Source organism: Adiantum capillus-veneris, chromosome 1 (assembly GCF_014529385.1).
Source record: "Adiantum capillus-veneris isolate H3 chromosome 1, ASM1452938v2, whole genome shotgun sequence".
Taxonomy (NCBI): Eukaryota; Viridiplantae; Streptophyta; class Polypodiopsida; order Polypodiales; family Pteridaceae; genus Adiantum; species Adiantum capillus-veneris.
The window spans coordinates 88,372,590-88,444,678 of record NC_140931.1 but is presented as its reverse complement, the minus strand read 5'-3'; the positions used below and the strand labels follow the sequence as shown (position 1 = coordinate 88,444,678).

At 40.8% G+C, this 72,089-nt stretch overlaps 1 protein-coding gene and 1 pseudogene across 2 annotated transcripts; one reads left to right on the top strand and one right to left on the bottom strand.

The window, feature by feature from the left end:
- Window positions 1-33,136: 33,136 nt before the first annotated feature.
- Window positions 33,137-34,416, bottom strand: LOC147465148 (uncharacterized; annotated as a pseudogene).
- A 9,138-nt stretch (window positions 34,417-43,554) lies between these two features.
- Window positions 43,555-55,020, top strand: LOC147465147 (alpha-glucan phosphorylase, H isozyme-like). 2 transcript variants are annotated; one of them, XM_086518460.1, is made up of 16 exons: window positions 43,555-43,681; window positions 43,963-44,271; window positions 44,346-44,525; window positions 45,064-45,240; window positions 50,983-51,068; window positions 51,297-51,486; window positions 51,811-51,903; window positions 52,003-52,187; window positions 52,311-52,428; window positions 52,565-52,696; window positions 53,008-53,226; window positions 53,389-53,592; window positions 53,701-53,859; window positions 54,074-54,337; window positions 54,503-54,693; window positions 54,776-55,020. In XM_086518460.1, exons 2-16 carry the CDS (start codon window positions 44,050-44,052, stop codon window positions 54,900-54,902), a joined length of 2,547 nt encoding a protein of 848 aa, XP_086374586.1. In that variant the 5' UTR covers window positions 43,555-43,681; window positions 43,963-44,049; the 3' UTR covers window positions 54,903-55,020. The 2 variants fall into 2 exon arrangements, with proteins under 2 accessions (XP_086374586.1, XP_086374579.1); XM_086518453.1 differs by lacking the exon at window positions 43,555-43,681 and having other exon boundaries at window positions 43,719-44,271.
- The last annotated feature ends 17,069 nt before the right edge of the window (window positions 55,021-72,089 follow it).

Genomic DNA, 72,089 nt, shown 5'->3' with positions numbered 1-72,089 from the left:
TAGAGTAGAGAGAGAGAGAGAGAGAGAGAGAGAGTACACACGATATACGTGGTTCACCCAATTTGGACTACGTCCACGGGAAAGCAGCCACTCAATGGCTTTAGTACTTCAAAACAAGAAGTAGTTTACAAAGGGATTATACCCTTAATGGAGCTCCCGCCTTGCTTCACTCTCACCACCTCACACTCACCTTGTTGCATCAACTTCACACACTATGAAATGTGTGTAGAAATGGCCTCCTTTTATAGGCCAAAAGGGCTGCCCTCTCTCATGAGAGGCAGCCATGTGTAGCCGCCCTTATGTGAATAAGTCCAAATCGGACCCTCCAATCCGTCCATGTGTGGCCACCCTTGTGTAGACAAATTCGCTTTTGAATTCGGCCACCTGCCCCACCAGCCACCGGCCATTGACTTCCAACCACCTCTGTCATCGCTACAGACTCTGCTTCCGTGGTAGAAAGTGAGACCACTTTCTGCAGCTTTGAAGCCCAGCTTACTGCTGTGCCTCCAACTGTGAAGACATAGCCAGTAGTGCTCCTTCGAGTATCTTTGTCACCTGCCATATCTGCATCAGCATACCCTTCTAGAAAAATATTAGTTCCTCCAAAATACAAACCATTTGTTGTTGTCCCTTTTAGATACCTAAGTGTCAACTTCACAGTTTGTCAATGCTCTTTACAAGGGTTTTCCATGAACCTACTCACAACTCCCACTGCATGTGCAATGTCTGGCCTTGTCCAAACCATAGCATACATTAGAGAACCTACCGCTACAGCATATGAAACTTTAGACACATATCCTTCGTTAGTTTAAAGTGACCAGCCAAAGGTGTAGAAACTGGTTTTGCATTTTGCATTGCAAACCTTTCTAGTACCTTCTTGATGTAATCTTCTTGAGATAGCTTTATTGTCTTCTTCGTCCTGTCCCTTGATATTTTCATACCAAGTATCCTCTTTGCAGCATCTAAATCTTTCATTGAAAAAGATTTAGACAGCTCCTCTTTTAGGTCTTTGATGTCCTACATGTTAGCCCTTGCAATCAACATGTCATCAACATACAACATTAGGATGATGAATTTCCCATCTCCCAAATTCTTCGTGTAGACGCAGTGATCCGAGTTGCATCTTGTGAATCCATGATCCAACATCCATCGATCAAACTTCAAGTACCATTGTCTTGATGCTTGCTTTAAACCATACAAGCTCTTCTTTAATCTGCAAACCATTTTCTCCTTACCTTTTACTTCATACCCCTTCGGTTGAAGCATGTAGATTTCTTCCTCTAAGTCACCATGAGGGAATGCCATATTTACATCCATTTGCTCGAGATTTAGATCATGAGCAGCCACAAGGCTTAAGGCAAGCCTAATTGAGTTCATTTTTACAACAGGAGAAAATATTTCATTCAAGTCAATACCTTTCTTTTGAGAAAACCCTTTTACCACAAGCCTAGACTTGTACCTTTTCTTCCCACCTTCTTCTTCCTTCACCTTGTACACCCATTTGTTTTGAAGTGCCCGCTTACCTTTAGGCAACTCAACCAACTCCCATGTTTGGTTGTGATGTAGTGAGTCCATCTCCACTTGCATGCTCTTCGTCCATTCTTCTTTGGAGTCATGTTGCATAGCTTCTTCGTATGATTCCGGCTCTCCAGAATCTAAGATCAAGAGATGGTTGAAGGAAGGAACAAACCTTTCTGGAGGTCTACTTGCTCTTGTAGATCTTCGAGGAATAGGTTGAGGCTCCTCATTTGGTTGACGTTGTTGCACATTGTCACCGTTTGCAGTCCTTGAGTCTTCACCGTCCTCAAGCTCCATGTACTCATCACCTGTTTCTTTTGTTTGTTTTCTTTCCAAGTAATCTTTGTACATATTTTTTTCGTTAAAAATTACATCCCTACTCCTTAAGATTTTACCATCTTCAGGATTCCATAGGCGATACCCAAAGTCACCTTCTCCATAGCCAATGAAGAAACACTTTTTGGACTTTGCATCTAGCTTTGATCTTAGGCTTCTATCAATGTGCATGAAAGCCTCACACCCAAACACTTTGAGAAATGCATAATTCACCGGGTTACCTGTCCATGCCTCTTCTGGAACTCCCCCATCCAATGCCGTTGAGGGTGACCGATTGATTAAGTACACAGACGTACTTACAGCTTCCGCCCAAAGCTCAGGCGGTAGGCCTGCATGTAGCCGCATGCTTCGTGCTCGCTCCATGATTGTCCTGTTCATCCTTTCTGAAATTCCATTTTGTTGAGGTGGCCTTGGGGTTGTCCTTTGCCTCCGAATGCCATTGCTAGCACAAAAGCTTTCAAAAGCTTGGCTGCAATATTCGCCTCCATTGTCGGATCTAAGGCATTTAACCTTGGTACCTGTTTCATTCTCCACAAAGGCTTTCCACCTTTGAAATATGGAAAATACATCGGATTTATTCTTCATGACATAAACCCATGTTTTTCTAGTCGCATCGTCTATAAATGTTACCAAGTGATGGTGTACTTGCAGGACCCCAAACATCAGAATGAACCAACTCAAGTTTTTTATTTTTTCTTTCATTTCCTGATTTTTGAAATTTTACCCTCTTTTGTTTACCATAAACACAATCTTCACAGAACTCTAAGTCCACTTCTTTCAAACCTGGTAGAAGCTTCTTTGTTTGAAGGATTTGCATTCCTTTGGCACTCATATGCCCAAGTCGGTAGTGTCACACCGCACTGTCAACTTTTGTAGTTGCTGCACAAGCTGAAGGTTGCGTGCTAACAGTACATAAGTAAAGTGTACCGACCTTTTCTCCTTTGGCAACCACCAAAGATCCCTTAGAGATCTTCCACCGTTTGTTTCCGAATGCAATGTTGTGACCTTCATCGTCTAATTGTCCTACAGAGATCAAATTTTTGCGAAGAGAAGGAACATGCCTAACATCTTTAAGCTTCCATTCATTTCCATTAGCAGTTTTGACAGAAATTGTACCTTTGCCGACAATCTCACAAGCTTCATCATCTCCCAAGTATACATACCCAAAATTACCTTTAGTGTAGTCTTGGAAATGTTGCTTGTGTGGTGTCGCATGGAATGAAGCCCCGGAATCTACTATCCAGGAATTAGACACATTGTCTAATGAGAGAATTAGAGCATCTTGCTCTACTTTACCTGCCACATTGGCCTCTGATGTTGGCTTTTTGTCTTGAGACTCTGTCTCCTTCTTCTTCTTGGACCAGCAATCCTTCTTGACGTGGCCCTTCTTGCCGCAGTTCCAACATTCAAGAATTGACTTTGTACGTGACTTGCTCAGTCTTGAGCGATCACGACCCTTTTGGCTTTTGAACCTCTCCTTAGGCCTTCCTCTTGTTTCCACTGACAATGCAGCACTTGATGATTCTCCTGTGCTTCTCCTTCGTATTTCCTCGCTTAGGAGAACACCCACAACATCATCAAATTTAAGAGTATTTGTACCAGAGATAGAATTACTTACAGCCATCACAAGACTGTCCCAACTATCCGGTAGAGATGATAGTATAAGGAGAGCTCGCACTTCGTCATCGAAATTGATTTTCACCGATCGAAGTTGAATTATGTTTGTGTTAAAGTCATTTAGGTGTTCTGCAACTGAACCATTCCCTGTCATCTTTAGATTGAACAAGCGCTTCATAAGAAATACCTTATTGGATGCCGATGGTTTCTCGTAGAAGTCGTCAAGTGACTTCATCAAGTCCTTTGTGGTCTTCATCTCCGAAACATTGAAGGCCACCGTTGACGCCAAGCTTAACCGGATTGTTCCCAGGGCCTTTCGATCAAGGACAATCCATGCTTCATCTGCCATCATTGCGGGCTTCTTTGCAAGACCGCCTAGTGGCAAATAGAGGTCCTTCTGGTAGAGATAGTCTTCAATTTGCATCTTCCAATGTTGATAGTTTTTGCCATTGAACTTCTCAATCTTGAGCTTCCCTTCCTCCGCCATAACTCCCACTCAATTTCAAGGAATCCTTTCCTTGAGATAATTTAGCTACGAGAAAACCTTGCTCTGATACCAGTTGTTAGGAAATAAGACGTAGCTAAATAGATAATTGAGTAGATTACTTCATGGAGAGAGACAGATTTACATACACGAGATTATAGAGTAGAGAGAGAGAGAGAGAGAGAGTACACACGATATACGTGGTTCACCCAATTTGGGCTACGTCCACGGGAAAGCAGCCACTCAATGGCTTTAGTACTTCAAAACAAGAAGTAGTTTACAAAGGGATTATACCCTTAATGGAGCTCCCGCCTTGCTTCACTCTCACCACCTCACACTCACCTTGTTGCATCAACTTCACACACTATGAAATGTGTGTAGAAATGGCCTCCTTTTATAGGCCAAAAGGGCTGCCCTCTCTCATGAGAGGCAGCCATGTGTAGCCGCCCTTATGTGAATAAGTCCAAATCGGACCCTCCAATCCGTCCATGTGTGGCCACCCTTGTGTAGACAAATCCGCTTTTGAATTCGGTCACCAGCCATTGAATTCGGCCACCGACCATTGACTTCCGACCACCGGCCAACCGACCGGTTGTTTTCCGACCACTTTCCGGCCGTCGTCCGGCCATAATATTCCGGCAAAAAGGAATATTCCGGCGAGGGAAAAAAAAGTCTCGGAGGCGGAAGCCCCCGAGGCCCCTAAAGTTGCCCCTGATTTTTTGCCGTGAAAATTTTGGCTTCCGGCGAGTGATTTTCCTTCATGCACGATGGCTTCTCCTCATAATGGGGGCCTTATAAATGTGCGCTTTTACCACATAAAATTACAATGGTAAATCAGGCTCCAACTTAACACTTCCTGTTCTTACTTGTGTCTTTTTTTAAATCACTTTTTGAAGAATTGGAGCTAGTTGACAATCCTTCGGTACTGTTGGTCTGTCTCTTTCTTAGCTTGTTGCTCCAATTTCAAAGATCTTTGCACCAGATCATTAAACTTTTATGTTGGTGATGATACCTCTTGTTCTCTTAATTTCTTACTTTTAAACCCACTCAAAACTATGCGTGCATGTATTTGTTTGATGGTGGCTCCTTCAGCTACCCAGTTAGTTCCCTAATTTTCTCCACATAACTCATACGGAGGATTTCCAATCAATGAGCAAAGAAAACTGAGCGAAGCCAATTTTTGAGCAAATATGAGCAACACCCTTTGACAAATTGATGCAAGAGCAAGGTATATTAAAGAAAATAATCATGTCATGCTAGATTCATGGATCGTACATCTAAAATTGCCACAAAATAGCGGAGGCTTCAAAATCTCAAACCTCCTTACATATTGAGGCCCTAACAAGATCCCAAGTCACAGAAGTACATCTAAAGCGGTTAATTATGGATGTGTCAAAAACACCAAAAAAGGTTAGAACTAATAAACTTCCATCAAGTCTATGAAGCCACTCGAGTACCAAGGCTTGAAACAACTTCACCATTGTGACTGCAACCTGATGCACAAACTCCAAGAATGACCATCAAACCATTGTTCCATATCAAACATGCTTGAGTTATCACATTGTGGTGGAATTTCAAAAGCAAGATATCCGTCACACTATAATGGAATCTCACGAAATTGCATTACTTCTCAAGCTTGACTAAGCGCAACCATAATATTGGTTTGCAATGGAATAGTGCCACCATAGATAGCTAATGTCTTCTGCCCTCTCATTTGAAATCCTTTCCTCCTCGACCAAAGCTTGACTGCTCTTAAAATTCTTGCCTTGCATTGAATGGGCAAAAAGCGTGCATACCAACCAGCCAACAAAAAGCATTGCATGTTAGAACCTTATTGAAGTGAAAATCTTTAGAGGTTGACATGATGGACCTTTTTTAAAATTCTAATGGGCATGTTCTTTTTTACTAGGATATATAGGCCAAGTTCTTGCAGGCTAGCAATAGTAGTCAATGTCGAGGGATCATGGACAAGTAGCCAACTTCCTTTACATGTTTCTAAGCTTGCAAATTGCAACTTTCCTGTACTTGTCATATATGTAAGCACAACCACAGAGAGAGAGAGAGAGAGAGAGAGAGAGAGAGAGAATTATATTCCCTTTCTATCACAACGAGACTCATCGTTGGTTCTCCTTGCTACCCTACAACAAGCATACCAAGCCTCATGTGGATCCCCTATCGTGGCGAGGTATCTTAATTGCAAGGCCTCGGGCTCTACAACTGCTCAAACCATGCCTCGCTCTTCCATTAAGATAGAGGTCCTTCTTGCATGTAGGTTTGCTCAACCCTCCTCGACATGCCATGTTGTAGACGTCGATACTGATGGTGATGCAACCATCATCGAGGTCTTCCTTGGGAACTTGGCTACAGCAATACCTACTTTGGACGTTCAGTCGACCCAAGCCCTACCCCTTTTAGGCACTACCCACCCAGCATGCCATGGTCTTGCTACTCCCAATCATGATATTGGTGAAGCGGCCTACATGCCTCCAAGCTCTCAGATGTATGAGCCATACGTCTAGTTCCCTAATACTAAAGCTAGTCAGAGGCTATTTTGAAACTTAAGTTTTCAATGACTCTGGTCCCAATAGTGAGCTACCTTCTCCTCCAACTCCTGCTACTACTGCTAGTTCCTTCTCTACACTGTGCAAATAAGCCATACCAACAATCCTGCTTACGAAGTACATGGCCTCCACATTTAAGTATCCTTCCATTATGTGCATCTATTTTGGTTCTTTCACAATATTTAACTAAGTTTCAACGTGATAGAACGTCAACTTTGAAAGGTATCTTCAGCACGGCTATGCATCGATTGTGTTTTTTCCATTCAAAGGTATTTTCGTACATCAATTGCGTTTTAAGGTATATCCTTCTAGATCAGATAGAAGGATGTTGAGGCACAACTGACGATGAAGAAAGCTATGCAACTGCATTAGCGGTTTTAAAAAGTGCAAACTAAATGCCAGTAAAAGTTAGAGCAACTCCATGGAGCTTATCAGTAGGCTATGTCAAGTGGATTCAAGCTCTCGAACATGTTACCAACTTCTCGATCACACATAAAGAGAAAGAAGCACTCTTGATTGTGCATTGAGTTGGAATTAATGAAAGCTCCAAGCAAGCCCAAGTTGTTCACTGGCTTGGGTAATGAAGTGTTTCCTTTACCCCTTTTTAGCACAAACTATCCATAGTTTACTTTGCATGACAAAGAAACAAATCCTAGAGGTAACTGCAAGAAATATAAGCAAAAATGTTTTCATCTTATTGTCTCACGTTCACTTATATTCAATGCTCTTTGTTGAAAAGGCCTAGCTATGGAAATGAATATTGACGGAAAAGCACCTTAACTAACTTTAACCGAATGATCATTGGGATGTGGAATACTAATATCACACGAACATGTTTTTTGGATGAGTGTTTTTTGGCGAGCGCTTTTTGGTGAGCAGAATCACGAATGTTTCGAAAGAGAGGTCCAAACCTCACTCTATTAAAATTGACTCTCTCAATATAGAGTCTTTTCATTACTCAAAATTGGAGTTTCCTTTTTGGCGGTGTGAGCGGGATGAAAACACACACAGCGCCTCTATAACGACCCGACACACACTCTTGGGAAGATACACACACACACTATGGGGCACCACTCGGCTTACACAACACACCTGGCCGAGACAGGGAACACACCTCTGGAGTGAGAGGAGAGAGACTATCCACTTGCCCACTCCACACAGACACACACACACACACACACACACCCAAAAAACTCAGCTCAAAAGAGGAGAATTTCTGATGTTTAGATACAAATGAGCTTGGGCCAACACCAATGGGGCAAACAGCTCACACAATATGGGTAAAAGATACCAGATACAATCACAAATTGGAGAAGAAGCTTCACTCACCAGAGAAGATTACACAGAAAAACAGCAGAAAAAGAGTGAGGAATTTGGCAAAATGGACAGCGCCATCGCGTCCGGAACGGCCCAAAACCCCAGTCTACAATGTCAAAGTGCTCAAATCCGACCTCGGATGAGCAGTTTACAGCCAAAACAGGCTCCAAAATGAGCAAAAACACACCTGCGGCTGTTCCTCCTCTCTTCTCCACGTTTTTTTCTGGTCTTCTCTCTGTTTTTTCAGTTCCCACACTTAGATTTTTTAGTTGGGCACCCTTGGCCTTTTAGATGACCTCAAACGGACCCCGAACAGGCCAAAAACTGACCTCGCAGTGCATAGTTGTCACCTTTTTGCATCATTCGCACACCTGGCACTCAGCTTTTTTCAAATAATGCACCTCGCCACCACGTGAAGTGGCCCCAAAAAAAGGTCCTCATGATGACCTTTCTGCATAATTCTCACAAGCAAACACCCACGTTGTGTCCGTCCTCATCTGCGTGCAAATATTGACCTCGTTCGCCCTCCTGACGCCACTAGATGCCATCTGACGCACCTGCTGACCTCACGTCGTCGGCCCGCGGACAGCTTCCTCGAGAAGTTTTACGCGCTACCAACTCCTCCTTATTGTAGAAAAACACAATGGTACTAGTAACGATGAAAATCGATGCACTATGTACATGGTGTCCTACCTGTACACATGTGGGCCCCACGTAACCACCTGGCTCTGGAAAATGGGCAATACTTTATTTGATGCACCATGCATGGGTATGTACATATGCGCAATCCCTTGCTCCAAAAAACTCCTGACAGCGGTTTGCTGTGCACCAGAGCTATTACATGGCTAAAGGGTATGAGGAGGGCGAACTTCAAAGAATCTGACAAGTCGCCATAATTAAGTTTACCACCACTAAATTAACTTGTGCATTCCATATACCATGTATTTTGCTCGACTGCAAGCCCACATGCATTAGTTCCTCCTCATATTCAACGAGGGGCATGTGGCAACTTCCATGGAGAGTAGGCTATATTGTAGGGAGAGAAGGAGACATAGAATGCAATGCAAATGTTAGAGACGGATACATACTTCAATAAACTTGATTAGAAGGAAATGCAAATGACTATATCATCCCTCCATGTAAATGACATCAACTACACAATTCTCTGTGTGTGTGTGTGTGTGTGCTCTCTCTCTCTCTCTCTCTCTCTCTCTCTCTCTATCTATATATATATATATATATATATATATATATATATATATATATATATATATATATATATATATATATATATATATATTTGTGTGTGTGTGTGTGTGTGTGTGTGTGTGTGCGCGCGCGCGCCGTGTGTGTAGGTAGCTTTCAGTGAAGGGAGCCAAACATTAGTTTAATACAAGTACAGTACAAAGATTCTTCAAAAAAATAGATACTTGCCTTAAGGTTGGTAGTTACAACCAAGTGCTTTTAGAGGGATTTGTGTGTAGAATATAGAAAGATCCACAAATGATACCTGCATCCATTATGAGAAAAAGAACAAGTTAGTACTTCACTCATAGATTGCGGGTGTCTTGTAAGTGGGGCACTTGTTATCGATGCCCACTATATGCTAAACACAAACAAGAGAAAAAAGTACTCATGTTTTGACTTAAACCTGAGTAGGGAGATCCATGTAAAATTGGTTGGCGTTGTAAGGCCCAATAACTTTGAGGCATGAGTTGACTTTGTTGAACTCTTTACAAACTTACAATTCCTCTGAAGATTCTAAGTACTATAGATGCTCTGCTAAAGTCTTATTCTCTCAAAAAAATTGTTGCAGAAAGCATTTCCAAGGTCTTTGATGTCTTTGCTTGCTTGCTCTGTTGAATATTGTTGAATATGATGGGTTTGATTTTGGGAGAGGAAGACTTTGTGTGCCCATCCTGTCGGTTTGTTGCTGCTTTCTATAAATAAATTTAAGCACCTTTACTGGCACCATCAGCTCCTTACTGATTCTAGTTCTTTAAAGATGGTTATTATGAATTGTTGTTGTCATGCTTAAGAAGGATATGCTTACTCAAATTGTACCTTGAAAAATGGTGGCACTGTCATCTATGGATAGGCAAGAGGGTATATTGGGTTAGTAGTGGTGAAATGTTTTGGGGCTCCATTGTTAATCCAAAGGATGTCATCAAAGTACCGGAAAGGGAACCTGAGTTGATGAATTTGAGGTTGGAGTTGGGGGTTTTCTAGGCAAGAGTTGATGTAGTCATATAGTGCATGAAGATTAAGATTACAACAAATTGTGGAACATGCAAGTCCCATAGGGATGTCGTTGACTTGCCGATAAGATTTTCCATTGCATTGAATGTACATATGATCTGTCATAAAATCTTTGATCTATGGAGGCTACCATGGGGGTAATTAAAAGGGAAGGTGCCAATCGACCTAGCCCGCCCACCACTCAAAAGGCCTTTACAAAGTAGAAGAAGCAGCTAAAGCCACAACTGCAATGGGAGCATTTGCAGTAAGGATTGTCAATTCTACCATGATTGATGCTCAAATGTTGCTTCGTGTATCCATGAAAACCATATAAAGATGTCTTTGAGATTTGCATGTAAGCTCTAACATGGATTCACATGCTTGTTTATCACTAGAGTCAATACAGCTGCATCCAGATCAAGTGCGAGCTAGTGGATGTAGGTTGAGAGAGTCTCTCATCTATTTTCTTATACATACTAGCTTATCTAGTAGGACCCTCTTATTGGCACATTCACCTTTAAGTGGGAGTTTGTAGGGGTTAAAGGCGGATGTGCCTTTGCCCCGAGTTAGACGTCTGATGTCCTACCGCCCATTGATTGCACTAACCAACCTTATTCTTTTATATACAAAGAATAAGGATATAGAGCTTGCTGCTCTATTCTCCACCTACATAGAGTGTCTCTCATCTTCCCCTTCCTGCACCGCACATGCATGCATCACACTCACATTTGCCGGTCAAGTGTGAACCGTAGTTTTTAAATCTCAATCTGATAAATAACCACTTTTAGCTCATTTTGAGGGTTACAAAGTTGAGAGCTAGTCACATCAAGCCTATAAGCCTTGACAACACAAGGAGATCCATAGCTTCCATATCCTCTCTAAAGATTTACTTAGTGGTATTTTTATCCTCCCACATGCTCCGATATGCATGGTGTTTGAACATTGAATAGAACCAATGCTTTGTCCATTTTTTCTTTGTGCATTCGTGTTTGAAGTTGCTAATCAAGCTCGCTTACTAATATGAGTGTTCAATCATTGTGTGGTACTCAATGATTGATCACTTATGCTTTTAGTTGTGCAATAAAGTAGTCTTAGAGTAGGTAGCATGCTTGATTGTTCATTCTTGTACACACATTTCTCATTCTTCTTGGTGTACACATGAAGTAGATACATCACTCTAGATTTCTTTGCGTGAGAGTCCATTAAGCATTCAAGTTAATGAGCATTGTACAAGTAGAAAACAACAACCATTGAGGTCCAAGCGAGTAGATTAATAAGTAGGAGTGGTAGAGCTTGCAATGGCTTCACCTTGCATGTCTCAAGACCACCAATGCAGTGATGTGTGTAGATAGAATTCCATGTTGTAGGTTAGGGTTAAATTCATTGTTTGTTTGATTGACTTATTTAGTTGATCAAAGCCAATGTTATACTACTATGGCTAGACAAGGCACTTTTACCACATGAAATTTGTAGATATATTACCTCATCTTGCATGCACAATGACTGATGGTGGCTCGCGGATTCTAATCAACTTTGTAGATCTAAGAAACCATATTGTGCTTGATCTGAGTCCTGGAAAATGATTCATCAAGACTTGATCTAGAGTCTCAAGGTCTCTAATACTTCACAGATAAAAGTTTGAAACCATGTTAAGGCTTTGCCCTCTATGGCCATTCCAAAGTCCTTTAATTGAGTTTGAAAGTCGTAAACCCTTTTGGCTCTAGGCACTTGATGAAAACTAGCAAGGTGATGGTAAGAATCCCTTGAGCCATCTGTGGATCCATCATATTTCTTCACACATTTACAACGATCTTTTGGTCACGCTCTTCTCAATGGCTCTAACCTTGTCCTTGTTGTAACAACCACTCCCACTCTCATGTCTCTGAACCAAGCAATACTAAAAAGATAACATGTTTGGATCTTTGCTAGCTTGTTAGTCACTGTGTCTATCCTATTGTGGTTGTGAATCTACCTTGTAATCTAAATTTATTCAATCTTGTGGAATAAAGTCCCCATTTTCTTTAAAATTTGATTTTTTTTCTTATTGCTTGAGCCCTTGGTGTTCATACTCCCAAAGGTCTATTGGGTTTCTAGTTCTTTTGAAAAATTTATGCACTTTCTTGTGTTTGGATTGCCAAGAGTATCCCTTACATGTGGTTTTGTTAACTTCCTCCCGATTTGTGAAATCATCATTTGATCAATCATTGTACAATATCTATGGTAGCATTACCATTTCTCTCTATAGGAATACATAGATAATTTGTTTTCCATGATTTTTCTTGTCTTAGGATATAGGGTCTTGAAAAAATTTGATAATTCCATTGATCCTACTAATACACTTCAATGGATGTGTAATCGATTTTATGATAGCCTTCTAGCTCAATGATAGGTGGTTTTTTTTGGCACATCTTCTTGTTTTCTGTCTTTAATGACAATTTTCCCCCACGTTTCTACCACATAGGTTTTTGATCAAAAAATATTGAGTCCCTTCTTAGTTCATATACATGCCTCATTGTTTCCACTTTATCCAAACATATTTTGCAAATACTATGTCATGGTTGTCAATTCTTATTGCATACCTATCAAATGGATCAATGTAAATCTTGGAACCCTGATTCCAGGAACATACTGTCCTTCATGCTAGAGCTTCCTTCTTTGTGTGATCTTGAAGCTGTGGAAGCCATATTTGAGCTAGTGTCAACATATGTGTCATGCACCTCTTCAAGAATGAGTAAGAGTCTTCCCTCGGGTTTTCACTCTCCTCTATGGTACTAAAGTCTACTGGGAGGTCTTGCATAGCTAAATGCTTAGTCTTGTGAGCATGGTGGAGCTCACCCATGAAGGAGAGACGTCTTGTCTCTCGTTGAATGCATGCCAGCAACAAAACCAAGACCATGCCATCTCGTACTACTTGAGATACATGCATAGGATATACCAAGCCATTGTGGGCTCCTTTGGCAATAGTCAGTGTAATGCATCTAGGAAGATTTCTCTCTAAGTAGTATTTGACACCACAATCTACTAACTTTCTCATCTCTCTCTCAATTGAAGAACATAGCACACATATCATAGTGTATAGGATGTACCATTGGGCAATGAAAGCCAAACATCTCCAGCACCAGCAATGTCAAGCCATCGAACCATCGGCCAAGTGCACACAACCAAAGTTCTCACTAGAGAAAGTGCTAAACCACTCATGATGTGGTGTGACATGGAAAACTGCATCCTTATCTAGCAACCAACGGGGAGAAGTGTCACCTCTTGAAGACATGTAAGTAAGAGGAACGCTAAAGATAAACATGACATCACCCTCACTGGCATATGAAACCATTGCTCTAGCCTATATTAAAACCATATCTGTGAGGTCCCCACCCCGCCGTATCAAACGGCATATCTGATGGTGAATCTGGTGGCCACTAGATCTATAACGGAAGCAAACAAAGTGGTTCAGGGTTCAGCTTGCGGACGATCTCTCATCACAAAGTGAGTCGAGTTCGAGCCTACTAGCAATGAGATCTAGCTCCACCTCGCAGGGGAAGCGTACTTAAACTATCTAGCGATCCTAAGACCCACCTTCCAAGAGGAGAGAAACCCCGAGTGCCTTTTTTCCCATGTTTCAGAAGCACGTACACTTGAGACTTCGCCGCTCTAGGGGCAATGAGTATTACTAGTATCGATTTAAACACTATGGGGACAGAGAGTTCCCGACCAATCGGGACCACCCTTCTCATAGGCATTGGCAACCTGAGCCCCCACTTTCCACCCCCACACTCACACTTCCTTGTGTGTCCTAATTACTACCACAAAATTTGTTCAACATAAAGGTTCCTTGATTAGATTCCGATTCACAATGTTTGTTAAGACAGCCCTTCAATAAGTATTGCAAAGCGGCACCAAGACAGTGTTCTAGTAAAAATTCTACTCAAATTTATTCATTAAAATTCCAATGTTCTGGAGGTACAACATCCCCCCTCCAGCGAGAGTTTACTCCTCCCATTGTCGCCTAGCTGCCCATACAACTAGGTATGTCCACCGCATAGAAAGCACGACATGGACATTCCCACCGCTTAACCAGCAGACGTGGGTTCCCACCGCTTAACCAGCAGACGTGGGTATCCACCGCTTAACCAACAGACGTGGATTCAAGAGCCCTTAACCAGGAACTCTGACCCCTATGATCAGGAGGTGGATCAGGACTGATTCAACATTGGAAATAGAATGAACATGTCGAGCTAAATTTTCCCTAGCAGACATTCTTTCCTATTGCAAACAGTATATCCATCAATCATTTCTTTCCTACCTTGGACTTAAATGTACAATGAATTCAAATGCCGAGATTTTCTTCGGATTTCTCCAACATGTTTGGAGATATGTTCTTTCCTAGCTAAACGTGTGCAATGTTAATTAAACAACTGAATAAAATTGTGACCTACCTCTTCCATGTTTGGGGATATGTTCTTTCCTAGCTAAACGTGTGCAATGTTAATTAAACAATTGAATAAAATTGTGACCTACCTCTTCCATTTCTTCATCAATGGCCCGTGAGATGGCCGGTGCTTGTTCGTCCATGGGAGCTTTTCCCTTTCCGTTCACATTGCTCGTTCCCGCCTCGCGGTCGTGGACACCACCGAAGCGAGTTCTCTTAACCGGGGCCATTTTATACTCACTACTTTAAATGATAAACTTGAAAAAAAGAGCTAAAGTCCGGGAGCATCATAACAAACCAAATGGCAGATTAGAATCATTAAAGAGTCCTCCTTATGCAAGAGGGATTAAATTTCTCCTTCGAGACCTAGCAATTTTATGGTTAATACTTTACTTGCCATACGGGAACCGGCTCTAAAGTTAATTACTTGGCTTAGATGATTAAGAATTTCAAAATTTTACTAATTAATCTACAAGAGAGATGAATTAAGCAGCTCAATCACTTTCCTAGTGTAATTTGAAGATGCAAAATTACCACATGCATATGTGATAGAAAACTTTCTTCTTATTGGCCTAATGACGGATTAATTTTTCTTTAATCACATCTTAATGTGTGAGAAAATTGAATCTAATTTAATTACAACACTATTGAGTGGTAAAAGGATGAATTTCATCAAATCTACATTATTACCCGGCTGACAATTTGTAACTATGCTTCCTAGAGAGAGAAATCTCTCCTAATCGTGTATTAATCATTGATTAAGAATGATAAATGGCTGCATAAATTAGCTAATTGAATAATGATTATGTAATAGAGTATAGCTATGTAACTTAGAGAGCAACTCTAGGGAATTATAGCTAAGATTAAGCATACTAGATGAGGAATTTGGAGAATAATGATGAGAATTAAGAAGAGCAAGAATTAAACCATGATTACCGTGATTAGGGGCTGAGAATCCTCTTGATTTTCTGATCCAATGAATCCTCAAGATGAGAATTTCGGCAGCACCTCCCTCCTTGCTTCTCCTTCAAAAACTGTGTGTGTATCGGCAGCACCTCCCCAAGGTGTGTGTAGGTGTGTGTGTGTGTGTGTGTACTAGGTGTGTGTGTGTGAGCATGAGTGTGTGTGTGTGTGTGTGTGTGTGTGTGTGTGTGTGAGCACACCTTTAAACAGGCTCCTCAAGGCTGAAAATCGATCTAGGTTGCTATAAGCAACTGGGTGAGCACTCAGTTAATGCATTGGCAAGTCCAGTTGCCTACCCACCAAGTGTCCAGTTGGTCAGTTTAACTGGCTCTCACACCCACTCTCTAGCATGGAAACTTCCCTACAACTCCCACAAGTCAAGAGGGCGCCGCCTAGCTGCTAAAGCTGGCTCAGAGTGTCCTGGAACCTTCTCCCACACTGCCTCGAGCCCCGGTGCCTCCCCGAACAATTTTTGGAAAAATCGGTTTTAGGCTAAAACGGGTCATACGAGTCGGAATTTGATGCCGGAAATTGCTATACCAAGCTCTAACTAAGGCATACTGGTCCGAGTACCTGCCATATTTAGCAGCCCCCGGGGTCCGAAAATGCATTTTTTTCAAATTCAAGGTACGGGTGCAATGGTTCAAGACGGTCAAAATTAGACGGGTCGGGTGACCAAAAACTTACTATTTTTGGAAATTTTTTACAAAAATTATTTTAATTCACATTTCGAAGCTTTAAAAGATTCTAAACATCATGGCACTGACAGAATTTGGAAAAATGCTAAAAATAGTAACTTTTTCCATTATGTTTATTTCATGGTACAATGGTGCTCTTTTTGGTCGGGGTCAGAGACCTTACAATATCTGCATCATGCATACATATTTGATGTTGTCTCATACGTCTAAAATAGCATCACCTAATGTGACATGTGTGACCACAATGCCAACATCTCATATATCAAAAACTACAAGACCTTCGTCTCTCACGAGTCATGATTGTCGCTCTAAAACGTTACACATGTCTGCTACCGTAAGTGAATGTCAAAGTGGGAGATCACTCAACCACTACATAATCATCAAAGCCATGATCAATTGCATAAAAACCGATGCTTGCATATGCATAAAACAACTCTACAATCTACAATCTATAGGCATACAATTTGGGACAAACAACTTAACCAAGCATAAAGCGCATAACCATATATGCAAGTAGTGAAATACCCATGCATGCCTGGAGTAATCATCAATAAGTCACAAAGTAAAGGTAATTGCCCAAGGATGGAGTTTGCATGGGCCCACAAACATCGCTATGCACAAGCTACAACCTGCATGTGGCCCTAACTGAATCATTCTTTGGAAACTTTGAACGTTGCATCTTCCCCAGAATACAGCCTTCACAAACATGTTTGATAGGTTCTTCAAGAGGCGGCAAAGAAGCAGCCATATTAGATTTTTGCAAATGCAACAAACTTGCAAAAATCTGAAATAGCCTTAGAATCCACAACTGCATTTGCAAAATTCTTCCCACACTTATCATATAAAGGGAGCTTATACATCCCACAACATAAAATGCCAGATGCAACAATTTCATCACCGAAGCTGAGATCATGTATTGTACATCTGTCATCCCACAAATTTCACTAAAAGACCAAGTCTAGCAAGTGAAGATATAGAAAAAAGATTCTTCTTGATCCCAGGTACATACAATGCATCAACAAGTGTAAAAGAACTACCATTTGCAGCAATAAGCACAATCTTTCCAACTCCCTTGACCGGATAAGAGGCATTGTTGGCCCAAGTGATTGAATTCCCATGAGGGACATCCTTGAGAGAGGTAAACAAGTCACGATGAGAGGTAATGTGCTTTGTATCACCACTATCAAAGTACCACACTTGAGGATCTGCAGCAACTGACAAGCATGCATCATGGACAGAAGGATCATAAGTGCACTCTGCACTAAAAGCCCCTTCTACATCAACATCATCATCATAGTCTCCTTTCATAGAAGACTCAACAACAACTACATTTGTAGTGGAACCACCCCTCTTTCTTCTTAGCATCTTTGGCCTTCAACTTAAGACACTACTTGATCAAATGATCATTAGCTTTACAATAATGTCAACACATCTACTTTTTGCCCTTATCACCAGAATTCCCAGACGGATTGGTGCCAATAGAAGCATTAGGAACATGCAATTTCCCACTCGCAAAAGAACCATGAGTACACTGATGTTACCACGTTTTCTTTGAGCAGCAATAAAGGCATGTTCAACTACACACTATCTAGTCCTGTTTTACAACAACAATGTGCATAATACATCAAGCTTGTCCTTGGGTCATAAGTCTCCAAGTACTAGCAAAATTATGGTAAGGCATCAAGAACAATCTGCACAAGGGAATTGTTTAAAATGACTTCCCCTGCATAAATAAGTTGCTCATTGATATCCTTGACACCATCAAGAAAAGTGTCCATGTCATCTTCCTCATGCATAATCTTTGACTCCAGCTCTTTACGCAGCAATGCAATTTTTGCCTCATTGCAACTTACATAAAGACTAGCCAGAATATCCTAGGTCCGTTTTGTAGATTTTAATGAGTGAATGTGGGGAGTAATAGTGCGCTTCACAGACAATGCAATCAATGCAATCTTTTCATTCATTAATCAATCTTAAATCTGGTAAAACTCTAGGAAACTAAGTTTTTTGTGAGAGTGCATGGCCACTGGGGAGGCTAGTAAAGCAAGATTACATAGATTTTATCAGCATTCACTATAGTTTTGAGGTTGGACCTCGATAGTAGTAGGTCGTACTAGCATTCCGACGTCTCATGCATGACCTACTACTGTCGAGGTCCAACCTCACAACTATAGTGGGAGCATTTGCAGCAGGGAGGATTGTCAGTTATATGGTGACTGACACTAGCATGATGCATTATGGAGCTATGCATACCGTACATAGTTGTCTGCAGGATTTACATGCAAGCTCTAGAATGGATACGTACGCTAGAGCTTGCATGGTCGCTTGCATGGTCATTTGTATGGTGGCTGACACTAGTATGATGCATCGTGGAGCTATGTATACCATACAAAGTTGTCTGCGGGATTTACATGCAAGCTCTAGAATGGATAAGTACGCTAGAGTTTGCATAGTCATTTGTATGGTGAATGACACTAGTATGATGCATTGTGGAGCTATGTATACCATACAAAGTTGTCTGCAAGATTTACATGCAAGCTCTAGCGTGGATACGCACACTCGTCTACCACTAGAGCCAATACCACTTCACGTAGATCGACTGAGCAAACCAGTGGGCATACATTGAGAGAGTCTCTCACCTCTCTCCTTGTACATACTAGTAGTTTAGCTAGTAACGCTCACTTATCAGTGCATCGCCTTTAAGTGGGAGGTTGTTGGGACGTTGTGCCTTTGCCCAGGGTCAAACATTTGATGTTCGGCCACCCACTGACCACACTTACCTTATTCTTCATATGCCAAAGAATAAGGAGCTTCTCATACTTGAAGGTTGCTCCACCTACAAAACAATGCACTCTTCTCCTTCTCCCCTTCCCCTTCCCCGCACCACACACACACACACTCACTCACACACACAAGCATTTTGTGCACTATGCACTCTGTCAGAAAGCTACAATAGTAGAGGGCTATGAGAATATGTTTTCATGCAATCATGGTGAGATGTTTGAAAATAATGAAAAATCCAACAAAATGCATGCCTAATAGCAAGGAGCAAGACCTGGTTTATGAATGAAAACAACTAATTTCTCTTGGTTAATGTGCAACTCTTTTAATGTGAGTAGTGGCCCAAGGACTTGCTCACAATTACGGGGCTAAGAGATAATGAGAGATTACTCTCTCTCTCTCTCTCTCACACACACACACACACACACACACACACAAGTGAGATTGAATGGCAACACACACATACTCTAGGAAAGAGAGGGTGGATTGGGATTGATTAAGGAGTGAATTTGAGATGCTAACCACCATAGTAGCTTTGATACCAAATGTAAAGCTATGATGGGAATTATAATGAACCATTCATGGAAGAAAATAACATATAGAGCTTCTTTATTCAACATAGAAATGACTAGAAGAGTGCCTCTTATATAAGCATAGGCTATAGCTTATTGCTTACATCATGGATAAGGTGTGAAAGAGCTCAAGGATCATCCCAAATGGAGAGAATCAAGGACAAAACTTGTATCGACCCTCTTAGGGGCCATTTTGACCTACCTTTTGGCTTCATATGCAAGTGAAACATGTGTGAAAACATCCATTGGTCATTTATCTATGTACGGGCATCATTTAGGATGGCTAGGCATGCATAAGGGGCAACTAAAATTATGATTGTCTAAGAGAACATATTGTGATTACTCATACTACTAAAAACCATTTAGAAACTTGTTAGACTTCCATAATTTGAGTATATCTCAATCTCAACAACGTAAATAAGAAGAAAGATATTGGATCCGTGCTCAATAAATATGTTATAATTTTGCACTTCTAGGATTCTTGCCAAGCCATTAATATCATTGTAATTTTGGAGGTGATACACCAATTGTGCAAGACGCCATAACTCTATCTTGCTTGAGCTAATTTTCCAATTGTGAAAGATCCCCATTCCACTTTGAGTATAATGATTCTAAGTTCTCACTTTCTTTTTAAAAAAATGCCATTTTGAAAAGGGAAAGTTGGTCATTGTGATGCTTTAAATTCAAGAGTGGGTAGCCTTGCATAGAATTTCCTACTTTGTGGTTGCTTGGTTCCCTATAAAATTTATGAGCTTTTCACTCGTGTCAACACAATAGCTACTTTACAGAGCTACCCTCTTTTTTGGCGTGTCGAAGGAAGGACTATATGGAGTGGTGAATTTTTTTTGGCTAAGTCTCAAAGATGATGAGTTTTTAATTTGAGGTGTTGTCTTAACTCAAAACTCAAGATAATGATGCTTTTGATATGATTTTTTCTCTTGCTTCTCAAAAGGAAAAGCATGATAGCATGCTATAATATCTTTTGAGATTCTACTCCTAGTTAAATTAATGGTTAAGTTCACATTGATGTATAAAAGTTGGTCATTTTTTGGAAGTAAGAGAGTGACATTTGTTTTAAGATTTTATTGGGTTCCTTCTGAGATTAAGTTTTCTAAACAAATGCTATAAGGACATGGGTCTATGGGCAAGGCCACCGGCACGGCCGGACAATAGATACTCTAGGGGGAGGCTATAAGTTAGCACGGTTGGGTGGAGACTAGCACACGCTTTACCACCGCTCTTTCACTAGTATCAAAGCTATTTTTGGGAGCAAAAAGCGGGTTGCATGTGCGTGCGACGTTCTGTTTCTCTCCCACGCTCTACAGACAGCGACGTCTTCACGCTTTCTTGTGCGCAGCGGGTGGACAGATAGCTACAGCCGGCCGTCCCATCATGGCGGGTGACCAAGGCAAACCCGACCGGAAAATCGACGGCAGCAAGGCTTTGAAGGCTTCCGTTGGCGCCGTTGGCTGCACGTGTAGGAAGGCCCACTTAACCCTTGCATGAAGGAGGGTTGAACCCACCCATTAGGGTAAGAGGCCAACACTTTACCATCAAGCTATTGACCCTTGTTGTGTATAACAAGGAAAGATAGCATAGTTGTGTTGAAAGGAAAAGTAGAAGGAAAGGGAAAGCTTCAAACTTCAAGGAAATAGCTTCACCCTTCCTTTTCACTTCTTGGAGGAAGGCAAGTTTTCCTCCAAAAACTCTTTTTTCCTCAAGGAGGTAGCTTCAAAGTGAACAAAAGCCTTCACAAAAACGACGGATTTTTGTGAAGAATCAACAAAGGTGTTCTTACAACGAACGACAAGTGAAGCGCTCAAATTCTCGCAAGGTAAAGTTTGCATGTAACGCAAATCGCGGAGCATACAAAACACAATTTCTCAAGGTACAAGTTGTCTTCTTTTTTTCTCTCTTTGCATTAGTGTGTGTTTACCATGGCCAGTGAGGATATCCCACCTACACACACGTTTGATTTTGAGCACGTAGATCAAAATCAAGGCACCACGGGTGTGGCTGACACTAATATGCATGATGACGATGATCTAGGAGATCATGGCCTTGTAGGTATGGCTACTTTCAAGACTTTGGAACATCGCCAAAGCATACTTGAAAGCAACCTCTCTGAACTCAATGCAAATGTTACCAATCTTACAGAGTTACTTGTGAAATTTATGAATGTACAGACAACTCAATGAGCCACAAGTGGCACGGTTCAAGGGAATCAAGCTCGCATGACTCAAGGAGTCCAAGAGACAAGTGCTGCAGAAGATACAGAAGATAGCAATGCATTACTTAAGAATATCACCATTCCTGAGTTTCACCGGAAAGAGCGTGATCACAACAAGGATGCGGTCAATACGTTCTAGATTGAAACACACCCCGGATATAAAGACGACTGTGGAAACAAGTCTATCTCTTAAAGGCAAGGCCTATAAGTGGTGGATGACATTTCCAATAGATGCTCGTCCTCCATCTTGGGCTACGTTTCAAGCGTCTTTCTCTAAAGAGTTTTTGGACTCCAATGAAGAAGATAAGAATTGGTTACCATGGGATGCATGCCGCATGTCTGGCCTCTCTCTCACATAGTACCTTTCAAAGTATCGGGAAATCATATTAAAACTACAAGGTCTAGATGAATTCCAAAAGATGCGGGGTTTTAATAGGGGTCTTGACAAAGACTATCGTCTTCATGTCAAGATCCAACATCCAAAAACTTTGGAAGAAGCCATCAGTCATGTCCGAAGATATGATGATGACGAAGAGAGGAAAGGAAATGTTCCCTACTCTAAGAATACTTTTGCTAAGAGCCAATGGCGAGGTAGATCTCCCACACATTCCAAGAGGAATAAGAGACGATCTACCTCTCCACGCCCACAAGAGGCTAAGAAGCCTAAGCAATCACAAGATACTCCACGTGGGTCTCTCAGCACTGCTGGGTTTGAGCGTGCGAAGAATGTCTTTTGGACCAACATAACAAGAAAGATTGTCCTCTTTTGCAAGGCAAAGAAAAGGCCATGCACACGGTGCAACGCCTCACATTAGATTCATCTCCTAAATATTGTGATGTAGAGGATTTTCATATGGAAGAAAAGCACAAGTATTGTGTGTCTGCTTCAATGTGGCAGTCCACCTTTGGCCCCCATGATTTGATCTGCATGCATGGCACTATTAACAGACAACGTGTTTGTATTTTAGTGGATGATGGTACAACTCATAACTTCTTGAACTATAAGCTAGTCAAGAAATTGAAGCTTACTCAGACTCTCTGCTTTGACAAGTATGTGGTGGAGCATATGTCTAGGAATGATAAAGAAGTATGGGACACGGTAGTTCAAGGGGTTGAGCTTATTGTTCAAGATCATACGATGACCCTTGACTTCCAAGTTATGAACATGGACCGTGCTGATGTAGTTTTAGGACCAGAGTGGCTGCATGGTTTAGGAAACACATTGCACACTAGTTATGAACACAACTCCTTATCCTTTATGGCCAATGTTAAACATGTGCTTTTGCTTGGTGAGAAAAATATACCATCCACACCTCTTATATGTACAATCGAGCTTTTTATTTTGCAAAAATCAGATTTAATAGATAAAGTCTTTTTGTGTTACTGCTTGTCTCCAAGTCTTGTGAATTCTCAAGAGCAAAGTGCGGTGAATTCTAGTAATGGCATGCAACGTGCAATGAACTTTAATGGTATGCAAAGTCCAATGAATTCTAATGATAAACAAAGTGTTAAAAAATATAACGAGCAAAGTGCGGTGAATTCTAGTAATGGCATGCAACGTGCAATGAATTTTAATGGTATGCAAAGTCCAATGAATTCTACTGATAAACAGTGTTAAAAAATATAATGAGCAAAGTGCTCTCAAATTTAATTCTATAGAGCAACGTGCAACTGTTGTAAAACAAACATGACTGGAATTACAAGATTATCCATCCCAGCATAACTCTAGTTTACTTTCTCCTTTTGCACGGCAAAAGCTGACTCACTTACTCACGGAGTATAGTAAGGTGTTCTCAAGTGATTTACCACCGGGTTTACCCCCTACACATGATGTGCAGAATGGCATAGATGTCTTTCCAAATCGGTGAGTCTGAGTGCTAAAGAAGCTAAGGAGGTTGAGAGTCAGTTGACTGACTACCTCGCTCGTGGTTTCATTAGACCTAGCACTTCGCCTTGGGCATCACCGATTCTATTGGTAAAAAAGAAAGATGGTACTATGCGCATGTGCGTAGATTATCGCCGATTAAATGCGATAACCATCAAGAACAAGTATCCTCTGCCTCGAGTGGATGAGTTGTTTGATCAACTCCATGGGGCAAGATACTATGCAAAGATAGATCTTCATTCATTTTTGCTTATGCCTTTTGGTCTAACTAATGCTCCAGCTACATCTATGAAAATCATGGATAGTGTCTTACATCCCTATCTTGGAAAATTTGTTGTGGTTTTCCTTGATGACATTCTCATTTACAGTAAGACTGAAGATAAACACTTAGAACACTTACGATTAGTGTTTGAACAGCTACGAGCTTGCGCATTGTATGCTAAGCAAAGCAAGTGCAATTTCTTTAAAACAGAGATACATTACCTCGGTCATGTGATCTCTTATTCTGGCATCAAGATGGACACTGACAAGGTCGCTACCATTCTTCGGTGGCCACATCCCAACACGGTTCAGGAGCTTCAAATTTTTTTAGGCATGGCTGGATTTTATCGAAGTATATCCGTGACTATGCCAAAATCATTGTTCCTATGACAGATCAACTTAAAGCAAAAGGTAAGACCTTTTCTTGGGAAGAAGCCCAAAAACGCAGTTTCGAACAGCTCAAGGTAGCTATAGCCACTGCTCCCATCCTAGCAATCATCGACCCACTTAAGCCGTTTGTGGTAGAAACTTATGCTGGTGATAAAGCCATTGATGTGGTACTTCTCCAGGAGGGAAGACCTATAGACTTTGAAAGTAAAAAGTTAGATAGAGCTCAATACAATTATTATGTTTATGAGAGAGAGCTCTATGCCATAATTCACGTTTTATGAAAGTGGCGACACTATTTATATAGTGCCGAATTTGAAGTAGTTTTTGACCATGAGAGTATCAAATGGTTTACTAGTCAAACAGACTTGAAGGGCCGTAAAGCTAGATGGACAGAAATCCTTAAAGATTATGATTGTAAGCTATGATATTGCAAGGGGCGATATAATGTAGTAGCGAATGCACTAAGTCGGATGCCTCAGATTAATTCACTTGCTTTCACGAAACTAAAGAGTGGATTTTTGGAGTCATTACGTGGCAAGTGTGCACAAGATCAATCATATGCTAAAGTGTGGAGTGCAGATTTAAAAAGGGATCCCTCACACTCACATGACTGTGAATAGCCAGATCAACATATCTCTGCACGTGCAGATAAAAACTTCAACACATAGAGCTCCACCCCTACTCAGGAAGATCTTAAGTGATGGAATAATTGTTCCATTGATGATGGCTACTTACTCCACAAAGGTAGAGTATGTGTGCCAAAGGACTCAGACACTAGGCACCCAATCTTATTTGAGTGTCACGATAGTCCAAGTGCTGGTCATCCAGGTATTCGTAAAACGTATGCCTTAGTTCGACGACAATTTTATTGGTCGCTGGCTTACATCATGATGTTCAATAGTACATATTAAACTGCCAACAGTGCTAAGTTGATAAGGCAGAGCGCCTCAAGGTAAGTGGCCTTTTACATCCTTTAGAGATTGCACAAGGTAAGTGCGAGAGTAACTCTATGGATTTTGGAGTAGGACTACCTACTACAAATCGTGGCCATGATACCATTTGGGTAATTGTAGACCGTCTCACAAAGATGGGTCGATTCATTCCCACTGAGACTACGGTTAAGACACCTCAAAATTAGCACATCTATTTGTAGAGCATATATATAAACTCTACGATCTTTCAGCTAGTATCATTAGTGATAGAGATCAAAAGTTCGATAATCACTTCTGAAGAGCTATGTTCCAAAAGTTGGAAACTAAACTTAATCTAAGTACGGCTGATCATCCAGAAATGGATGGTCAAACAGAAAGAGTTAATCAAGTACTAGAGGATATGCTACGAGCGTACTAGTAAGAAGCAAACTAATCGGGAAGACTACTTACCTATATTGGAATTTTCTTATAATAGTTCAAAGCATGTGACTACAGGGTTTAGTCCATTTATGCTTTTATATGGATTTCAACCTAGATCATGCGTTACGGTGGGGTTGGCTAAGGAGAAGATACAACAAGCGAAGGATTTTCTCCAAGACCATTTTGACATGCTTCAAGTTGCTCGACAGAATGTTAAGCAAGCTCAAGATCGATATAAGAAGTGCGCAGATGAGCACGTCGTCTTGCTACTTTCGAAGAAGGAGACAAGGTTTTTCTCAAAGTTTCGGAGCATTCAGAAAGTCAGAAGACAGGAAAAGTTGCTAAACTTTCACCATGCTATTGTGGACCGTTTACCATTCTCAAACGTATAGGTCAAGTGGCCTATAAGTTAGCTCTCCCAGAGCACTCACGAGTTCATCCTGTTTTTCATGTTGGCCGTTTACAAAAACAACTAGGATAGAATGATAACATCATTGACACAGGTGTGTTAGTTGACCTTATTGAACCGCCAAGTATTCCTCATGAGCCCGAAAAGATTTTGGATTCTCATGAGCTCGCACCAGACATCATGTCAGATGACAGGTGTTGGTAAAATGGCTAGATAGACTTGAAGAAGGTTCTACATGGGAGAATGTCTCCGCACTTAAGAGACGTTTTCCTACATTCGTTTTCGAGGATGAAAACGATTCTCCAAGGGGGGGGGGGGGGGGGGTAATGTAAGGACATGGGTCCTATGGGCAAGGCCACTGGCACGACCGAGCAGTTTGTACGCTAGGGGGAGGCTATAAGATAGCATGGTTGGGTGGGACTAGCACACGCATTACCACCGCCCTTTCAAATGCTTTTCCTCCATTTGTTCATAAAACGCCTTTTCTTTTTATGTGTGTGTGCATGTGTGTGTGTGTATGTGAGAGAGAGAGAGAGAGAGAGAGAGAGAGAGAGGTGATGTGTGTGTGTGTTTGTGTGTGTGTGTGTGTATGTGTGTGTGTGAGAGAGAGAGAGAGAGAGAGAGATAGAGATAGGTGATGTGCTTTGATTTTATATTTACAACTTTTATAATTTATTTATTTTTCCTTTTTAATGAAAAAGACAAGCCATTTTATTTTTTAGCAACTTTTTATCTTAGTAATCACTTTATAGATTGACAACAAATGAAGCGTTCCCATCATTCCATGTGTAAAGGTATCAAAAAGTGAAATCAATCTATTTTTTATTTAGCTTCAGAGTGTTTCTTGAAGTTTGCAAGTACGGAAGTGGTTTCCTAGGGGATTGACCATGAAAAGCTTACCATACCATGTAAGTGCAGGGTAGAGGGGTTTTTTAAAAGTTAGATAAGTGTATAAGTTAGGGGTAGACCCCAATTAATTTCCCTTCTAAACTTATAATTAGGGAGGTGGGATGTAAATCTCACAGGATGGGGGGAGGATAGAAGGGGAAGAGAAGAGATAGAGATGTATTGAAAGAAGAGAAACATAATTTCTCTCTATGAAGTTTATCGGTAACATATATCACTATTGACATATATAAATAGAGAGTTTGATGAATACATCAAAGGATCACATTGCTAGCACAATTTTTGTAATTCTCATATAATATCACTTGAAATTCAAGTCTTTGATATTACAAAATTTGAACCCTTTTCACACAAATCACCTCAAGCTTATTAGCACTCATACACTACCATTGAGGATCACCTAGTGTGAGTAATTCTTAATTGATGTTCTCTCTTATGGTGTTAGGATTATTTAAAGCTAGACCATCTCAGGGTGGGGTGGTCTAGCCTCTTTGTGATGATTTTTGTGGGGTGGATCCCCTCTCAGTTGATGTATCGCCAATGCACTATTGGGATCTGGGAGATGTCATGGCTCGATACGAGCATGACTTGGATTTGTAATTTGTTGGTTATGCTAATATACTATACTCACCATTGTGAGTTCTAGAAAAAAAAAAGATTTTTTGAGGCTTAGAAATAAGGATAATCCCACGAATTTATATATTGACATAACCTAATGCTTAAAAACACAAAAGTTAGTTTTGCTACATAACTCATTTAGCCATAGTGTGTTTCCAAAGAACCATATATAACCTTATATGTGAGACGGGTATACTAAAGGAAGGTCTGTAACATGGGGTTGCAATATAAAGCGAGGGGATTACAACCATCTTTGAGGCCAAATGCCTAAGGTCCTAGGGATACAATAGACACTACTACAAATTTGAAATACCGGGATGGGTTCAAATAGACTCATGAAAGCATGGAGTAAATATGTATATAAAGCGAGGGGATTACAACCATCTTTGAGGCCAAATGCCTAAGGTCCTAGGGATACAATAGACACTACTACAATTTTCAAATACCGGGATGGGTTCAAATAAACTCATGAAAGCATGGAGTAAATATGTATAAAATTCAAACATAATTGTCATCAATGATGACAACCATGGCAAGAATGCATAGTTTGATTGCAAACCTCAAGTGGACATTTTTTGATTGCCAAATGGATTTGCAAGGCTCACTCTAGCAAAGCAAATTTTTTGTGTATAAGTTATTTTCTAGTAGCAAGTGTTAGAATCGAGAGGTGGCAACAAATATGAGCCAGTTGGGTGGTGATATTGGCAGGTAGCATGATGCGAGGGTGTGTGTAGTTGGGTGACTAAGAGTGTGTGTGACATGCTTCATTGAAGGGCTCAAGGAAGGCCTTGCAATGGTGGGGTGAGAGTTGGGTGCACAACTAGCTTTGGGTGAGAGTTCCGATGCTTTGGAATGGTGGGATAATTGGGGTTGGATCCTTGCAATGCAAACTAGAGGGGAGAGGAATTGCATGTGAAAAGAGGGTTGCCTACTACCTCTTGTGCTCGCCAAGCAGCACAACATAGGCCTTAGGACGAGGAGGGAAAGAGGAGAGCGATGGGGAAGTTGTACAAAACGCATGACAGTGGCATCGTTAATGTGGGTCTCTGAAGTCTGTGGGTGCTCTAGCGTGCTTATGGGTTGTATTTTACGGCATCACCTCCTACACCAAGGACCACATGCCGGTGTGCGGTCCACTATCAAGAATGCTGGGAATTTTTTTTCCAAAACTTGACAAAATTGCTCACGGGTCCTATGTTTTTTAATCGTTAGGTTTTGAACTTGCCTTTAAGAAAACCGAGAAATTTACAGCAAGGACCGGCGGTCCAATAGCAGTCGTGCGGTCCAATGGAGTGATCAAAAAATACCATTTTCCCAAACATACAAAATTCCTTTTCTTGAATTTGCCAAGAGGAAATTTCAAAGCATTATGTTATTTTTTTCATTTTTTACACTATTTTTCTCTATTTTGGGATGGAATTTCTCCTTTTGTGCTTGCCCTCACCTGGCATTTTTGAAATTGAAAATGACACAGTATGTCGCCACGATTTTAAACAAATCCTTAAAACTGTGAATCTGTTGATGATGCCTTTATCACTCCAAAGGAGCAAGGTCAATGCAAGGTAAGCAAGACAAACAGGTGTCATATAGTTTCTCTCTCTCTCTCTCTCTCTCTCTCTCTCTCTCTCTCTCTCTCTCTCTCTCTCTCTCTCTCTTTGTGCAACTGCAGGGTGTGCATGTTAATTTTTCTTTTCGTAGGCAATCACTATTGCCCATCTTGGTGCCTCGCTATACATCTAACTACGTTGGAGATGCTCTGTCTCTCTCTTGCTCTTGCTCGCTCGCTTGCTTGCATGTGTGTTCATCACTACAATTGATGCAATTAACACATCTCTCTCTCTCTCTCTCTCTCTCTCTCTCTCTCTCTCTCTCTCTCTCTCTCTCTCCCCCCCCCCCCCCCCCCCCAATAGCAAGGATTTTGTGCCACAAAGCCTTGCAAGATTGTGCGACAGGAAAGACATGGAGCCTGTACGACAACAAGAGTAGGAGAAGTGGGAGGAAGCAAGGGATGAGGGGGAATGGAAGAAGGCGGGAAAAGGGAAGGAGAATATTCCTATGCATTGAATTTGTTTAAGAGTATGCCAGTATGTGCCAACTTTAAAAAAAAGAAATTACAAAATGAATCAGAACAGATTCAAAGAGCTCAAAAAATAGTAGCATTGTTGAGTGGATGACCTTTAATCCTTTCTCTCAGTTGCAAATGACGCTTGTTTGCATGCTAACCCACGTCTCTCTCTCTCTCACTCTCTCTCTCTCTCTCTCTCTCTCTCTCTCTCGCTCTCGCTCTCGGAGACTACATAGTAGGTTCTGTGTGTGTGTGTATTTTCTCGTGATCATGAAGTTGTAAATTATGGCATAGCTACATGCAATGTAAGTTAAGGTGGTTGAGTATAGCTTGAATAGTTTGCAAGAGGTTTTACGGCCCTGTGTGTGTGTGTGTGTTTTTTTGTGTGTGTGTGTGTGTGTGTTATGAGGAGGAAGACCTAGGGCTTGGGGGAAGTGTAGCCTCTATAAAGCTGAGGAGGATGGAGAAAAAAAGGGGCAAGAGGTGACATGCGTAGTTTGAGGAGGATGGGCATGCACAAGAAGTTTTGGACAAATTCTCACAATAATTCCCACATTGTGACTTACCTCAACATCATGAGCTTCTGTGAGGGAGGCACATCATACCTAGCTACGGGGGCCAGTGGTCCCCTGCCCCCAATCGTACCTAGCTAGGTACGTGGTGCCTCTCGAACAGAAGCTCATGATGTTATTCATTGTATGAAAAACACATGAAAAGACTTTGTTTTCCTACATGAGAAAATTTCTATATCTTCTTGTGATGCAACCTGCATACAAAGGACGAGGGGGAATTACATACGCAGACTACATGATACGAGTTGAGGGAATCTGGCATCTTTAAAGTATTAGTAGTATTTTATAAAAGAGAACCAGTATGTTCGTTCCCCCGCTGAGTTTAAGCTAGTCAAACAGGGAGAATCCCGTATTCTCCCATGAGGTAATATGGAAAAGGAAGGGAGGGAGGATGGACTTGACACGTGTATGGGGACACTTGACACGTCATTGGATACTTTCAAATATTTTTATCCGGTTTTTTTTTGGGGGAGGGGTTGATTTATTAAAATCTGTCACCATCTCTGTGTCTCTCTCTGGCGCTCGCGCTCGTCGCGCAGGGTTCTGTGCTATCTGCTTTGGATGAAGTTGAGGCAGCTTGGTCCAAGAAGAGCATGGAAAGACCCAACACCTACGCACTCCTGTCATCGGACATCTTGAGCAAAAGACTTGGCCAACAAGAAGGCATGAGATAGAGATAATGGGGAGCTTGGGGAGCGAGACTGCTGTGAGTTTCTTTGGTGCTTCGCAATGAGTGCGGTTTGCGATGCAGGAAAGTAGAGGAAGGGGCCGGGGGGAGGTGGGGCACGGTGACGTAGAGAAGCGTGTTCGTTGGGAGTGCTAGATAGCTTACGGAGAAATCCAAGCGAGGGTGGAGATTGGGGGGTGAGCACGGGAGAAGAAGGAGACCGAGGCAAGGTAGCCACCTTCCAAGAGCAGCAAGTAGAATTTGTGTGCACGGGACCCCTGAAAGCTTCTCCATAGATGTTAACCACCGCCCCAACTAGCTGCCTGGAGGACCGCGCGCCAACGCGCAGTCCTTGCTGCAATTATTTCCATCGAAAAAATGTCTCTCAGCTTAATATTGATCTAGTACATACTGGTTCCTAAGCTCCTCCAACAACACTTAATGTATATGTCTGCTCTCTCTCTCTCCTACCTTCTCTTCTCTTCTTCTTCTCCCTCTGTGAGCCCTACCCACCGACACCCCCAACGCCCCCTCTCCGCATGTGCACCCTCCGCGCATCGTCCTTCACACACCTGTCTGTCCCCTCAGCTCCTCTCTGCGAGAATAATACACAAATTTCACTCTGCGTTTGGTATGGCAGCAATACGCATCTCTGCTCAAAAGTCCCAACAACATCTCTACCTCCAGCAACTACAAGCCCCACCCCACCTCCAAGCCTTCCTTGTGGGCATCCCGGGTATACCCAAAATGCTCCGAACGATGACTCAGTATACTTAATGAAGCACTAGTTGGTTGTTTGAAAAGCAAAAGTGGAGGAAATGTGCGAGGTGTCTTTGCTTGGTCACTTATAATAGATGGATTTGAGTTCTTCTTGGGGTTGAAGGTGCGGTTTGGGCTCTTGTACGTGGATGAGAACATGGTGCGCTTCCCGCGACTCTCAGCATTTTGGCATCAGCAACTTCTTACTAGCAATACCACATCATCTTTTGATTTGAGGCTTGTGAGTGATAACAATGGAGAGACTACAAGCCCATTATATGACAGCTAAACAATTTGATGCAACACAAAATCTGGTGTGGACCACTTCGGGCATAAGTCAGAGTGGAGAGAGTGCTAAACAATTTGATGCAACACAAAATTTGGTGTGGACCACTTCGGGTGTACGTCAAAGTGGAGAGAGTGCGATGGCCTTTTGAGCTCGATATGATACATAGTTCATCCTCTCGTGTATTGCCTTCACCTTCCAGCTCACACACACAAACAAAGAGAAATGTATACTAACTCACCTTGACTTACAACTCACCTTGACTTATGTTACCTATCTTTCTTTCAAGGAAATTTTGTGAAAATCACACATGTCCAAAGAGCCATTTTTTATCTTGCCTCTTTAAATTTGACTAGGCACACACACACACACACACACACACACACACACACACACACACACACACACACACAGAGAGAGAGAGAGAGAGAGAGAGGGTATGTTGATTATTATACATTAATATGAAAATTATTATGATCAATGCACAAGTATGTCGGAAAATTTGTGAAGAAGAGGTGTCCAAAGGAGCGGTTTCATTGACAAAATGCAATATGTTGAGTGTGTCGTGTGGTTTTAAATTTACATTCTATGTTTAAAGATGGATTGAACTCCTTATACGAATACAACAGCTAGTGATAACAGGGTTATGGATGCATCTAAATGTGTGCCCTTAAAGGATTGAAACAATAGTTCATCGTGGGCATGGTCAATACGGTTTCTAAACCATCAAAATTTGTATCATAATATCATTAGGAAGAGCATATCAGGGTGGTCACTGCAAGCACAGAGGAGTAAAGGAATTGGACGGGTAGATGTGGTGAAGTTAAATCTCCACAAGCAAATGCAACACTCTGCGTTTGGTATGGCCGTTGTCTGCATCCTCCAGCTTGGCCTCCTCATCCACCTCAACATCAACTCCTCCACCCTCCTCTCATAGCTTTGCTACCCCTTATCCGTCGGAGACCTTAATTACTGAGGCCTTCTCATTTGTGAAGAAGACAGAGTTCTACTCGCCTTTCCCTGCACCGAGCACCGCCCTCGGTTCCATCCATAATATGGTTTCCTCGCTCTGCCTTTTTTACAACCTCGTCGACATCAACTCTCTTGTGGTGTGATCAGCCCCGTCTAGCCCACTGCACCCAGATGCTCCACTCTCAAGCTCAAATTCATTCTCTCATTCTTTGTGTGTACTTGGCAGCTTTGGTGAGATCTCCACCCTTTTGCTCTACTTCTCTCTTTTAGCTTCTCTAAGCGGGACCCTAGCATTGATTGTAGTAACGCCTTTGGCTACAACATCTTCTTCTGTAGGGATATCGGCACCATTTTTGGTTGCTTTGAGGTCTACACCAATGTCTTCAGGGTCGTGGGCGCCATCAATTTTGATGGCTGTGGGCTTTGCGACGTCAGCTTTGGTTGCTATGATGGCTACATCAGTAGAAACTACGGTAGCAAGGGTAGCCTTCTTGATTGTAGGAGCTTTTAATCCCAGAGGGATGGCGACAGCTCCGGCTACAGCAGGCTTGTATGCAGGTGGTACAATAACCAGTGCAATGGAAGCAAGCTTGACAGTTATCTTGGCCGCAGGGGTGCCGTCAGTCAACAACTACATTGATGGCAGCACTCTTCAGCTGCACTGCAGGGGATGCATCAATGGTCGCGGCAAGAAGAGTTGTAGCAGCTTCTGCATTTGCAGCTGGGGGTGAGCGGCGCCATCTGATTCTTGTACAGGATTTGCAACAGCATCTTCTTCAGGATTTGTGGCACGTGCAGTTCCTGGAGGTATGGTACTCTTAGCAGTGAGATTTGCAACATCCCTTTTGTTAGCAGATGTTGCAATTACAGAAGCACGATTAGGCTTGGCTGTAGTACCGAGAGCAAGCCGTTCACAAGCTTGGTCTGCAGCTTGTTGTGTTACGCCAAGGAACGCTATGGTGGTGCCAACAACCACGTCGCATAGTGGGTTGGCAGTGCAAGGGGCCGGGCATGGTGGATAGCTTGGACCGAGGTGGTGACAGCTCTTCCAGCTTGCCTACTCCGCTGTAGCCTTTCTAACTCTCAGTAGCACTTCTGAGGAAATAATTGTGAGGTACTTTGACAAAGTTCTTAAGAATTGGATGATCATATTAATATATGGAATGATACAGGTCATCCACAATGAGTTGGAGCTTTTGTGCTTTGCGTTTAGCACGCCTGAGGATGATTTCAGGCGTGCTGAGTTTTTTCGGAATGTGCAGGCGAAGAGGGTGGCTAGGAATCATAGGGAGCTGATTAGGTATATGTTCGCTAACAAGGTGGGGCTAGATTTTTTGATGAGATGTTTGGATGAAGAGGATATGTTCGTGAGGCTTACGGTAGAGCACATGGTGGGGTTCGGGGAGGATGTGACCTGGGAGGTGGGGGTGGAGGGTGGCTGACCTTGCTGGAGGAGGTGTTGACAAAGTTGGCGGACAAGGTGGGGACCAGTAGGTAGGCTGAGTGGGCACCACAAGCATCAAGTAATAGCATGATTGAGCCCCAAAGGATTGCGCCCCCTTGTGGATCTTATCAACCCCACCTCAAGGCACTCTCTCGCTCTTGTTAGAGCCCTTATTATGTTCTATGAGCAGCTCAACAGGCAGCCCCCTACGGCCTGTTTTTTGTTCTAGAGGGCAGGTCCAAGTTGGTGCTCATGGTTTTTTGAATTTCTTGTAGTAGATGCCCCTACTATGACTAAATTTGAAGGTTTCCACACTAAATTACACAATATTTCTCCAAAATTTGTAGGTTTTCTTACCCTCAAATCTAAAATTTAGAGGTAAATCTCAAAGTTTTAGGTGGTATCACACTTCTAGGTTTTTTTGAGCATTAACTATAAATGAATAATCTTATGTCCTATGCAAACCGAAGCTCTCTCACAAATCTTGCCCACTCTCAAGGTACTCTTTTCCTTTTACAGGGACCAAATTCATAGTTGACACATTTGATTGGGTCAAAGTAATTCCAATCAAAATTGTGTTGATGGATTAGACATAATTTTATTTTTTTTTAAATAACATATTTTAGTGTCTTCAAAATTAAGAATCTCACATTTTAAAAATTGGTTTATATTTTTACATATTTTAGTGTCTTCAAAATTTAGGATCATTAAAGCATTTTAGTGTTTCAGACGATTTAGAACCCCAACAACTCATCTTGAGCGAGCCTGTAAGTCAAGAATGATTAGGAACATAACCATTTATGGACCAGAGCATGGCCACAAGCTTATTTATATGAATCTGCTATGGCAGACATGGCAACGGCCATGCTTCCGAGTGTTAAGTGTAATGTCTATCTTAAAGGGGCAAAGACGAGCAATGCCCATGGTATGGAAGTCCTTGCTTGGAGATGATTAAAGCAATCATTTTTTGCCTTGGATGCTAGAAGTTTGGTTAGTATCACCCATTCATCGATGGCAAAAATGTGTTTACAAAGTCGATGACAGAAATGGGTTTGCAAAGTCAATGTAAGATTACATGTTTTGGGATTCTACATAATCAAACAAGCAGATGTATGTGATTCATTAATGATGGCTTATATGATATTAAGCACGGGGTTGTCGCACCATGTTTTTGGGGTTGCAAAAAATACATCGCATCCAGGCTGAACCCCATGGGGGTTGTGGAGGGTTATGTTTGGTTTTGCATTTACTTTGCTACACTATCCTCTATAGAGTAACTATTGAGGTCTTGATCTTGGCTTTTTTATTTTATGTACTCGCTCGGAAGTACTCGCTCGAGGATTGGGATTCCTCTCATTTGAGCAGGAATTGTAGAGCATTTTGTTTTGTTAAGCTCAGGAAAACCATGTGAGTAGTAAAACTTTTCGTCGTGCAATGATGAAATGACACAAACTACATACCATATAGAGTGCACATCATACAAAATTGCCATACAAAAGTATGGTGGAGAGTTGGCATTGTGTCTCACCAAAACTTATCAGGAACAAAAGCTGGGCCCTACCCTATATTTTGGTTGCATTGTCCAAGAAAAGTCATTTACATGGAGATTTGGATGCAAAAAACAAACTGTTATAACTTGTTGATGTAGAGTTTTGTCTCTTTTTTTGTAGACACTCCCATTGTTGAATTGCAAAGTTTGTCTTGAATGTAGATGAAATGTCTTGTGGCACAAAGCGTAAGAGGTCAATGCAAGAGTTTTGTCTGTCAATTTGTAGACACTCCCATTGTCAAATTGCAAAGTTTTTCTTGAATGTAGGTTAAATATCTTGTGGCACAAAGCCCAAGAGATCAATGCAAGAGACACTCCATTGATTGTTCTTGTAGTACAATACATATTGAATCGCTTATACTTTAATTGGTTGTATACCGGATACTTAGGGTGAGAAAAATCAAGTAATGCCAAGCATAAAGTCCTAGTTGAGAGAGGGCTTGTAAATTGTCTTGCAATTTCTTCAAACCTGCTTTATGGAACAAGCATTGATGGAGGATATAAAAGTTGGGAATCAACTCCAGGGATACCTTGCACAAGGGGTTATCCAAAAAGTTACCTCGCAGAATTGTTGATAGTTACCATACCCTCTATGACTGTGTAGCCGATTAGACCCCAATGCAAGCATTTATAAATAGGACCCATTAATCCCATTTTGGGGATCAGTGGATTGTAACTCTTGTATCTGTGTAACTCTAGTTGCTATATTTTTTATAGAGTTTGTGAGAGCTAAGTGTTGTTCCACTTGTAGTGCTAAACTTTGTACTTTTGAACCAGTCTATGAGTCTGAATCTACATTTCCAGCTGGCTTAGTTCATGTCATTTGAAGTCTTTCATTTTAATTCAGTTGTTTGTTTAAATTCTCAATCTAGTCTTTTGAAGTCTGATTTTGTTAATTTAATATGACTTAACCTATGGCATGTGCATTTTAAATTCTAACCTTGGAATAGTTGTCAAGTGACCAACTCATTCCATTTTGGCGATCATGGTGGTGAGCTAAAGCTATTGATTAAGAACTAGTATCCTACATAGAATTTAAAGTCAATTAGCTATTTTCAATGCGGCCTCCACATTATCCAATGCAAGGAAGGAGAGCTACTATAGTGTTTGTTAAGGATCAAGATCATATCAGCACAGTAGTTGAGGAATCAGAGCAGGGCTTTCATGAATGAACACACTCTCAGAATGAAAAAATCGGTCAATTTAGGGAGAAGAAGGGGTGTAGCCGATTAGACCCCAATGCAAGCATTTATAAGTAGGACCCATTAATCCCATTTTGGGGATCAATGGATTGTAACTCTTGTATCTCTCATAACTCTAGTCGCTATATTTTTTATAGAGTTTGTGAGAGCTAAGTGTTGTTCCACTTGTAGTGCTAGACTTTGTACTTCTAAACCAGTCTATGAGTCTGAATCTACATTTCCAGCTGGCTTAGTTCATGTCATTTGAAGTCTTTCATTTTAATTCAGTTGTGTGTTTAAATTCTCAATCTAGTCTTTTGAAGTCTGATTTTGTTAATTTAATATGACTTAACCTATGGCACGTGCATTTGAAATTCTAACCTTGGAATAGTTGTCAAGTGACTAGCTCATTCCATTTTGGCGATCATTGTGGTGAGCTAAAGCTATTGATTAACAACTAGTATCCTACATAGAATTTAAACTCAATTAGCTATTTTCAATGCGGCCTCCACATTATCCAATGCAAGGAAGGAGAGCTACTATAGTGTTTGTTGAGGATCAAGATCATATCAACACAATAGTTGAGGAATCAGAGCAGGGCTTTGATGAATGAACACACTCTTAGAATGAAAAAATCGGCCTATTTAGGGAGAAGAAGGGGTGAGGAGCATCAAGCCTCTCAACACTTAGTACATTCAAGAAGATGAAATTCAAAGAGAGCTAAGAGATGCTCTCGTTCACATGGATCTCGACATCAGATGGGACAGGCAAAGAAAAAGTTCACTTTAATGTCAACAGTTATGCCAACATGCATAGTAAACAAGTAAGATCACACACAAAATCTAGTCGAGGGAAGAAGCTTGACATAGTTACAAAGACTGATGATGACTACAATGAGAGATGAGAAGTAGAAATGGACCATCATGACAAGCATAAGCATCAAGAGAGAAATCCAGATCATAATGATAAATCCAAATGCCAAGGAAAGGAATCATATCATGATAGATCCAAACATGATGAATGGTCTAGTGATAAAAAAACTATGTTTTCCACTTTCAAATGCAGTCAAAGAGATGGTCTAGATGTCCACATACAAGTCTTTGAGTAGTATGCTAATCTGAAGGACATTGATGAGGATGACTACACATAGTATTTCCCACAAACTCTGAAGGACGCATCAAGGAAATGGTACTACCATTACCCAGCTTGCAAGCTCAAAACTCGTAGTAAGCTGAAGAAGGCTTTCTTGTTGGAATACAATGAAAACTTTGGGGATGATGATATCCTCCACAAATTGGAAATCAAGCAAGGTAGACTATTCCGTAGGAGGAGTCTTATCGTAAGGCGAGCGACTGTTTCCAAGCAAGGGAGTATCTTGAGCTAACACACACACACACACACACACACACACACACACACACACACACACACACACACGAGAAAGAGAGATGGGGAGGAGGGAAGGAAACATGGTTAAAAACATACATTATTGTACAATGTCAGATGGCTTGGAAACAATGAAAGTTATGTGAACTTCTTAGAAACATGAAAACTGCTCATAAATTTATAGAATATATTAAGGATGAACCAATTGTGAGTCAAGTTAGTGACAGTAGGACTACTAATTAGGGCCATTTATTTTATGAGTGATTTAGAGGTGGTAGTTATTCTTTTATTCAACCAGTACACCCAAAAAATAAATTCATAATAAATGCTTTCCAAACATTGCTTACAAACCTTCAATGCACCTTCAGCTTCATGAACCTTCACATTTTGGAATGCAAAATTCGCTTGAAATATGTTTAGATATTATTGGGAGCATGTGATTACTTTTAAGCTTACATTTTCAGCAAGTAGAAGATGCAATAGTTACATTTTACAATTGTCTCATTAATCTTGTACCTTGAATCTTGTAAAAATAAACTTAAATCATAGACCTATCATTGTTAATGAATAGGTACTATAGTATTTACATTCCCATAATCATATTTTGTGTCTCGTATGAAATCAATGGTCTCTGTTGCTCAAGTTGTATGACTACCACTTATAGTGAGATGCAACATCTAAGTTTCAAAACTTGTGGCACCCTAAATTCCAATTATAGGAATTTTACATGGTTAAAAAACAACTTCAACGATCTAGCTTAGATCAAACATGTAAGACTCTTATCTACTAGGAGCTTAGTATAGATTATGGTATTGGTGGCACACTCTAATTGCGTGCGTGCGTGCGTGCGTGTGTGTGTGTGTGTGTGTGTGTGTGTGTGAGAGAGAGAGAGAGAGAGAGAGAGAGAGAGAGAGAGAGAGAGAGAGAGAGAGAGAGAGAGAGAGAGAGAGAGAGGACTTGCCATATCTTGCATCTCCACATTCCAAGAACTACTTCTATTCAATTGGCCATCCATTGCCTTTTTTTTTTCACAAATATGCCAAAAGTTATTTACTTTAGAGATCATATATAGCTCTATATGAGAGCTTTCTACTAGTGATGTCATCTCTTTGATTGCATATTGACTAGAGGATATGCCATATTGTGTAAGGTCACCACTAGGTAGTTTACATCAATAGTGCAGAGAAGATGTCTCTAGATGCACTCATCTACTCTTGCATTTCCTATGCATATGGCACTATGAGAGCTTTCTACTAGTGATGTCATCTCTTTGATTGCATATTGACTAGAGGATATGCCATATCGTGTAAGGTCACCACTAGGTAGTTTACATCAATAGTGCAGAGAAGATGTCTCTAGATGCACTCATCTACTCTTGCATTTCCTATGCATATGGCACTATTCAAGATTTGTAAGAGCATAAGAACAACCAAGATGGAACTATTAGCAAAGGGTTGGTGAAATAAATAATTGTGCTTGACAAAGTATCTATTGGCTTGCACATGTGAAAGACCAATGCATTTACAAAGAGTGTCATGCCTAGGATATAGTCTATTGGAATGCATGAATGCAAGACAAAGGTAAGTCTAGGGAACTATGGGTAATTTGTTGCAAATGTAGTGCAACTCTCTATCGCTCTAAATGCATTATCATCAATTTCACTTTTAAGACCAAAGTTCCAACAAGGAGTGGCTAAGGAAGCTTTTGGGATTTTTTGAATCAAGGCCACTGGAGGGCTTTTTGAATCTACTGCAACCCATAGTTCTAGTAGTTGTCCGACTACTCCAACATGCCGGGGGATTTTCTATCATATAAATGTGATCCAATTTAACCAAAAAGGCAATTTTATTAAAAAAAAAAAAACAATCTACGGCAGCACTGCTCGTCAATCCCGTTGGAACACCACTCGGATTCATTGTCGCTAGCGATGGTGCCCACCCTGTCTTGAAACTGGTTTGTGCCAATGCGGATTGGTTTGGACTAGTTTCATAGTGGACCAAGGCCAAATGTGGCAATGATCTAGCTTTGTATAGCTTGTATCTCTTATTGGAGCCGTATTTATTTAAAAAAACACAACAAAAACGAGATGATAAAGTAAATTATATATCATGCCAGACCTGTTGGAACCAGTCCGCGCTGACATGGACTAGTTTCGATAGGTTTCATAAGGGATTCAAAGTCTGCGCAATTTTGGGTTAGTGTATTTATTTTGCCCATAATGCATGCAAAGTGGAAGCTTGCTCTTCCTCTTTTCTTCTTTCCGGTCTTCTCCATCATCCATTAGCAGATACGCAGACCATCGACTACTAGGTAAACGTCAAGCCTTAACTTGGCTGGATACGATTAATGATTGTATGGGATCCCACACCGATATTGTTAGGAAATAGGACGTAGCTAAATAGATATTTGAGTACCTTACTTAATGGAGAGACATATTTTCACACACGAGAGATTATAGAGTAGAGTAGAGAGAGAGCACACACAATATACGTGGTTCACCCAATGTGGGCACATCCACAGGAAATCAGCCACTCAATGGCTTTAGTACTTCAAATAAGAAGTAGGTTACAAAGGGATTATACCCTTAATAGAGCTCATGTCTTGCTTCACTATCACCACCTCACACTCACCTTGTTGCATCAACTTCACACTCTAAAATGTGTGTAGAAGTGGCCTCCTTTCATAGGCCAAAAGGGCTGCCCTCTCGCAGCCGTGTGTAGCCGCCCTTGTGTAGACAAGTCCAAATGGACTCTCCAATCCGCCTATGTGTGACCGCCTTGAGAAGCCAAGTTTGCCTTTGAAATTGGCCATTGGCCATTGACTTTTGACCACCGGCCATCGGCCAAATGACTGGCCGTTGTTCGATCACTTTTCGATTGCCGTTCGGCCATAATACTCCGGCTTTGCTCGAGATTGGCCGTGAAAATTTTGTTTTCCGACAAGTTATTTTTCTTCACGCACGATGGCTTCTCCTCGTAACATGGGCCTTACAAATGTGCATTTTTAATACAAAAAATTACAAGGGGTAAATCAAGCTCCATACTTAACAGATTCAACTCACTCTCACCCCTGTCTCTCTCTCTCTCTCTCTCTCTCTCTCTCTCGCATAAGGCAAGAAGACCCTCCATCTCTAGCTGTCCAAGAGGTTCTTCGCAAGAACACTTGCTTGGTGATGAGGCAATATGAATGTCATTTTTTTTGTTTGGCAGTACAGGATCCTGCTTATCTTTAATCAAGATCATCTAGTAATTTAGTCACACACATCTACACAAAGGTAAGTAGGAACTCACATGCGCACACTCCCACTCACTATTTGCATATATAGATGTTTTGAAGTGCGTGGGGATGTGTATATGTGTGCATGCATGTGTAGACGTGTGTGCGTGCGCGCGTGCGGAGTGCACACGTACATGTCCACTCACACATAACAAGGTAAAATAAGGTAAATTCCAAGAAGCTTTGGGATATTTGTAGTGAATGCAAAGTGAGGGCTTCTCTCCAAATGCAATCACCTACTCCTCCATTTTACATGCATTGCATCATTCAACATGTCGATGCGGGCAAATACATTTATGATGATATTGTTAGTTAGGGAATGTTGAGACAACAACAATATTTTGGTTGATATGTATGCCAAAAGTTCTATGCTTCTCATGGATCAAGTTCACAAGCTCTAGGATGGTCTCATCTACTACAAGTTGAGGGACTCTCTTTATTTGAAAGTGCTTGTGCTTGCATCCTGAAGACATGCTACATCATGCAATTCATTGACATGGGTAAACAATTTATGATGCTAGGGAATTTTGGGAAAAAAACGTCATGGTTGACAATGCTGAAATTGAGATGTATAGCAAGTATGGTGTACTTTTGAAAGCACAACACGTTTTGAACGAGCTTTTTGTTCAGAGTGTCTCTTGGGGTGCATATGGTATGTCAACACAAGTAGGGCACGAAGCTTTGCGTTGCTTTGAGGGAATACGGAGTTAGAGTTTCACTCAAAGTATGATGACCCAAGTGTAGATTTTGAAGGCCGGTAAAAAATGCAAGCAATTGATATCGACCAGGGTGGAAACCTTTGGCTATTTTGAGGGAATACAGAGTTAGAATTTCTCTATAGATTTGTTTGTCTATGCTTAATGCAAGCAATATGCTTTGTTTAACGAGATTTCACTATGATAGGTCATGTCCAACATGGAAAACCAAAAGGTACGTAGGGTAGAAACGCCATTAAGGGGACAACTATAGTCACAAGGCCCCATAGATGATATGTAGCCTTTTCCTCTACATGATCTTTGAGGCCAAAGGGCTATTTCATCTAAAATAGAGCACCGATTGATTATTCATACGGTTCAAGCCCTTGTGGGTGCATTGGCTCTCTTTTGGCGCTTGGTGTGTCTTTCGATTGGAGTTTACATGTGGTTCTCAATTTCATACTGTAACTTTTAGTAATATGATCGAGAGAAACACTGCCATTATCTCTAGAAAGCCCTTGACAAGGCAATTCAAATAAGCTCTCCATTGCTCAAAGTTTCACTTTGACAAGGAAGATACATGCATGTATATCTTATTGTCTCTATAACGGCTCCTCTACCCTGGAAAGGACTTTTCATTCATGTCTTTTATCTCTCTCTATCTATCACCGTTGTCAAAGGTGGAGGAGTGGGAGAGACCGGCCTACCCTCCACCACTAATAGCATGTAAGGTAAGGGGGCCAACTATTTTTTTGTAGCTGTGCTTTCTCTCTTCTAACTCAAACGTGATTTTCGCTTGCAGCAATGTCTTCACGAGCACCAATTTGCTATCCCAAAAAAATATTGCTCCATTTCGCCAAGTGTAGAGCTGCTTCGATTGTGAAAACAACGGATAAAAGTAGTGTTGCAATTCATCGTTAGCAATATGGTGGTTGCGAACCCATGACATCCATCCATCTTCCAAGTTTGCCACACACACCATCCAATAAACGCGGTCCTTGTGGAATCGAAGGTGGCTTGCAACATTACCATGGGCATGGCCACTCTATTGGCCCCTCTACCTTAGGTCTTATGGACGCATTTTAATTTGGTGGCCAACATTGAGCCATGACAAGGCATGAGGAGAGCTAAATATCTCATGTTGTGCTAGGCCTACGCCTAAGTTTTAACATAGGCCAAGAAAAAGGAGCAAGAAAAGGAGGGGAGGAGAACATCACCATCGTCGCAGTCCTCGTCTTCATCCCGCTTTTTCATCCCGGACCGAGAAGTAAGTCGAAGATACCTGCATCTCGCTCAAAGGATGCCATTGAAACTCTCTCTACGTCGCTGTCTCATATCTCTAGTTAAAATAAAAGCACGCACCAAAATATCAGCTGCATTCACCAACCTTCTTCTCGCGTTTTTGGTTGCTCTTCTGCGTGTGACTTGCCTGCCACTCTCTCAAGATCTGCATTGATCTGATCATTTCATTTTGGTCCTTTCTCTTTCTTGCCATTTCGATTGTGTGTCTCTCTCCGCTCCTTCTCTAAAGCCTTCTTCTGGGTCTAGTGAAGCAAGCCCGAGCCCGTGCTATTTGTGAGCTCTCGACTCGAGTCATCTTCTCATCTTGAGCTCCTCTTCGTCTCCTCATTTGCTATGGCCTCTGCGTCCGACATCAATGGTGATACTACAATTAAGGCTGGAGCTGCAGCTGACGCTGTGCCTGCCATCGCACATCCAACTCCCGAGGATGCCTTTGGCGTAGCTGCCAACATCAAATATCATGCTCAGTTTTCTCCTCATTTCTCTCCCGTTAAGTTTGAGCCAGAACAGGCCTTCTACGCTACTGCAGAGAGCGTTAGAGATACTCTCATACAGGTCAGTTTTGGCAACCGTTTGTATTGAGCTTTTCATGGAGCCATCATGGTGCTGACATATTGTTGGCTTTGTAGCGGTGGAATGAGACATTCTTACATTTCCACAAGACAGACCCAAAGCAGACATACTATCTGTCTATGGAGTACTTGCAAGGAAGAGCTCTTACAAATGCTGTTGGGAATCTTGGATTGACGGATGCTTACGCTTCAGCTCTAAGCAAACTGGGATATGATATGGAAAACATTGTGGAGCAGGTGGATTCTGGAGCTATCATATTCAAAACTTTTTTGCATTGATCGAAAATCTTTGGGATGCCTGAAAAGAGAGGGCTTTGTGAAGCTGTTTATTAGCCATTTAATTGTCTGCGAGATGTAGATAAAGTATAAAGGTTGGTGGCTCATTCTGTTGGGTCTAAAATTTCCAATCGTGAATGCTAGTGCCATGGTGTTGAAATGCTGTTCATAAACTTTTTTCCCCGATGTATCTTTTACTCCTTTGCGGTTATTAATGGGCTTTCAGTGTAGTCCTAATCATTACAGTGTTGTATTAGGGTGCCTTAGGCTAGGTTCCTTCGAACATTGTGTGACAAGCCTATTTATAAGAATGCCATTTCATATGACCTTCCTTGTTGCTGTCTTTGGATAGTTGCCCTAGCCGCTGTGGATGCGAAATCAGTACGGTAGCTTCTCAATGTTGGTTCCTTACATACCTTGGTTTGACGATTGCATCACACATTTTTTTGTCTGGCTCATTTGTTTTTTAGACTTTCTAAGCGATTGTACGGGTCTGCAGGAAAGAGACGCAGCACTTGGAAATGGAGGCCTTGGTAGACTTGCGTCTTGTTTTTTGGATTCCATGGCGACTCTGGATTTGCCAGCCTGGGGTTATGGACTCAGATACAAGTATGGTCTCTTCATGCAAAAAATCACCAAGAAGGGCCAAGAGGAATATGCAGAAGACTGGTTGGAGGTAAGGGATTTACAGGCTGTTGCTATCTACTCTGTTTTACCACAACTATATAGAAGTGGACCCTTTTGGTTTCCTAATACTGGGTTGGGGGAGGAGGGGACAATGCAAGAGTGGTGTTCATCTCAAAAAGTAAGTCGTTAATTGTTTCATTGGGAATCTAAAAGACAAGGCAACCATATGTCTATCAGATGGTTCATAAACCTGTTTTAATTTGACTTTACTCTATTGGTGAAGAACGGTACCACACATATTAGAGCTGATCACCTTTCCCGACTTACATTGGGAAAAGCACCATAAGGGGTAGATGATGATCTACTAGATGCTCATCTTCTCTCTAGAGATATGATACCAAGGTGGTAAAGGGAAATAGTGACTCTCATGGCCATAGCTCAGTTCAACACAAAAGAGTCCAAGTAAAGGTTATGTCCTCCAATTTTCTGAACAATTTTGTCTTTCTAGTGTGATAAACATAAGTTAGTGACACTAAGTTATGTTTATCAATTTAAGGAGTATGCTTATGACCTCTGTAATGCGTCTCTAATAATTACTTCCATATTGGCTAGAATGCAGTCCAATATTTGCTCTGCAAATAAATGACAAGTGTTGTTGAGGGCTTGGGGCAGTGTGATTTGAAATTTTAAAGAGCATTGTGGCTATGCATTTCGTGAGTAACTTTGCAAGAATTTATGAGGCTTGAACTACTTTAGCTAGCACAAACTCTCACACGCACATTGGCTTTGAATCGCGCCTGTGGGACCACCAAAGGGGACTGAAACTCCAATTTGGCTACTCTTCGGCCAGCCAATGTGGATAAAAATCATATGAGGAAACACCCCTTTAGTTTCATTAAGTTTTGTGTGATGTAGTTTGGAGATATGCGGCAAAAAATGCTGAACTCGTGGATTTTGTTGATTTTCTCAGCATTTTCAAATAGATATGCTGTACCAGCGTATTCAAGTGTTACCATTTGCCTCAATGCGGCCATAATTCTGATGTACGTGTCCTTAAGTTTCCCCCTCCCTTTTGGCACGGTGAGTGGTTAGGCAAGTTACCCTCACATGTGTCCCAACCAATTTCCACCTAATTCAGATCTCTAACTCTAGGGAAGGTTATTCTAATTGGACAAGAATTGTCCTCTTACCAATCCATCTCACACATGTGACATAACCTTATAATTGACTCTGTCCAAGGTTTGAAGGTTTTCAACTCTCATACCTTGCACATTTAGTAATACCACTTCTTGTGTTGTGTGCTCTTGAGCTTCTCATTGATCTTCTCCATTTGTTTTTGAGAGAATTCATATCTAATTGGTGTTTTGAGTGACTATAGAAATCAACTTCTTTTTGTTGTGAAGGAAAATCAAGCCATTTCTTTGGGCCTTCACACTAGCCATACTTTATCATAGGACCATCAAGCCATGCTTGCTAGCTCGTTGTAAGAGCTTTTGGGGAAAGAAAGAGAACGATATGGGCTCGCCTCCGGTCTGGTTGAAACCTCGTCTCCAATCTGGCACTGAAGTCCAAAACGACCATGTAGCATCCAGACAGTCCCAAAGCAGCTTAGGCAGTGGCAAAACTATCAAATTGAACGTAGTAGACATAGTTGGCACCTAGTAGTACAAACACCACCGAAAGCCTGCTATTTGCACAACATCAAATGGCTAGAGGTAGTCAAAATGTATCAAGTTGTATCATCTACAAAAACAGCTTTTGAAATGTGCCATACTGTGTCAAAACATTCAAAATTAATACTAAAAACCACCAAATTTATCCAAGAGTACCAACTTGAAGCCAAGCCAAGTATCGATGCTAGAAAGTACCAGCTTAGCAGAGCAATAGAAAAGCTACCCCATGCTACCATGTCCACAACATCTAATGGCCATTGGAATTACCGCTGCACCAAATGGCCATTAGAATTACCAAAAGTTCTAGAATGAACCGAACAATGCTAAACATAGAAAGACCTTTCATTGGGTGATATCAAGAATCCCCAATGAAAAGTACCAAAATATAGGCATTACCAAAGTTTTAATTTGGCAATATAAAAAATGGCCAAAAGCACTACGAGAAAGCAACAAATGTATCTAAGAGCTGATAACCACTTGAGTGTCTCAAGTAATCATCGGCTGTGAAACTAATTGCATTTGTGGGCAATAAAGCACCCCATTAAGGGACTGCAAGAATCTCCCAAGGAAACCAAGGACAAGAAGACCTCGTGCATGGTACCTTGTTGAATGGAGCACTTGAAGTCATCGGAAGATTATAGCTTGGAAGCCCATGTTGAAAGAGCAGTATCCCTTGGAAGCACTCTCTAAAGTAACCACTACCTCAACCCCATCTTGGAATGAAACAACCACTATTACTGGAAGCTCCCGAACCGGGGTTGGGAGCTCCATAGGAAGTCCTCTCCCTGCTTATTAATTGGAAAAGAGAATAAGTACCACCAAAAGAATTTAGTGTAGAATTGCGTCCTTTGCAAACTGAATAGTAAAACTTCTCTCATACAAGTTGAGCCCCAATGAGGATCACACCATTCGTGGACCCAAGTTGCTAATAAATGGAAGACCATAAAGGTCGTCACTTGAGGATCATTTTTGCCCAACAAGCCGTCGTCGTCCCGTATTATCTAGCTATTCAAGCAAACTCCAGTAGATCAAACCATACGGTCGCTACTCCTTAGCATTTGTCAAGATCAAACCTATAGGAAAAATTTAATACAACATGCCAAACTCCATTTAAATTCGGAAGAGCTCATAGACCCCCACTGTTGTAAGAATCTTCGTCAAAACTTTGTCCTTTTCCACATACTTAGAAAATGTACCCTCCTAATTGTGTAATCAACATCCAATACACTACATTTTACCAATACTCAAGCTGAAAATAAAGGAATTGCCTAGGGGAATGTAACATGCCCATGAAGATTGGAATGGGCTGCCCCAAGATTGGAGTTCTCCAAAGTAGTGTACGGAGAAGCCTCCACATGTTTCTGGCTACGGAAGTAGAAACTAGATGTCTCCACCAAGTACCGACACTGCGTGTAAACCTGTCATCATAAGGATCTTCACAAATCTGGAGAGAGAGAAGAAGAAGAATAAAAAGAGAGTTTTAATGTCGTAGGAAACCATCCCAAGAGAACTTAAAGATCTAGCCGACGAGGAGAGTTGAACTCAAGACTCTTATTCAAGAGGGAAATTGCATAACCAATCTACCACACTTGGGTGATAGAAAGGTTATACCATTTTCCTCTTTTTATTAGAAAACACACCCACACCCACATCCACACACACTCCACACACACACACACACACACAGAGAGAGAGAGAGAGAGAGAGAGAGAGAGAGAGAGAGAGAGAGAGAGAGAGAGAGAGAGAGATTGAATTATCGTCCACGGAGGTCACATATGACCTATGGGACCAAAAACAAAACATTACAACGTTGCTTTTAAGTACAGGCATGGGGTACATATCAGTTAAGGGCCGAGGGTCCATTGGCTAGGAGGAAAGAAAAGAATAAAAATTAAAACTAAGAGGGGTCAGATGTGGGGGAGGCCGGTTTGGAAGTTCGAAAGTCCTGGATGACGGCTTTACCGCCTCGATAGACTGCCCATTTGCCTTGTTGCGCGCCTCATGCATCCTCTTGAGCTCGCTTGTTTTAGCCTATATTCAGTTGATTCGTAGTAGTTAATTCTTTGGCGATCCAAAGATTTCGTCCCTTGAGAAGGCGCGATTGGCATAGCAACCGCATTCGCTCGTCTTTGTCCTTGAAGGTGAGGATACAATGCTTAGGTGGCACTTGCCTATGTGTGTCGTTGATCCAGGAGATGGTTTCAGGCTTTATGTTAATTGGTTGGAGAATATCGCTGAGCTTGGATATGGCTTCTTCGAGAGTGTCCTCATCGGTGCACCATGGTGGGGGAAGTCCCCACTCCTGACCTTGAGGTCGAGGGATTCTTGTAGCCGACGTTCTTGTAAAACTGCATGTATCTTAGTGACAATCTCTCTGGTGATGTCATGTGTGGCCGAGTGGGCATGGGTGACCTTTGCTTCAACTTGCTTCACCTTGTCGGTGGTGAGATCTACCATAGAGTCAAATCGTGCCTCAAGTTTGCTAAGGCAAGCCTTGAGGTCACAAGTTTCTTCCATGACTCGGTCCAAGGCCTCTTGGAGTTGTCCGATGCAGTCAGCCTTGCTCGGGGCCGCTACGATGGCGGCAAAACTTGGCCGTGTTCTCTTGAACGTCTCTGGTAGTGCTGTCTTTGCCTTGGTAGACATTATCTTCACCTTGTTGGTCGAGGAACAAGGTTGAGAAATGTATGACCCTCTGTTTCTCTGATGCACTTAGTCAAGCCTTCTAGTACGGGTTACTGTCAAGAGTTAGTGGCCGAGTCGATGACACCGGGGCATTGTGTGAAGCATCGTGCGAAGCAGCGCATGGAGAGCGTGGTGTGCAGCTGGAGCAGGCGACAGAGCTTCAGAACGTCGCTGGAGGAGACACCACTTGACAGGAACCTGCTGTGGCCGTAGCCGCTTTATAGAGACTTGCTGTGGCCGTAGCTTAGGGGAGGAGGGCGTGGCTATTGGCTAACACCCCCCACAGGGCAGCCCTCACCCAGGGGGGACATGCAGCAAAGCAGGGAAATGAAGCGAAGCAGCAAAGCTAGGTTTAGGTTTACGCTGCAGAGAGAGAGAGAGAGAGAGAGAGAGAGAGAGAGAGAGAGAGAGAGAGAGAGAGAGAGAGAGAAATGAAATGAAATGTTATATTGACGTCTTCAAAAAGGCCAGAATGACCTATGAGACCAAACTGATACAAAAGTGGTGAATCTGTTACAAAGTCTGGGTACCTTAGTACTAAAGTACTAAGTGTGAAAGTGTGAAAGTGTGAAAATAAATGTGAAAAACTAAATACAAAGTATTAAATAAACTTCTTAGGAGCATTCTGGGTGTCTGGCTAGAATGCTTCTAATCCTTTGTTGTAGTCTCCTCCGGTGAAGTGTGCTTTTGCATCTCGGTTGTGGTCGTCTCGATTTCCTAAGCTCAATCGCCCTGTCAATGAGGGTGCCTTTGGTATGGATGTGGGTACTCCTTTGTGCTGGCTGCTGGTCTCTTGCTTCTCCTTCCACTCCTGCTTCTCTCGATCCGAAGAAATCTGTGATCTGCCTCTGAGGCTGTAGTGCTCTTTGTCTTCTCATTAGATTATCCCTGTGCCGATGTATTTCAAGTAGGTACAAGCCTAAGCATCTTTGATCTTGGTATTGCATGACTCTATCTAGAGGTCCAAAGCCTTCTTTAAATAGGCAATAGAAACGCCCACGTATCTCATAGTATACGGTGCAATGGCATATGTAGTGTAATTCTGTTTCCGGCTCCATTCCGCATAACTTGCAAATTTTGCTCTCAGGTGGGATTCCCCTAAATCTGCCAAATTCAATTTCCAGCTGGTGTGAGGATGTACGAATCTGAGCAATAGCACATCTCAAACCATGAGATAGGTGGGTATCCATGTAGCTCGGGCGAATCACGAATCCATCTTCAGATAGCTGTAGGAAGTTTTCTTTGTAGTCGGCCATCTTCGTGCCCAATTCTTGTGTAGGGTCTACCCATGTCCTCTTAGTATCCAACTGTATAAGATCCTGAGGGGGAGAGAGAGAGAGAGAGAGAGAGAGAGAGAGAGAGAGAGAGAGAGAGAGAGAGAGAGAGAGAGAGAGAGAGAGAGATTTATTGGATGATTGTTTGGTGGCATGCAGAAATTTAGCCCTTGGGAGGTGGTGAGGCATGACATTGTGCATCCAGTTCGTTTCTTTGGTGAAGTGCAAGTGCAAGCTGATGGAAGGTAAGCCAAGTTATTTGTTTATGTGCATTTATGTCTGCAGTAAAATGTGCTCTCATTTACATTTCCTAGCTTGCGACCCCCCCACCCCGACCGAAAAAAAAGAAGAAAAAAAAGTAAAAAATGAAACACACACACACACACACACACACACACACACTCACATGGAGAGAGAGAGAGAGAGAGAGAGAGAGAGAGAGAGAGAGAGAGAGAGAGGATATTGCTCAACAGGCGGAAATGGGTTGGTGGTGAAGTGTTGCATGCCCTTGCTTACGATATACCGATCCCAGGCTATAATACCAAGAACACAATTAGCCTCCGTGTATGGGATGCAAAGGCAACTGCTAAAGATTTCGACTTGTATGCCTTCAATGAGGGAAAGCATGATAAAGCTGCCTCCTTGCATTCAAAGGCATCCCAGGTACAGTCGGCAATGTTTGCATGCATTATTATTTGATACTTTTAGCTACTCTTTTCAATGTTAGTCATGAACATTGTCGGGGGCATGCGGTGACACCTTAACACCGCTAAACTTCTTAGATTGATGGCAATGTGGGACATCATGTATATAATCTTCACACTCTTGTTCATTTATTTGTTCATGGCAAAGAAAGGGATCTATGTATTGGTGCTACATTTCGCAAGACGTGAAGCCACAACATGGCGTTGATCTGCTAACCAAACTGCCAAGAGCTTCAAGGTCTGTTTTAAAGTTGGTACATGACTTTGATATTTTGACTTTCAGGTATGTTCTGTTCTGTATCCTGGGGACGAGTCTGAAGAAGGAAAGCTTCTTAGGCTGAAACAACAGTTCTTCTTATGTAGTGCATCCTTGCAGGTAAAAAGGTCTAATCCGATGATTTGCTTTCAAATTTGTATGTGTGACTGCTGATTTTAATGTTTATGCTCTTCCAGTCACTAGACTATCTTTTTGTAGGACATAATAGCAAGGTTCAAGGAGAGGCGGCCGAAAAATTCCACCCTTGACTGGAAGATTTTTCCAAGCAAAGTTGCTGTGCAGATGAATGATACCCATCCTACCTTGTCTATACCAGAGCTTATGCGTATCTTGATGGATGTTGAGGGGTTAGGATGGAATCAAGCATGGGCTATCACAAGCAGGTGGTACAATTGCTACTAACTAGATTACATTTGTGGTCTCAATTTTGTCACTTGATCACTAGTAGAATGCTAACTTAGGTTCATGTTTATACTTTTAACTTAGGTTTATGTTTATGCATTCAGCACTCTAGCCTATACGAATCATACTGTACTTCCTGAAGCTCTTGAGAAGTGGCCCCAAAGTGTCATAGCAAAGCTTCTCCCCCGACACATGGAAATCATTGCAGAAATTGACAAGCAGGTGGGTGTCAATCTTTCTTATTTGCAGTAGATCGGGATATGGTTAGTGCCTGTGGGGGTGTTGGGGGCCGGCCTCACTTCAATAAGATTTATTGGCTGTGCACGCTGACATTATTAAACGTTCATGTTCTTGGCAGTTTCAAGCTCTTTTACATGCAAAGAGGCCAGATCTTGAGCGAAAGCTAGGAGAACTACGAGTCATTGACTATTCAAACCCACAAAAAGTCTTAGTCAGAATGGCGCATATGTGTGTGGTCTCTTCTCACTCTGTAAGTCTCCCTCTGTCTTACAGATTTCTCCCTGCATGAATGCTTGCACATGAGCCTCTGGTTTAAGGATTTTCTCAACAGCGCATCCACTGTGCTTGCCCTCAATCATAGCTGCCCTTTTGACAAGTATGTTTTATACCGTTTTCTCTCCTGGAAATTTGAAGTACATATAGGCTACTTGTGCATCAATTGACTCGGGAAACTCTTCCTCCATATTTTTTCCTATACATTACAAGTCCTGTTATTTTTTGTCTGTTACATTTGCTCAACTATCTGAGAAGCTCAAAGTTCATTCGATGATCCCATTGCAGGTGAATGGTGTTGCTGAACTTCACAGTAATATCTTAAAAGAGGAGCTTTTTGCAGATTTCTATTCCTTATGGCCCAGTAAATTTCAGAATAAGACAAATGGCATTACACCAAGACGCTGGTTGCGGTATTGCAGTCCTGAATTAAGTCATATAATCACGAAATGGTTGCGAACAGATGAGTGGGTTGTGAACCTTGACCTTCTTACAGGTCTTCGTCAGGTATGTCATCCAAGCCTTGTGAAAATTTCTTGTTTAAAATGTGGTTGAAATTACTTACAAAAAACAAGGAACTGTGGCTTCAAGCATGTTATGATTTAATCCTAGCAGAAGGTGAGAACCTCATATCAAGTATGTTGTTGCTGTGTCTTTGTGACTTACCAGTTTGCAGATGACAAGCAACTCCAGAGCGAATGGGCGGCTGCTAAGCATGCAAACAAGGTCCGCTTAGCTGATTACATATGTGAAGTGACAGGGATCAAGATAGATCCAAGTACCATGTTTGACACCCAGATCAAACGTATTCATGAATACAAGAGACAATTTTTGAACATTCTGAGCGTGATTTATCGCTACATAACAATCAAGGTATGTTATACCTAAGTTTGTACCAGATTGCAGCAAAGATCTCTGCTCATTTGTTGGATTTATTCTATAACATTTGTTTTCATTCCTATGTTACTCGATCAAATATAGAAAATGAGTCCGGAACAAAAGAAAGCAGTTGTGCCTCGCACTGTTATGATTGGCGGGAAAGCTTTTGCAACGTATGCTCAGGCAAAAAGGATAGTCAAGCTCGTCACAGATGTCGGAGCTTTGGTGAACAATGATCCTGATGTTGGAGGTCTGCTCAAGGTTGTATAACAAAAATGCTTTTTGTGCTCAAGTTTGGAGAAGTTTTTCCTTTATAATACCCTTCCTGTCTGTGCCTCTGCTATGCTTTTTGAACAAAAATGAGAAGTTTTTTTTTTTGTCTATAATGCCCTTCCTGTCTGTGCCTCTGCTATGCCTTTTGAACAAAAGCGGTTTCACGCTTCCTTGGTCATGATCATTGTTTCCTTGCTTGTAGGTCGTTTTCATTCCCAATTACAATGTTACTGTAGCAGAGGTTGCCATTCCTGGAAGTGAGCTCTCTCAACATATAAGCACAGCTGGCATGGAAGCCAGTGGCACAAGTAACATGAAGTTTGCTCTGAATGGATGTCTTATTATTGGCACTTTGGATGGAGCAAATGTGGAGATTCGAGAGGAAATCGGGGAAGAGAACTTTTTCCTTTTTGGAGCACGCGCTGATGAGATCACCAGGCTACGGAAGGAGAGGGAGCAAGGCCGTGTATGATTTTCTCTGGGCTATGCCAATGCTTCTTCTCAAGCTTAATGGGATTAACTCCCCAGACTATACTCTTCTTTCGAGTGACAAAAAAGTTGCTTAATGAGATTATCACCCTGACTATACTCTTCTTTTGAGTGATGAAGAAAATGGTTTCTGTGATTGCAGTTTGTACCGGATCCTCGTTTCCAAGAGACGAAGGAGTTCATAAAGAGTGGGATTCTCGGTGACTACAACTATGAGCCCCTATTGGACTCTCTAGAGGGGAATAGTGGTTTTGGCAGAGGTGATTACTTCTTGGTCGGCCATGACTTCCCATCTTATCTGGAAGCACAAGCAGAGGTTGACAAAGCCTACAAGTGAGTGTGTTTGACTTGGCTAGTGTCAAGCTTTTTCCACAGCTGGCATTTGAATTCGCCTAAGAATAATACCTTTATGCAGGAATAAGGCAACATGGACAAAGATGTCCATATTAAGTACTGCAGGGTCGGGCAAATTTAGCAGTGACCGGACGATTCAGCAGTACGCGAATGAGATCTGGCATATTCAAGAATGCCGGGTGCCATGAAAGGCTTGTCTGTCTGTATGTTGGCTCAATCATGAGTCTTTAATTCACTCTATCGAGTGAGTCTTCTCCAAACTTATGTAATGTATTTATATCGTTCATTACAAGATTATTGCCTCTCTCTCTCTCTCTCTCTCTCTCTCTCTCTCTCTCTCTCTCTCTCTCTCTCTCTCTCTCTGCCTGCACCTGCGCATGCGCACGCGTGCACACACACACGCACCCATGCACGTGCGTACACTCCATTCCAATGATGTAAATGCTTTGCCAGCTCTACTGTGCTCCGTCCGAGTGCGTATTGTCAAGAACAGGGAGCATGAATGTTGGCAATGAGATACTCTTTTTCTGCAAAGCTAGCCATTTAGGGCAGCGGGCTTGCCCGAGAGCTTTATATTTTGTTCGTTTCTCTTTGATGTAAATAATTGTCTTCACATGAAATGATTGCTCACCAAGAATGAGAAGAGTTCATGAGAAAGTAGAAAGTATTTAATTTATAGCTAACAATGGGTAGGCTAGAATGCTTTATATATTTGCTAATAGTAGTTGAATTTTGTTTGCAATTTCCTGTCCTAGTTAATACTGAACAGTTTGTGAACAACTTTTGAAATGTTTATAATTTTTAACTCGCATTTTCGCCCGATACTAAAGTTGTATCACGAGGGTAGTGTACTCTTTAATGCATACAGCTTGATAATGCAGATTTTATTGAGGAAACCAATTACCCTCCAATACAAAATAAATGCAAGCATGTCTCCATATGGCGAAGACCAGGCTTGAGGTTCATCTCCATAGAAGTACAATCAAGTCTACATCGAAAGGCTAATGTACATTAAATTGTCTCTATGTACTTGTTTTGAAAATAGCAATACCTATTATTGCTCAAATTCAATGCTTTAACACTGGTGCAACAGGAGTTCACATTGACCTTAAGATTAGCACCATTTAGCTTTCTCAGACCATTGAGTAGCATATCCTTCAGAAAGCGATCATCAAAAGTTAGTCAACCTAATGTTTAAATTACAAGTCTCCCTCAATCACATCACTAAAAAACCTTGTTCAGCAGTCTTGTATGTGAGCAGGTAAAGAGAAACGATATGAGTGTTGATACGAATACTCGATACAATATCTCCCATGTAAAAGTGAGCATCTTTCCTTTGCATTTATTTGATTTATAGATAAAAATCATGCCCAAAATAGTCATTACATTTCAGCTATAAGCAGGTATTGTCCTTGGACTCTATCTACACTAAGGCTATAAAGTGTTACAATAATAGGCAGCACTAAATGGTGCATACAGTTAATTGTAAGAGGATCACTACCTAAATCCGTTAATCGGTGATTTTACATGAGTGATAAGGAATTATCAAGTGATTTTTTTTTGTATATGTAGCGATGCTTCTAATATTCACCGTCATTTTTCCAAAATAATGATTATTTTATTTAGCTAAATACCTCTTCTATTGCCAATAGTGGGAGTAGCAACGAGGTCATGGTTTAGAACAATTTTGGAATAAATTTTGTCGTATCATCCTTAACGAGAGAGGGATCATTTGTGCCAAACTTTCACCGATGGGCTTCTCTAGAATGATGGAAGGCGTGTCCATCCAATGTGAGGGGATGCTAAAATGGAATAACATGTGCGTCAAAGGAATATATACTTTTGTGTATCCTACCTCTTGCTCTCTAGTAATAAAAATAGGGACTTTTTTGACATGGTCTTGGAGAGTAAATTCTAAGTTGTAAATATGAGTGGTAGAGACTCATGTAAGCACATTATTATATCCATAAGCAAGAGATTTGCCTCAATGTACACTCTAAAAATTAAACATAGGCTATGTAACCTCTTGAGGTCTAGTTTCTATATTTTTTGAGCTAAAATAAGCTTTTAAACTAGAAAGAATGATTATTTTACTTAGCTAAATACCTCTTCTATTGCCATTAGTGGGAGTAGAGGTGAGGTCATGGTCAAGAACAATGTTTGGAATAAATTTTTTCTTATCATCCTTAACAAGAGAGGGGTCTTCTATGCCAAACTTTCATCGATGGGTTTCTCTAGAATGCTGGAAGATGTGTGTCCATCCAATGTGAGGGGTTTGCTGAAATGGAATAACATGTGCATCAAATTGTGTGGTGTACCTCTTTTGCTCTCTACTAATAAAAATGGGGACTTTTTTGACATGGTCTTGGAGAGTACGTTCTAAGTTGTAAATATCAGTGGTAGAGACTCATGTGAGCACATTATTATGTCCATAAGCAAGAGATTCGCCTCAATGTACACTCTAAAAATTAAACATAGGCTATGTAACATCTTGAGGTCTAGTTTCTATATTTTTTAGAGCTAAAATAAGCTTTTAGACTAGAAAGAATGATTATTTTATCTAGCTAAATATCTCTTCTATTGCCATTAGTGGGAGTAGCAGTGAGGTCATGGCCAAGAACAATTTTTGGAATAAATTTTTTATTATCATCCTTAACGGGAGAGGGGTCCTCTATGCCAAACTTTCACCGATGGGTTTCTCTAGGACGATGGGAGGTGTGTGTCCATCCAATGTGAGGGGATGCGGAAATGGAATAACATGTGCATCAAAGGAATATATACTTGTGTGGTGTACCTCTTTTGCTCTCTACTAATAAAAATAGGGACTTTTTTGACATGGTCTTGGAGAGTAAGTTCTAAGTTGTCAATATCAGTGGTAGAGACTCATGTGAGCACATTATTATGTCCATAAGCAAGAGATTCGCCTCAATGCACACCCTAAAAATTGAACATAGGCTGTGTAACATCTTGAGGTCTAGTTTCCATTTTTTAAAGGGTTAAAATAAGATTTTAAACTAGAAAGAATGATTATTTTACCTAGCTAAATACCTCTTCTATTGCCATTAGTGGGAGTAACAGTGAGATCATGGTCAAGAACAAATTTTGGCATAAATTTTACTTATCATCCTTCATGAGAGAGGGGTCTTCTATGCCAAACTTTCACTGATTGGTTTTCTAGAATGATTTAAGGTGTGTGTCCATCCAATGTGAGGGGATGCCGAAATGGAATAACATGTGCATCAAAGGAATATATACTTGTGTGTCGTACCTCTTTTGCTCTCTACTAATAAAAATAGGGACTGTTTTGACAAAGTCTCGGAGAGTAAGTTCTAAGTTGTAAATATCAGTGGTAGAGACTCATGTGAGCACGTTATTGTGTCCATAAGCAAGAGATTTGCCTCAATGTACACCCTAAAAATTAAACATAGGCTATGTAACATCTTGAGGTCTAGTTTCTATATTTTTCAGGGCTAAAATAAGCTTTTAAACTAGAAAAAATGATTATTTTAGCTAGCTAAATACCTCTGCTATTGCCATTAAGTAGTGAGGTCATGGTCAAGAACGATTTTTGGAATAAATTTTACCTTATCATCCTTAACGAGAGAGGGTCTTCTATGCCAAACTTTCAGCGATGGGTTTCTCTAGAATGCACCCTAAAAATTAAACATAGGCTATGTAACATCTTGAGGTCTAGTTTCTATATTTTTCAGGGCTAAAATAAGCTTTTAAACTAGAACGAATGATAAAATTAGCTAGCTAAATACCTCTTCTATTGCCATTAAGCAGTGAGGTCATGGTCAAGAAGAATTTTTGGAATAAATTTTACCTTATCATCCTTAACGAGAGAGGGGTCTTCTATGCCAAACTTTCAGCGATGGGTTTCTCTAGAATGATGGAAGGTGTGTGTCCATCCAATGTGAGGGGACGCCGAAATAGAATAACATGTGCATCAAAGGAATATATATTTGTGTGGTGTACCTCTTTTGCTCTCTACTAAGAAAAATAGGGACTTTTTTGACATGGTCTTGGAGAGTAAGTTCTAAGTTGTAAATATCAGTGGTAGAGACTCATGTGAGCACATTATTATGTCCATAAGCAAGAATTCGGCTCAATGTACATCCTAAAAATGAAACATAGGCTATGTAACGTCTTGAGGTCTAGTTTCTATATTTTTGAGGGCTAAAATAAGCTTTTAAACTAAAAAGAATGATTATTTTATCTAGCTAAATACCTCTTCTATTGCCATTAGTGTGAGTAGCAGTGAGGTCATGGTCAAGAAAAATTTTTAGAATAAAATTTTTCTTATCATCCTTAACGAGAGAGGGGTCTTCTATGCCAAACTTTCACCCATGGGTTTCTCTAGAATGATGGAAGAAGGTGTGTGTCCATCCAATGCGAGGGGATGCTGAAATTGAATAACATGTGCATCAAAGGAATATATACTTGTGTGGTGTACCTCTTTTGCTCTCTACTAATAAAAATAGGGACTTCTTTGACATGGTCTTGGAGAGTAAGTTCTAAGTTGTAAATATGAGTAGTAGAGACTCATGTGAGCACATTATTATGTCCATAAGCAAGAGATTCGCCTCAATGTACACCCTCAAATTAAACATAGGCTATGTAACATCTTGAGGTCTAGTTTCTATATTTTTTAGAGCTAAAATAAGCTGTTAAACTAGAAAGAATGATTATTTTATCTAGCTAAATACCTCTTCTATTTTTATTAGTGGGAGTAAAAGTGAGGTCATGGTCAAGAACAATTTTTGGAATAAAATTTTTCTTATCATCCTTAACGAGAGAGGGGTCTTCTATGCCAAACTTTCACCGATGGGTTTCTCTAGAATGATAGAAGATGTGTGTCCATCCTATGTGAGAGGATGCGGAAATGGAATAACATGTGCATTGAAGGAATATATACTTGTGTGTTGTACCTTTTTTGCTCTCTACTAATAAAAATAGGGACTTTTTTGACATGGTCTTGGAGAGTAAGTTCTAAGTTGTAAATATTAGTGGTAGAGACTCATGTGAGCACATTATTATGTCCATAAGCAAGAGACTCGGCTCAATGTACACCCTAAAAATTAAACATAGGCTATGTAACGTCTTGAGGTCTAGTTTCTATATTTTTGAGGGCTAAAATAAGCTTTTAATGATTATTATCTAGCTAAATACCTCTTCTATTGCCATTAGTGTGAGTAGCAGTGAGGTCATGGTCAAGAACAATTTTTAGAACAAAATTTTTCTTATCATCCTTAACGAGAGAGGGGTCTTCTTCACCCATGGGTTTCTGTAGAATGATGGAAGAAGGTGTGTGTCCATCCAATGTGAGGGGATGTTGAAATGGAATAACATGTGCATGAAAGGAATATATACTTGTGTGCTGTACCTCTTTTGCTCTCTACTAATAAAAATAGGGACTTCTTTGACATGGTCTTGGAGAGTAAGTTCTAAGTTGTAAATATGAGTAGTAGAGACTCATGTGAGCACATTATTATGTCCATAAGCAAGAGATTCGCCTCAATGTACACCCTCAAATTAAACATAGGCTATGTAACATCTTGAGGTCTAGTTTCTATATTTTTCAGAGCTAAAATAAGCTGTTAAACTAGAAAGAATGATTATTTTATCTAGCTAAATACCTCTTCTATTTTTTTTAGTGGGAGTAACAGTGAGATCATGGCCAAGAACAATTTTTGGAATAAAATTTTTCTTATCATCCTTAACGAGAGAGGGTCTTCTATGCCAAACTTTCACCGATGGGTTTCTCTAGAATGATAGAAGGTGTGTGTCCATCCTATGTGAGGGGATGCGGAAATGGAATAACATGTGCATCAAAGGAATATATACTTGTGTGTTGTACCTTTTTTGCTCTCTACTAATAAAAATAGGGACTTTTTTGACATGGTCTTGGAGAGTAAGTTCTAAGTTGTAAATATCAGTGGTAGAGACTCATGTGAGCACATTATTATGTCCATAAGCAAGAATTCGGCTCAATGTACACCCTAAAAATGAAACATAGGCTATGTAACGTCTTGAGGTCTAGTTTCTATATTTTTGAGGGCTAAAATAAGCTTTTAAACTAGAAAGAATGATTATTATCTAGCTAAATACCTCTTCTATTTCCATTAGTGTGAGTAGCAATGAGGTCATGGTCAAGAACAATTTTTAGAATAAATTTTTTCTTATCATCCTTAACGAGAGAGGGGTCTTCTATGCCAAACTTTCACCCATGGGTTTCTCTAGAATGATGGAAGAAGGTGTGTGTCCATCCAATGTGAGGGGATCCTGAAATGGCATAACATGTGCATCAAAGGAATATATACTTGTGTGGTGTACCTCTTTTGCTCTCTACTAATAAAAATAGGGACTTCTTTGACATGGTCTTGGAGAGTAAGTTCTAAGTTGTAAATATCAGTGGTAGAGACTCATGTGAGCACATTATTATGTCCATAAGCAAGAGATTCGCCTCAATGTACACCCTCAAATTAAACATAGGCTATGTAACATCTTGAGGTATAGTTTCTATATTTTTCAGAGTTAAAATAAGCTTTTAAACTAGAAAGAATTATTATTTTATCTAGCTAAATACCTCTTCTATTGCCATTAGTGGGATTAGCAGTGAGGTCATGGTCAAGAACAATTTTTGGAATAAAATTTTTCTTATCATCCTTAACGAGAGAGGGGTCTTCCATGCCAAACTTTCACCGATAGGTTTCTCTAAATGATGGAAGTTGTGTGTCCATCCAATGTGAGGGGATGCCGAAATGGAATAACATGTGCATCAAAGGAATATATACTTGTGCGGTGTACCTATTTTGCTCTCTACTAATAGAAACAGGGACATTTTTGACATGGTCTTGGAGAGTAAGTTCTAGCTTGTAACTATCAACGTTAGAGACTCATGTGAGCACATTATTATGTCCATAAGCAAGAGATTCGCCTCAATGTACACCCTCAAATTAAACATAGGCTATGTAACATCTTGAGGTCTAGTTTCTTTATTTTTCAGGGCTAAAACAAGCTTTTAAACTAGAAAGAAAACAAAAGGGGACAATATTACCTATTGAAAGACTAAATTCCTTGCAATTGCCAATGCTGCTCTGATGGTAAGTGTAGATGTGTGTGAGACTACGATCTAACTCCCAAATTAGCCATAAGGTGTTTGAGCCATACACACTCAACAATAAATGTGAAAGTTGCCTTCTACTCAACCTCACAACTAGAGGTGGCCTCAATAGGTTGCATCTTGCTCAATCAAAATATGCATGAACTATAAAGCATGAAAAAAAAAACCACTTGTGTCATAGCACCCAACCCAATCCCGAGTCAAAAAAAGCATGTAAATCTCCCGACCTCGATCCCCCCTTTGGATAAAACAACCCAAGGTCTAGCACCACTCAAGTAGAAAAAGATCCTCTTAAATGCCTACCAATGCTTAGACCTTGGGCTATGCATAAATATGATCGCATGTAAGACTGCAAACTGAATATCCTTGTTGTAATGCATGCATGAATGAGACAATGAGCAATTGTCTGGTAGAGGATAACATCTTCAAGATCTCCACCATCATGTAGACAACTTCATTGCTTAGCAAAGTTCGCACATACTTTGTCTGATACACATCACACTGCTTAAATTGAATGCCCAAATGATGATGCAAAATCCCCAAATTTGATATCTCAAATGTGGCATTCAAATGAGCCTTAAATTCAGTAAATGTATCTCATTTAGACTAGTGAATAGTAAGTTATCCACATACACAACAATGATAAGGTATACACCATCCGCACGTTTTACATATAAAGTGCTCTCAATTGGACTATTTTGAAAGCCACATGCAACCAAATGATTATTCATTTTCTCATACCAAGCACGAGAAGATTGCTTTAAACAATACAATGATTTATTATATTTGTACACTTTCTTTTCCTTTCCTTTTTTGACAAAACCATGAGGCTGCATTCCATACACTTCCTCATACAAGTCACCATTCAAAAAGGCGGTTTTAATGTCCTACTGATGTACATCCCATCTAAAATGAGCTACCAATGCACAAACAAAACGAACAGTAGTCATTCGACAAATGGGAGCAAAAGTTTCTTTATAATCAACGTCCTTTTGTTAAGCATAATCTTTTGCAACAAGCTTTTCCTTGTAGCAATCAATACTATCATTCGGCTTCTGTTTCAGCTCATTTATCCACCTTACAATACAAATGGCTTTCTTACTAGGATGCAAGTTACATAAAGACCAAGTATGTTCTTCACAAATGCATGATATTCATCTTGCATGGTAAGCATCCAATTCTTTGAGTTTTTTGCTTCAGGGAGTATATAAGAGGTTCATCCTCATCACACATATTGTACACAACCAAAGCATAAAATTTGATGCACAAGAAGCTTGATGAAAACTGGAATGAGTAGATAAAGAGGCATCTGTTTTAGTATACACTAGCTATTTTTGCATCCCTCTAGCTTCCTCATTTTCAGCCACGTCCTCATAAAGTGCCTCATTTACATATGTGTAAAAAATAGGCTTATATGTGCCATCACTTAAAACTTGTGTAGGTTGAATATGTTTCTCATTCAGACTTACATTTGTATTCCCAGCATTGAAAAGAGGCAACAAGATATCAAAAATATCCTTTGATCTTACACCTTTCTCTTTAGTACATGACAACAAGGGCTAAACTGCATCTTCTACAAAAGAAACATCTCAAGAAGTTATGTGTCAATCGGGGATGGTATAACCTTTAACCCTTTCTCTTAGCACTGTAACTAACAAAGATGCATTTGATACCTTTATCATCCAATTTCTTGCATTGTTGTTGTAGCACTAGAGTGTAAACCAAGCAACAAAAAACACGCAAGTGACCAATGGATGGCTTCTTATCATGCCATGCCTTATATGGAGTCATAGCTGCAAAACTTTGGTGGACACTTCTTAAGTAGCTTTATCATCCAAATTCTTGCACTAGAGTGTAAACCAAGCAACAAAAAACACGCAAGTGACCAGTGGATGGCTTGTTATCATGCCATGCTTTATTGGAGTCATAGCTGCAAAACTTTGGTGGACACTTGTTAAGTATGTAAGCATCACACATGAAAACCTGTAGCCAGAAAGCATGCGGCAAAGCTTGTCTTTTGACCATACAACATGCCACCTCCATAAGTGACATGTTTTTCCTCTCAACAACACCATTTTGTTGAGGTGTGAAGGCATTGTATATTGGTGTTTTATCCCTCCACCAACTAGGAATGCATCAAATTATTTTGTCATATACTAACTCCCTTGATAAAAAATGAGGGTGTCCACAATACAACCAGATCTATTTTTGATCAACATAGAAAAAATTTGAAGCACATAAACACTTTGGACATAGCCTTAAGTGGATATACCCATGTATTTTACCAGTAATCATCAATGGAAGTACGAAGTACATATTATTACTAAAAGGAGGAGTGTGCATTGGATTGCAAATATCACTGTAAACCAAGCGCAACTTTTGAGTAACCCACATTAAAACACCTTTTGAAAACTTAGAACACTACATTTTTTATAGAATACAACATTCTCAAACATGCTTAGATGGTGCCTAGACAAAGGGGGCAATGAGGCAACCATATCGGATTTCTACAAATACATCAAAATGGAGAAATTCAGATATCCAAAATGTGGATGCCATATTTTAGCATCTGAAACAACTTTATAATTTATTATGAATTTGTAAATGTTTACACACACTTGCCATAAGAATTGAGCTTGTGTACCCCACAAAACAAGTAACCCAATGCCACAATAATATCACATGAACTAACATCATGAACAATCAATCTTTCATCAACAAAATTTCCAATAATACCAAACCTTGCTAATGAAGAAATAGATAATAGTTTCTTCTTGATCTTAGGCACAAAAAATACATAAAAAATTGTGAAGGAGCTGCTGTTTATTGCAGTGGGACAAATTTTTTGAGTCTTTGAATTGGATAAGAGGCATAGTTGGCCCAAGTGATACTATTTTCATTGGGAACAACATCAAGAGAAGTGAACAATTCACAATGAGATGTAATGTGCTTTGTAGCACCGCTATCAAAATACAATATGCAACACATGTGAATCTATATCCTTAACCATGTATGCTTTATGGATAGAAGGGTTTTACTGACACTGAGTGCTAAGAGCCCATTCTGCATCAACAATTTAATTTTCCATTTTGCAATGGCTATATTTGAAGAAGATTTATTTTCTTTCTTACGTGCCTCTTTAGCCTTTAGCTTTGAACATTGCTTTATCAGATGGTCAACAACTCTGCAATAGGCTCAACGCAATTTTTTCTTCCTCTTTCAACAGATTTACCAGATGCATTGCTATTGTGGGAGTCATTTGTCACAGATGCTTTGCTACCTGAAGAAGGAACATTAGAAGTAGCAGCATTGTTATTCCTATTCTTTGTGCCGCAACAAAGCCTAATAAACAACACGTGGCTTAACCCTATATTTTCTTGACATAGCCTCTTGTAACACCAAAGTGACCAATCCATCAAACTCAACAACATTATAATTGCCCTGTGCAACAAGCATGAAAGAAGGAGCAAAAGTCCAATGCAAATTTGGTAATGCATCCAGGACAGTCTGGTCAAGTGAATTACTGAGAATGACTTTACCTGCAGTAATTATTTGCTCATTAATACCTTTGATTTCAACAAGAAAAATTTCCATTTCATCTTCCTTATGCATGACCTTTGATGCTAGTTGTTTGTGCAGAAATGATATTTTCGCCTCATTGCGATGTGCATACAAGCCAACTAGAATGTCCAAAGCTTGTTTTGTTGTTTTAGCTGAACAAATGTGAGGAGTAATGGTATGCTTGACAAAAAACACAATCAGTGCATGCGCTTGCACATCTCTACTATTCCAATGAGATTTTTCTAATGTAGGTAAAAAATTCATAGCAATAGGAGCAGAACTGTTACAACATGCGACATCCTCTACAGACCCTGGATTCATAGAACTTGGGCATACATCAAAACCTTTAACAACGTTTTATACACCCTTGGAACAAGCACACATTGCATCACATAAGCCCACACTAGACAGTTGTCTCCATCCAGTTTGCATCAACAATAGATATCATTGCTCTCAACCATAATGAAAGACTAAACATAGTGTAGAAAATGCTCAAATTGAGTAGAAACTGAAAGGAGATTGTACCTGCTATACCACAATAGATTGTCAAAGATTTGTTACGTAGAAATTTGTAGTGGAAGAAATTCTGTACAAAAGCCCAAAATTGCATGAGCAATATCTATAATAGTAGAAACACGAGCCGAAATGAGCTCAAATCAAAATTTTGAGCAGACCATGCTCTACGAGCCTATCCAAAGCATTTATTGACTTGCTGACACTTGTGAGAGCTTACTTAAATGAGAGAAATGAGCAACGGGTGTTGGTGACTATGCCCATGCGGATGCAACTTGCTCTGATACCAATTGTTGGAGTTACAATTGCGAGAATGCACGCATACATTGGAAATGGAGAGGAGGCTCAAGGCACACAATAAAGAATATATTATTTAGTGTGAAAATATAAGATAAGATGGCCCTAGAGTGATAGTTATATATACAAAGCACAATGTAAAAAAACCTCATAGTGAGGGAAAGTGCCTCAACGGTCCTAAGTTTGTTCACACACATCACTACCAAATACATTGTAACACCCTTTATCACCACTCATCGGGGTTTTAATGTTTGGTTGTTTTTGAACACTCTTGCAAATATATGATACTGTGTGCTTCGTACCTCTTGTCCCTATGCGCGTCTATCGCACGTGTCAATGCAAGAAACTTGCCGATACACTATGTGCGAGCCACAAATGGCTCCAAGCCTGGGGAGAACACCTAATCAAAATGTAACCTATCATGTGAGTTCAACTGAAGGGTATTTAAAGTTCTTGAAACTTAAAAAAATATATATACTGAAGGGCATTAATTTTTCAAATTTGAAAAAAACTTACAGATTTTAAAAGAAAAGGGTACATTATATTCTTAACAAAATTCACAAATAAGGGGTTTTACAAACATGTCTTGAACGCACGTGATATGGTAGTTTTACACATAGTGAACCCCCCGAGGCTCCAAGCATGCAACTAGCCTAAACTAGTAAGCTCAAAGATGGCGACGGTGTGTCATTCACCACTCTACGCTTGCTGTCGTGGAGGATTCCTCACCACGAAGAAGAAGTAGCCGCCGTTGCGCCGCGCTCAACCGCTTCACCGCCGCCGTGCCGTCATCGCAATGCTCGACCGCTCTCTCTCTCTCTCTCTCTCTCTCTCTCTCTCAGGCATACACACACACACACACACACACACACACACACACACACAAGGAGATGAAGAAGAAGAAGATGGAGATGGAGCAAGAGCACTCTTCAATTGCACAAATGAGAGAATGAGTGAATTTTAGGTTTAGTTGACTTTTATATGAGCTGGCTCCATTCACACTTGGGTGTCCATGCTTATCCAACTAATCCCTTGAATGTTCTAGTTAGAGTGCACCTCTCATCGGCGATCACTCTTACCCTTTTCCTATTGGACCGACAAACCCGATACGTGACTCTACCAAATAAATAATACGGCGTCTGTCTTAGGTGATAGGAATGTGCGTGAAGGTTAACATGCCCCCCTTCCTGATGTAGATTCCGTCCTCGGAAGCTATTGAGTTGAAGCTCGTTCATCGAGGTGGAAGAGCATTTGAAACGAATGTCTTTAGCCTTCTTCAATCACCGCAAAATCAAACAACATTGGCACAATAATTGCATTCTCATATACAATTAAAGAGCATATGCAATTGTAGGCAGACAATTTGATTGGTAACAGAATTTTAAACCATTTGTCAGCAATAAACATTAAATTGCAATATAATCAAACACTAAATAGTTGTAAAGATAAAAAATTAAACAAGTCTGGGGTCGCTAATTTAATGTTCGAAAGGCACTAAAGATCGACTATTAATACCATGGGCAAGCTTCTCAATTTTCTCTGGTCGCGAGAGCCAAGTATTTCATGTCCGAGGGCTGACTAGAGACTATACCTAGAAGACCTTGTAGTTAAGCTACAATAAAAGGAATTACTCATGAAATCATCACCTGACTTATTTACTTTTCTTTGACCCCACAAAGTCTTTTCACAGCTATTCAATTTTGATGCACGTGCCTATTTTGTATGCCTTGGGTTTTTTGCTTTTCAAGGAAAAGCACCCACACTGGGAACCTCTAGGGCTCTAGTACCATACGCGATACATGTGAGTGGAGTATCAAATCAAGCTGAGGTTTCTCTTCCAGCTTAAGATTTTACATTGTGGCACTTTGATTTTTTTGTTTGTTCGTTTTTAGCATTTTAATTTTGTAACTTTGGGGGGTCATATAACACTGTTACCCTTCCCAGGCTCATCACACTAGTAAACTCCCTTTATAATACTTAAGCTAAAGGTCAATAGGGACTAAGCCCACTAGAAAGCCCTAATACATTTCACACAAAGCTGCCTAAATCAAATTAAGAACCTAAGTAACCATTGATTATTAAGAAGGCATTCCCCATGGTATTAAGAGAAGATCCATAACGCCTAGCTTGGTCAAACTAGCTTAGTCGGAGCGGTTGATTTTTAAACCTAGACAAGTGATTATGACAAAGAATTACATTGAATTTCATGTTTTATACTAAGCAAACGTGCTGGATATTATGCTACCAATCACAATTAAAGCAGACAAACATGGATGCAAAAAGATAAGGGGCAATGCTAATGGACAAGAAACACCTGTTTGTGTTGATGGTCGCGCTTGGTTTGAAGTGTGAACGAGAGAAAGATTCCATGAAGGTCCAAATCCTAACAACAGTAGCACGTTCCTGTACACACTAGGAAACACAAAGAATACCTCTAGGAGGCACATCAATGGGAAGAAAGAACTTTGCTAATCACTAAACTCTAAAACGGAAACACTCCTATCGTACTAATCCTACCTACCCTCCATCACTCGAGTGATGAGGATCAAAGGTGTTTGATGACATAGGTTTCTGTTTCAGTGTACCGGATGTGAATGTGTAGGTCTATTCAATGTTTTGACTTTTATTGTGCATACTCGTTTGCTAATTGCTCTTGCTCTTTACTTTTTTTCTTTTTTGTGAGTATAAGGATTTATATATACATTCCCTTGGATTGGTGATTGAGAGGTCAGGGAAAGAAGGGTAAGAGGAAAATAATTCAATAGGCTGACGTGAATGAAGACTTCCCCCCTTCCTTGGGTAGGTCATACTGTTTGAAATGTGCTTGTCACCCTTTGAAACCAATTGTTTCAATTGGTAATAGGTGAGGATTTTTGCCATTAGTTTTCTATTACCTTAGGTGCCTTGTCAAGTTGCAAGGGTGGTAAGGTACTCTCCCAGGATCGAACTTGAAGTGATTCATCAGGTGATTCTTGAACACTAGGAGGTGTGGATTCCTTTGTAGCTTCATGGAGATCCACTATTGTAGGTGGAGGCTAAGGAGAAGCTTTTACCTCTATAGATGCATTACATGAGGAGCTAGAAGCTTCATGGGACTCCCCCCTTCCTGAGCTAGGTGGAACAAATCGTTCTCTCTAAAGTACCCAAACTAGCTCTGGAGCGGGTGTGTAGCATTCTGTGATTTTTTTCTTTCCGCGATCGTCAATTCATTTTGGAGCTACAGGATTGGGCGCACATGGGTCGGGTGACATGTAAGAACACAATCTACGTTTTGGCACCCAGATTTGATCATTTCCTTGATAGTAGCCTTGGGATTCCAAGAGTCGTTTAGGAATCCACCGCCACGTTTCCTTAAATTTTTTGGGGCGAGTGGGACATTTCTTACAAGGCTTCTGCTTTTTAGCACTAGCTATGGTCGCTAAAGAAGCTTTAGAAACCCACTTGTATGTTTTCTTTGTTATATTAGGATGAGTTTTGTCAGAAGCTATATGCATTGCTTGTAGCATATTTAAGGGTACGAGCATTTCATCCCCCTCAGCTGTTACCCAGGTCGTCCTCCTATTTTCCCAAGTGTCTATGGTTGTTGCTAGGTGGACCCAATCCACATTGTTCGACTCAGTCATTCCAGGTAGTACATCCATATAATGAGAATCTTCCCCCACATCAGTGTCCGCTTTACACGTGTAACAATATTGCAATGGGGCCGAGTAAACTGTGGTGTCATCAATTATAAACCTGTTTCCTAGGGGATCTGCTCGACCAGTTACAAGATCCACTCGAATGACAGAATCTTGGAACTGCAAGTAGACATGGTTTTTAGGCCAGTCATGCACCATTTTTGCTTCCCTCATGAAAGGACATCCTAACATCATCTCAGATGCCATAGCGTGTTTGGAGAAATCCATAACAATGAAGGTAATTCTTATTTTATGTCCAAAGACCTCGATCTTGAGATCTTTTAGCATCCCATTAGGTTTAACAATAGACCCATTGGCCATCTTCACTACTATGGTTGTGGTCGCAAGGTGAGGTCTTCCCATAGTTTCCCAATAACTTTTAGTCACTATGCTAACCCCAGTGCCACCATCAAGGATTCCCTTCACAGTTAATCCCTTAGTAGTGATTGGTATGGTCGCATTGGATTCATCACTCTCAAAGTATTGTCCCAACTTGTTAACATGTATTTCTATAACAAGGTTCTCATCTAGGTTGGGTTGTGGATCTAAGTGTAGGGGTGTCCTTTGAGCTAGATGCAATGTTGCTTTCTTGGGGTTGGCCCTTAGCGATTGCTAAGTCAGGAGCACTCGATTGCTCTCTTAGCAAGGATATTGACATAGGGGCTTTCGCTTTTAACTCTCTTCGTTGCTCCGCCTTGCATAAGGTCTCGATTTCCTTTTTCCTAGCCGCAATGATATATCGCTCAACCTCTTGCACTTCGACAAGGCTTCTACCATCGGGTAATATGACCTCGGAGGGGAATAGCTCTGAAGAGTCAGGGGGTGCAGTGAATGAAGTATTTACGTGCACACTCTCTAAGGGCATATGGTCTACGTTAGTCATGAATCGCGAATTTACTTCTCCACCCCCCTCATTTACATCATTAGCTCCATGTTCGGAGCGAGTGGCTCTACTAAAGGTTTCCTTCAAGCGGCTAAGCACGCTCGGCCCGGACTGTGGGCCCATGGCATGCATGTCTTGTCTTGAGCTATCAGGATTAGGCATTGGGAAACCCTCCATGACGTTGTAGTCAGAGGAAGAGTCACTAGCCGCTATGTTTGGGTCTTGGTTTGTACTACCTTGGGTCCCCGCCGAGGGCCCGGAACCTAAGGTAGGTGGATAATGAGAATTCGTGTAAGTCAAAATTCTCTCTAGTTGCTCTGTCTCTAGCACACGATCAGAGCGTAGATGCATGTGCCTTTGACACCCTACAAGCATCGTTTTCACTCGTTTTTTGATGTTTTTTAATGATCAGTTTTTTGATTAAAGTGTGTGATAGCTCTAAACAAGTGTATCACTCAGAGGGTTGCGGTGTGCTTTACAACACAACGTTCGGTCACCTGAAGCTCCGTTGGTCCTCAAAAATGTCAAATTTTAGTTACGTGTGAGGCTAAAATACGTAATTTTAAAGGGCGACTGAGGCCTGAGCCTGAGCGTGAGCTTGGGCTTGGGTCTGGGGGATATCCCCGATCCCGATCCTACCTTTAAAATTTTAATTTTTTTTTTGGATAAGGTCGCCGCAGTCGCGATGTGCGCGCGAGCACACACACACCTAACCTACCTACTTACCACTAATATAGCTACTGTTACACACTAACACACTACTACAACAACTCACAAGCTAACAGAACTACTTACTGTACTTTACACAGAACTAACATTATGCATCTACAACCTTAATACTAACACCTTATCACAGAGAAAACACAGTACCTTTCAAAACTTTATTGACAAAGAAAACACAGTACCTTCCAATTCCTTTTTAACAAAATAATTCACAGCAGTAAAACAAACTCCTTCTTCTCAACACACACATCTTCCTTCTCTACCTTTCCTACAATTGAAATTGCACCACAAAGAAGCACAAAGTTCCATTCAAGCTTAGTGTATGGCATTCCCCGGCAGCGGCGCCAAAAATGTGCGCGTCTGTCGTACGTGTCAATGCAAGAAAACTTGCCGATACACTGTGTGCGAACCACAAATGGCTCCAAGCCGATGAGAGGTGCACTCTAACTCGAATTGTCAATTGTTATGTGCTAATTTCTAATATCTATTTGTAGGTTTAAAATAGAAATACCTATCTTGGTGTGGGACGCGTATCTAACCTCACTGTCCTATCTTATTGCAGTTTTAGCGAGAACCACAATTAAATTGTCAATCC

Coding starts and splice junctions, on each gene's coding strand:
- LOC147465147 (XM_086518460.1), top strand. CDS start 44,050: ATGGCCTCTGCGTCCGACATCAATGGTGATACTACAATTAAGGCTGGA. Junction 44,272..44,345: donor TTAGAGATACTCTCATACAG/GTCAGTTTTGGC, acceptor TTGGCTTTGTAG/CGGTGGAATGAGACATTCTT. Junction 52,697..53,007: donor GTGTGGTCTCTTCTCACTCT/GTAAGTCTCCCT, acceptor ATCCCATTGCAG/GTGAATGGTGTTGCTGAACT.